At 49.4% G+C, this 60,948-nt stretch overlaps 1 protein-coding gene and 1 long non-coding RNA gene across 7 annotated transcripts; one reads left to right on the forward strand and one right to left on the reverse strand.

Annotated features, from left to right (window-relative positions):
* Window positions 1–14,351: 14,351 nt before the first annotated feature.
* On the forward strand, window positions 14,352–60,342 carry FHL2 (four and a half LIM domains 2). Of its 6 annotated transcripts, XM_061155832.1 has the most exons (7): window positions 14,352–14,553; window positions 17,639–17,673; window positions 46,936–47,113; window positions 53,439–53,613; window positions 58,203–58,372; window positions 59,078–59,264; window positions 59,880–60,342. In XM_061155832.1, the coding sequence occupies exons 3-7, from the start codon at window positions 46,958–46,960 to the stop codon at window positions 60,029–60,031; spliced, it is 840 nt and encodes a 279-aa protein (XP_061011815.1). In that variant the 5' UTR covers window positions 14,352–14,553; window positions 17,639–17,673; window positions 46,936–46,957; the 3' UTR covers window positions 60,032–60,342. The 6 variants fall into 6 exon arrangements, with proteins under 6 accessions (XP_061011815.1, XP_061011818.1, XP_061011817.1 ...); XM_061155835.1 differs by lacking the exon at window positions 17,639–17,673; XM_061155834.1 differs by lacking the exons at window positions 14,352–14,553; window positions 17,639–17,673 and adding an exon at window positions 35,352–35,658.
* LOC133065123 (uncharacterized) lies at window positions 33,836–37,728 on the reverse strand. The gene is made up of 3 exons (XR_009694852.1): window positions 36,807–37,728; window positions 36,271–36,467; window positions 33,836–34,123 (listed from the first exon to the last, which is right to left on the reverse strand). It is a non-coding gene; the product is annotated as an uncharacterized LOC133065123 (long non-coding RNA).
* Window positions 60,343–60,948: the final 606 nt, after the last annotated feature.

A 60,948-nucleotide genomic window follows, 5' to 3' on the forward strand; every position in this document is an offset into this window, starting at 1 on the left:
TTCTTGCCTGGGAAATTCCAAGGACAGAGGAGCCTGGCAGCCTACATAAATTCACGAAGAGTAGGACACGACTGAGCAGGAGCATGAACTAAGCATAGCTGGAAGATTCGAGGCTACTCCAGAATATGTTTTCCTGCCAGGATCACTTGGCTGCCAGTTGTGTGAAAAGTGATTCTGGTCAACTTAGAGAATGAACTTATAGTTCCTGGGGGGAAGGATGGGTGAAGTGGATAGTTAGGAAGTTTCGGAAGGTCATGTACACACTGCTCTATTTAAAACGGAGAGCCAACAAGGTCCTACTGGACAGCACATGGAACTCTGCTCAATGTCATGTGGAAGCCTGGATGGGAGGGGAGTTTGGGGGAGAAGGGATACGTGTATGTGTGTGCCTGAGTCCCATCTCTATTCACCTGAAACTATCGCAATATTGTTAACTGGCTATGCTTCAATACAAAATAAACATTTCAAAAGAAAAAATAAAATGGATAAACAACAAGGACCGACTGCATGGCACAGGGAACTCTGCTCAATGTTATGTAGCTGCCTGAATGGGAGGGGACTTCGGGGGAGAATGGAGACATGTACAGTGTGGCCGAGTCCCTTTGCTGGCCACCTAAAACTATCACAACATTGCTAATCAGCTATACTCCAATATAAAATAAAAAGTTTAAAAAAAAGAAAAGAAAGTGAGTGGTTAAAAGGTCCCTTTTTCATGTGTGCCAACAACACACTTAGGGAAGTGTTCACACTTAGCTCCTGGGCATCCCTTGGCGCTCTGCAAGTGTGTGCCCTTAGACACACACACGGCAGCACAGATATGCAGCAGGTAGAATTTTTCTATTCATTCCCACATGTCGCTGAACCCAAAGACTTTCACTCCATCCCAAGAAGCGGCCCATAGCTACCTTTAATGTGTGACTTTCAGCACAGCTGTTCCAATCTTAAGAAAGAGAACCTCTTTCACAAAAACAGAATTTTGAACTGGGGATGATGCCTCCTCATAGACGGCAGATGCTTTTGTCATCACAGTCACTGTTGACAGGGTGCTGTTCAGAAGGTAATGGAAATTCCCCACCCACTGACAGTGGAGGAATTGGGGAATCTTGTTGTTTTTCATCCCTTGCCCCCCAACCCACACACAAACACACAAACATCACCCACAGGCAGAACCTAAGGCTCCAGATTGCCTGAAGGCAAAGCAGCAGTAGGATAATTCAAGGAGGAGTAGACAGGGGATCCAGCAGTGGAATTTGAGCTCTAGTTCAGCTGTTGAATCTCCATGAAAATGTATTATGTTCCCTTTTTCTCTTTAAAAATTATACATGTTCATTATAAAAAGTAATGAATGATAACCCAGGAAAATATTGTGTACTTAAAAAGTTCAGTTCAGTTCAGTTCAGTTCAGTCGCTCAGTTGTGTCTGAAAGTCTTCACAACCTAAAGTTGAGAGTTATGTTTTATTCAGTAAGAATTTTTTAGGACTTAAGTCGAGGAGACAGCATCTCAAGCAACCCTGAGAGACCAGCTCAGAGGAGCCAAGGGGAGGAGCCAGGTTATAGAGAAGGGCAGGTAATCTGAATGTCAAAAGATGGTTGTTAATTAAATAAAACCAAATACCCCAAGTTCCCTAAACACATTCCTTTGACAGACATCTCAGCTATGGGGCCATTATCCTGTGTTCTCCTGTCGGGAGTTCCCTTGGGCTCAGCGTGGGGAGCGGCTGCAGCCTATGGCAGCTAGATGGCAGGTGTTCCTTCCTCCAGCTCACCGCCTGTAGCTGCTGCAATTGCTGATGACTGATAAACAAGGATATCCTTATTTACTGATAAGTGAAAGAAAGTGAAAGTGAAGTCATGTCCAACTCTTTGTGACCCCGTGGATTGCAGCCTACCAGGCTCCTCTGTCCATAGGATTTTCCAGGCAAGAGTACTGGAGTGGGTAGCCATATCCTTCTCCAGGGGATCTTCCTGACCCAGGGATCGAACCAGGGTCTCCCTCGTTGTAAGCAGCCGCTTTACCGTCTGAGCCACCAGGAAAATGCAAAAGTGAAAGTGGATAAGGCAGGAAATATTCCATTTCGCAATAGAAAGCATAAGATAAAAACGGCCCAATTTTCCACCGGCCCCAGAAAGAAAACCAGAGTCTGATGTGAACAATGCAATGGGCTTACTTCTGAAAATACCTCAGGGCAGCTCTCTCCATGGCCCATGTATATGCGCACAGCGCCTACCAGGCCACTTTACATCCACGGAATCCTACCTTCCATGCTACTTTATAATAAGCTTTTTGAACTTAATATATGTTGTAGGCGATTTACTCAGTCAGCATATATAGTTCTAGGTTCAATTATGTTCAGTGTCATATTGTTTCCATGTTCAATTGTTTATTTCACTAAAAGTGTAGACGACCATCTTGGTTGTTCCCATTCGTTCTACTACAAGTCAGTCAATGATGGAGATCCTCTCATCTATATCTTTTCACAATTATCAGACATCTTCTAAGAACAGAATTCTAGAAAAGGAATGTCTACATGAAATGGCATTCTCATGTTAGATTTTACAGTAAACATTGTCAAACTGCCCTCCAGAAATTTGACCTGATTTATACTCCCATCAACTGTCATGTGGTAATTATCTTTTTTAATTGTGGTGCCATCAACATTGAGTAACGTCATTTTTCTTTGGTCATGCAGGTCGTGGTTCCCCAACCAGGGATCGAACCCATATCCCCTGTATTGGAAGCTCAGAGTCCTACCCACTGGACCACCAGGAAAGTCCCGAGTAATGCCAAGTTTCAATCTTTACCAATTTGATAGAAAGAAATGGCATCTCAGTTTTGCTTTTATTTGCATTTTGTCACTAGTGAGGTTGGCATCTTTAAATAAGATCATCCACTTCTTTTCCGGTGGCTGTTTGCTAAATTATCAGCATTATATACTCAACCTTTTCTTCTTTGGGGTTGGTTACGTTATCTTTTTAATTTGTACAAACTGCATTGGGTATGTTAATACAATGTCCTATTTGTTATAAATATTTCTCCTAGTTTGTGTTTGCCTTTTTTAAGTTTTGCATAAGCTATTTTTGGCTCACATTTAATGTGGCCCAATTCAGTGTTCTCATTTACAACTTCAATATTTCATGTCTTCCCTTATCTTAACCCAAAAATAGCCCACTGGATGTTTGTGTCTAATAATTAGATGGATCCAGCTTCTCAAGTCAGAAATTCCGTGTTTCACTTGATAACTTACTCTAGTCTTTGCTCCTGAGCAAGTTTCCATTCCTGTTCTTGAATTCTCTTCATGGTGCTGGGGGATCATGGGCAGCCTCTCTCTCCTTGTCACCAGGGCTGCAGCTCGCCATCAGCGCTTGGCCAGGCCAATGCCAGGCTCGGGCTACCAGCTACGGGCCAGAGCTGACTTGCACATGATCACAGAAAATAAACATCAGCTATCACAGCAAAAGCTGCTGTGGCCCAGCCTCCAAGACCTCCTTCTCACTTGGGTCCACTCATCTTGAATTGGGTTCGTATGCTGAGCTCAAGCTAATGTTGGTGACGGTGTCTGAAAAGTCAGCCTCTCCTGGGACCTCAGAGTACTGATGGTGGTTGCTTGTTTCTTCTTCTATGGTTTCATCTGAGACCCAAGCTTTGAATCCCACTACACAAAGCCAAAGAGTGGCTAGAGATACAAGGTGAGTCAGATTCAATCGGGGGTCAGCAATGACTCACTAAACAGGAATTCCACCTGGAGATTTCTCCTACAGCAGAGCAAAGGTTCACTGAGGTCATGGCAAGCCGTTATTAGGAATGAATGCCCCGCGCTCTGCGTGACAGCATCGCCTTTCTCCTAAGAGGGAACTGTAAGGATTCCCTGAATGATGAAAGCATGAATAATGCAGGAATGAATGATGATGACTCCCAAACTACACTATTGCTACATGAGGGCTTAAATTCTATACTGGGGCAGGTCATGATAAAGGAATGCAAAGGATTCTAGTTCCTTCTTAAGAGAGGGTTATTTTAAATGACTTTGAGGTTGGCATCTGGTCCCACCATTTCATGACAAATAGAAGGAAAAAATGGAAGCACTGACAGATTTTATTTTCCTTGGCTCCCAAATCACTATGGACAATGACTATAGGCATGAAATTAAATGATACTTGCTCTTTGGAAGCAATGGTATGATAAACCTAAACAGCATATTAAAAAGCAGAAACATCACTTTGCCAACAAAGTCTGTATAGTCAAAGCTATGATTTTTCCAGTAGTCATGTACAGATGTGATAGTTGGACTATAAAGGAGGCTGAGCACTGAAGAACAGATGCTTTCTAATTGTGGTGCTGGAGAAGACTCTTGAGAGTCCCTCGGACTCGGGCATGTGGCCCTGGTGGTACGGCGGGAGCAGGGGTGAGGGTGAATCTAAGCGAGGCGATCCAGAGTCAGCATCCCAGTCCTCCCTCTTGTCATGGATCAACACATACATGATGTGGGGAGCGAGGACCAAGAATTCCTGGGAGTCGGGTCTATTCATCTCCCCACTGACCTGGCAGGTAGCAGGAGACCAGGCCTTTCCCTCACGTCTTCTGCTTTAGCTCCTCTCAGAAACACCTGGATGACAGTAAATAATACACATTTCCTGAGTTATTTTGCAGATGTGAAAAACCACCCTCTCCACCAAATGGACTTCCCTGGTAGCTCAGCGGGTAAAGTATCCGCCTGCAATGCGGGAGACCTAGGTTCGATCCCTGGGTTGGAAAGGCTACCCACTCCAGTATTCTGGCCTGGAGAATTCTATGGACTGTATAGTCCATGGTGTCGCAAAGAGTCGGACATGACTGAGCAACTTTCACTTTCACTTTCCACCAAGTGAAAGACGTTAACTACTTGACAATCTTGAGCACACAGCCCCGGGCCTCCTGGAGCCTAAGAACTGATGATGTTCATCCCTATGACACCACGGGCTGTCTCACCATCAGTCAGTCAGAGGATTGTGCATGAGCTGATCACACACCCTGAGACCCACCTCCATCACCTGCTTTTAAAAGCATTTTGCTGAAATCCTTTGGTGAGCTTGGGGCTTTTAGTGCCTGAGCCACCCTCCTTGCTAGGCCATGCAGTAAATCTTTTCTCTGCTCTAAACTCTGATGTTTTGGTTTGTTTGGTCTCACTGTTCGCTGGGCACAGATACTTGTGTTAACACTCCCTCAGTGCTGTTGGAGACTTCAAGGTAGGGAAATATCCACAAAACACCACATTCTGACATTTCTCCCAACTGAGGCACAAAGGCCAGCCAGACTTTTTGGATTCTTAAGTTGTGCTTCTGTGTATTTATTCTGAAAAAGCATACAAGGTGACTTAAGAAAGTAAATTGTTACCTGTGCCACCCCCCATCCATCAACCGATACATGGATGTTCGAAAACAAAATTCAGTTGAGTAAATTTTGAAGATCTTACTGGCTTTATTCAATAGCTGGTGAATCCGGCCACATCCCAGTAGCTAGAAGGGTGCTCCATGGAGCTGTAAGAAATGAAAGGTTATTACAGGTGGAAGGAGGGTGGGGCAAGGAAATTAGTAGAAAGAAAAGAGCTGTTTCAGGCCAGATCCCCTCCCCTTAAGGGGACTGGCAGGGGTCTTTCTGTGAAATGACTGCACTAGTGCTGACGAGGAGGTTTCAGGTTGTCTGTTTAAAGGTTACGTTTCTGGGAGAGGTTAAAATTGCAGTTTTAGTCTTGATTGCTGTCCTGGAGGCAAATGACCTCATCCTGGAGGCAAAGGGATCCTATGGTTTCTTTCTAACAGGATCAACAAAATGTGTATATACATGCAATGAAATATATTATTCAGCCTTAAAAAGGAGGGAGAGAATTGCCTTTCCGTCCGTGGTCAGGACCTCACCTTCCAGTCCAGGGGGCGTGGTTTTGATCCCTGGTCCAGGAGCTAAGATCCAGCATACCTGGTGGCCAAAAAACCAAAACATAAAACAGAAGCAATATTGCAACAGATTCAATTAAGAGTTTAAAAATGGTTCCACATAAAAAAAAAAATCATAAAAAAAGAAAGGAAACTCTTGACACCTGCTAAAACATGATGAACCCTGGAGACCTTGTGCTACCTGACAAAAACCAGTGTGAATGAACAACCGTATGTCTGTATGTACAGACTATAAAGTTGCCAGTTTATGGCCAGACCACCTAAAGCCCTTATAATTTCTAAGCGATGGGAACAAAAGAGGCATCTTTTGTTATAATATTTGGGTTTTGTCCCAGGTCCTAAAATAGCTCCGGAGGGTAAAGGTGAAAACAAAGTCCTGATGTTCACAGCAAGCCTCTTTCAACCAAACCTAAATTTATGTCAGTGAGATGACTTTCTGGAAAGCCCCTAAGGATGCGGGCTGCTTGTTGCCAAGAGAACCAGTCCTGTGATTAGGGTTTGGCACTTTCAGTCCTACTCCCGACCTCAGAGAAGGAGATATTGAGTTTATCTCTCCTGCAGTCATTGACTTAATCGATTGCACTCCAATCGATTGCACAATCGATAAAGCCTCCAGAAAACCCACTGCTTCTTCCATCAATTAAAATTCCATTTTACTTCTCAGAGGGAGGGGGTTTAGAGAACACGGGGGTTCTTTACCTCCTCCAAACACGGAGGTAAAGAATGGATTCTTTACTACCACACCATCTGATTGCATGTTATGTGTATTCTACTGCAATAAAAATACTCGCCTTTTAAAATGTGTCTGCCTGGTGAGAGTTGGAGGGTGGTGCACCTGGGATTGCTCACGTCAGGTCCGTGCCCCACCCACCCACACCCTGCCCACGTATCTCTTCTCTCTGGCTGCTCCTGAAGTCTGTCCTTCATGTTAAACAGGTAAACATGAGGAAAGTGTTTGCCATCCTAACAAACCACAGAGCCAAGGGAGGTGGTCATGGGAAAAGTCAGAGGGATGTTGCTGAAACCGGGGTGGCCTTGGCGGCCTGAGCCCTTCGCCTGTGTGATCTGACACCACGTCCAGCAGGACGGTGTCAGAACGCATGTGACTCGTAGGACACTCAGCTGGTGTCCACAGAGCAATGGAGAACTGGTTGATGAGGGCTAAAGAAAACATTTGGTGCCGGAAGTGAAATGCGAGAGCATAAAGGGGAAACAGTTTTGTTCCCTTTAGCTCGGAGCAAAAGGACAAATCCTGCATAAAATTCCGCTTACCGAGGTACCTAAGCAGAATGCTGTTTGCCAGGGGCTGGGGGGAGGAGGGAAGAGGGAGTTAATAGGTGCAGAGCTTCCATTAGGAAAGGTGACCAGTTATGAGGCTGGATGGTGGGGATGGCTGCACAGTAACATGAATGTACTTAATGCCACTGAGCTGTCCATTTAAAATGGTTTAAAATGGTTAGACTGGCTGATTGTATGTTACGTATGTGCTCAGCCACTCAGTTGTGTCTGACTCTTTGCCGCCCCATGGACTGTAGCCCACCAGGTCCTCCATCCATGGGATTCTCCAGGCAATACTGGAGTGGGTTGCCATTTCCTGCTCCAGGGAATCTTCCCAACCCAGGGATCAAACCCTCATCTTCTGCAATGGCTGGCAGATTCTTTACCACCACACCACCTGATTGTGTGTTATGTATGTTCTACTGCAATAAAAAGCCTCACATTTTAAAATGTATCTACCTTAAGATTTAAAAAAAAATCTTTATTGGATTTGTTACAATATTGCTTCTGTTTTATGTGTTGGTTTTTTGGCTTCAAGACTTGGGATCTTAACTCAGGAATCGAATCTGCACCTCCTGCTTTGGAAGGTGAAGTGTTAAGCCCTGGACCACCAGGGACGTCCCCACCTTGTGGCTTTCCTCCTGAACTTATACCAGTCCATAATTCCAGGCATTTAGGACATTCTGAAATGACCCTGCAGGTACAGTGTGAATCGTGAGGACTGTGCCTCGCGTGACTCCTGAAACACTCTTGCTCACATCAGGTGGGCACTTTGGCCATTCACAGTCAGGCAATGCTCCTCTGGTCCTGAGGAAGGTGGGCCTGCTTGGCTCCGTGCAGATGGAGCAGCGATCAGGAGGGCGATCCACGCAGACTTGGTAAACAGTTCAGCCACAGGGGGAAGGAATGCGGCGTGCCTCTCCTCTGATGTAGCAGGAAGCTCCAGGTGAGTGATTGCTTCCTGTCTCTGCTCTTCAGTTTCAGCTTTCCTGAACGTGGGAGAGAGCAGAACTGAGGGGCAGGCCTGGGAGGTGGGAGGGAGCCCCACCTGCAGAGGATCTCCTCTTTCTCTGTCTTCTCCGTTTCCTCATTGGTCTGGCTTCAAATGTCACCCCCTTGGGGACAGCGAGTGGCACTCAAGCAGACAGAGAGCTTCCAGGCACTCCGCTGGTGCCTGGGAACCTGCTGCTGGTGGAGGCCCCTCTTTCTCTGGGGCCGAGCCGGGTTTGCCCATAGCCCCTCAGAGGAAGATGAGGCAGGCGAAGAGTGAGGGCCTACACAGTCAGAACACTGGCGTTTCCCCAGGCTTCCCCTGGGGGGAAGGGATGGGCAGCCTGGCTTTCAGCAGCAGGACCGTGAGGCTCGTGGACATGGCCTCCAAGGCACACTCCCGCACATGGATAGTGCCTGGTGTCTGCAGACAGCGCGTGAAATGGCAGGTGGCATTGTCATTTCAGCAGGTGTACATCTTGGTCTAGAAACACAGCCGTGCAGGAAATATTGCTTGACTTCCCATAAAGCAATTTAATGAGGACCTCGGGCACCCACTCCCACAACACAGCAGGAGGTTCTCCCACAGAAGCTCTGAGCTCTCTTCTGACCTTTGCTGCTCCAGAGCCTGCAGGCCTGTGTGGCCCTGAGTCGTGGGCGAGGCAGTCCATTCTTGGACGTGAGCGCCTCACAACACCCCAGCTGTCCCTTCATTCACAGCACCATGGGCTGGGGGACAGGGGACCCCCCCTCCCTCTATCTGCTAATGAAGATACTTTCTGTGCCTGTCTGGGTCCAAGCTGCAGAGAGGCTGCACCTGATCCAGGTAACTGGAGGAGTGAAAGTTAAAGTGCAGTTCCTCAGTTCTGTCTGACTCTTTGCCATCCCCGCCAGGCTCCTCTGTCCATGGGATTTTCCAGGCGAGAATACTGGAGTGGGTTGCCATTCTCTTCTCCAGGGGATCTTCCCTCTCTGGGATTGAACCTGCCTCTGCGGCGATGCGGGCAGATTCTTTACTGTCTGAGCCACCTGGGAAGCCGATTCTGCCAAAGGTTCTTTCTCCAAAGGTGTGGGTGGAGAGGGGAACCAGTAAGGGTGGTTGAGGATCTTGGAGCTGGTGACTGTAGGAGTCTTCACACCCTCAGCCCTCAAAGTTCACAAGAAGGGATTGGCACCAGAGCCCCGAGAGGGGCCAAAGGTGCTGTGGGTGTCCCCAGATGGACACAGCCAACCATGGGACCTGACCTCACCCTCCTGTCTTCCGCTCTCCGCTGGCCAAACCCAACCAAGCCAGAGAACAAAGGCAGAGGAGAAGCTTAGGCAGAGAATCTCAGCACTACTATCAACAAGGTGAACTGTTGTGGATGAAGATGGTAAGAGCAGGTTTGCTAGGGGCTTTTAGAGGAGAAAGTTTGGCACGGTGGTAAAGAACCTGCCTGCAATGCAGGAGACACAGATTCTGTCTCTGGGTCAGGAAGATCTTCTGGAGGAGGAAATGGCAACCCACTCCAGTATTCTTGTCTGGGAAATCCCATGGACAGAGGAGCCTGGAGGGTTTCGGTCCACAGGGTCGCAAAGAGACGTGACTGAGCGATTGAGCCAGAGCTTGGAGGAGAGGACATCAGCGTCCACAGTACGTGCAGCTGGAGGAATGATGCCCCCTGACTTGGGTAGCACCTGGTGTGGCATTGGAGTGTGACTTGCAGCAGAGTGATGGATTGAACCCAGGGTTCTTAAATGAGGAGAGCTTAGCCCTGTCCTAGACACACCTGAGCTTTCTTCCTGCACTTTCAGTAGCGACCAGGACCCCAAGACCCCACCATCACTGACTTAGCTTCCCCACTCCATAATTTGGTTCATTTCAACACCCAAACTAGCTCAGAAGCCAAGTGCCAAAGGAGAGATGCCTGGATTTTCTCACTCCCAACAAATGCTGATGCTGTTTTTCAGGTTGAAATTTTCCAGAGCTGTTTCCAGCCATATTTACACTACTGAACGGTGACGCAGCCATTCCTGCCTGTTTCTTGTTCTGGGAAGTGCGGAAGGAATGTTTATAGAGAGATTTCAGCCCTAGTGCTTGGAGCAGACGAGGACACACGGCAAATGCCGGGCTTGTCCTCATGGCTCCCTCAGCAGGAGATGAGCTTCATCAGCCGCCCTGCATGGCCCAACTCAGGAGCTGATGCTGTTCCTCCGCTCCTCCATGAAGCTGCTCTCTGTGCCTGCTGGCCTCACCACTAGGCTCTCCTCCTCATGCCCTCTGCCTGCCCTTCTCTGGCTGCCTGGTTAGCTCATATTCCATCATCTTGAAATCCACTAATCCAACCAGGGAAAATCTGTCTGGGGCAGAAAAGACAATCTCCCTCCTGCTAGGAGCAGGTACATCAGGCCCCGTGCTTTCCCACTCCAAGAGGCCATGGAGGGAAAGGCCGTTCCAGCAGCAATCAGGCTGGGTGGGCCCCAGTGACTTCCAGCCCCAGCAGGGGGGCCCCTTGGCTGCACTCAGGCAGCTGAGGGAGGTGCCCATACCTCTTACAAAACTCAGCCCTGGCAAGTTCCAGGAGCAGCCAGGGCCACAAAAGGGTGAAGGCTGCCCTCCCTAGGGCAGCGATCCCATGAAAAGGTGACAGTGGCGGCCCTGCTGGACATGGCTTCGACTATGACCAGCAGAGAAAGATGCTCCAGGTTCAAGGTCAGAGGCTCGGGCTGTGGCAACAGCACCCAAGAGATCTTTAAGAGCCTTGACGTGAGGGCTGAGGCCCCAGATCCATCTCAGTGCTTGACACATGGAAAAAGCTCAACAAATATTTTTTTAAAAATGAATAGTACAGATGAATGAACAAGGAGATTTCATGACCTCATGGGCAGAGGGCCTGACAGCCAGAATGCTGGCAGTTCAGGTGACCAGGGACAAAGTCCTGGACGTCCTGGGAAGAGGGTCTCCATCCATGCCCCTGCTGTCTTGGTCCCTGGGGTCGGGGAGCAGGGGGCAGGGCTCAATACACAGATAACGGATGAATCAGAGTGTTTGTCCCAGACCGAGGTGTCCTTCAGTTTTGGTCCCTGAGTTTTTGAAAACTGGACCAAGAAAGGCCGGCCAGCCTTTCTCTGTGATGTTGCGGAAGTGCAGTGGTACCTCGTCAACATTGAATGTGTCTCCCTGCACCCCCAGTCCTGGCCACAGCCCAGCATCCTGGGCCAAAGCCCCCACGTGTGTCTGCTCCAGGGGACAAGGTCTGTCCCAGCCCACCTCTCTCCCTTCAGGGCCGGGTGCCCCTGAGAGGAGGGAGCCAACACCCGGACGCTGCCGGGTGCGTCCTGGAGCCCAGGGAAGAGTCTTAAACCAGCGCTTACAGAGGATGCATGCCCGTGGGCACCTCAGGTCTGCTTCCTTCAAGACAGGTCCCCCTGCACCCCCACCCTGCTCTGAGCTCTTCCCATGTTTGGGAAACTGGCCTGAGACTGGAGGCACCCCTTCTCTCCTGAACCCATGAGTTGCACTGAAGTCAGAGGCAGGGAGGCTTTAGAGGGACTGTCCTAGCAAGACTTGGGCTTGGAACGGTCTGGAGGCTTACTCAGCCTCCAGGCTCTGGCCTTGGGGAAATCTGTATAGGCCCCCTCTTGTATCAGTGACTTGACACAGAGCTTTTTTTTTTGCTTCTCCAGGTCTTAGTTGCGGCATGCAGGGTCTAGTTCCCTAACCAGGGATCAAACCTGGGTCTCCTGCATTGGGAGCCTGGAGTCTTAGCCACTGGACAACCAGGCAAGTTCCTCAACCTAGCTCTTTGAAACCACCCAGTCTGTGCCTGAGGGCTTCCCAGGTGGCTAGTGGTAAAAAATAATAATAATAATAAATAATAAAAAGTTAAAAAAAAAAAACCACCGGCCAGTGCAGGAGACGCAGGTTCACTCACTGTGTCCGGAAGATTCCCTGGAGGAGGAGATGGCAACCCACTGTGGTATTCTTATCTGGAGAACTCCATGGACGGAGAAGCCTGGTGGGCTACGGTCCACGGGGTCCCAAAGAGACAGACGTGACTGAAGTGACTTAGCAGAGCACACAGCATATTCTGTGCCTCAGACCAGGTCCTGTTTACAGCGGGGGCAGACCGCTCTGGTCTCTGCATCTAGAAAAGAAAGTTTCAGAGGGTGGGGTCCCTCTGTACCGCGACCCCTGGGAGGGGACGCCCCTTACCCATTACACGCAGCACTGAAATGTGCTCTACCCACACAGGTGTGGAGGTCAAACACGTAACCGAGAAAGTTGTCAGCAGGCATAAAAACCCTACAGATAAAAGGCACGAGGCGCCTTTGTCCTGACCTGGGCTATGGGTTTTCTCCATCACCCCCGTTACATACACATTCGTATGTTCGAGCTGCTCTTTCTCTTAGTGTTTTTGTTTTCTTTTCTCTCTCCTGCTGACTTGCCTACCTTGGCCTTGGTGGGGGCTCTGGGGGCCTCTCGGTCTTGCTACATCACCTAGTTGGCATCAACATGAAGAGTTGCTGAGTGCTATGGAGGTCTCTCCAGAGGCTGGGGAGACCCTGAGGAATTCCGTAATTCTAAAATAAACGTGGTTCCTTAACGTAGAGGTGCAGCAAGCTCTCTTCTCATTCTCAGAAATTCAGATTTTAAACGAAGTTAAAGTTCTTACTATAAAAGCAATATGAGACCATTTGTAAACAATTTAGAGATGGCGCATAAGCCAAAGAAGAAAGTAAAATCAATCATAATTCCACCATCCAGACGTAGCCGTGTTTTCCCATCCGGCGCACATCCTTTCAGAAGCGGGTGGACGAGTGAATGCAGCCTGTTACTGCCAATACCCCGTGTTCCCCTTCAGGTGGCTGCCTGCTTAATACCGGTGATCGTACACTCTTTCTCCATCATTAACCCCTCTTCCACAGCCTCTCTGAAGTTTGCCATGTGTTTCCTTTATGGACTTACTTTTCCTTGTATAACCAGCCCTCTGTTTTTAGTGATTCAGCTTGCTTCCAGCTTTCCCCAGTTATGAAACGAACTGCAAGAAATGTGCCCTTAGGACTTCCCTGGGCAGCAATTAAGATACACACTTTCCAATGCAGGAGATGCAGGTTTGATCCCTAATAAGGGGGCTACAGTAACACATGTCTTGCAGCCAAAAAAACAAAACATAAAACAGACACAATATTGTAACGAATTCAACAAAGACTTTAAAATATGTGTGCTTAAGTCACTTCAGTCATGTCCACTGTTGTGCGACCCTATGGACTATAGCCCACCAGGCCCCTCTGTTCATGGATTTCCCAGGCAAGAATACTAGGGTGGGTTGCGATGCCCTCCTCCAGTGAATCTTCCCCACCCAGGGATCGAACCCTAGTCTCTTGCATTTCCTGCCTTGACAGGCAGATTCTTTACTACTAGTGTCATCTGAGAAACTTGACTTTAAAAATGGCCCACATCGAAAAATATTTTTAAAAGAAAGAAATGTCCTTTTCGCTGCATCTCTGTTCACATCCATGGTTCCCTTCATAGAATAAACTCCCAGACCTGGGACCTCTGCCCTCACACAGACAGTGGTCCTCGGATGAAATGCATTTAGGAAAAAATTCAATGAGTAAGAGATTTAGGGATGAATCAGACATGGCTGCTCCCCCAAATTAATCTTCTCCCTCTCTTCCAACATATTATTTTGAAAGACTCTCATAAGATTTCATTTTCTTTAGAGAAAATGACTCGAGGCTCCATTAGCCTGGGGTGGAGAGGTTGGGGCCAGGATTTTCTGTAAATGTATCCATTCCAAGCTTCCCGGATGCCCAGGGTTGATTAGACCCATCCCTGGTCTTCCCAGAATCTTCACCCAAACAAACGCCCTTAAAATTAGGGATGGAATGGCAGGGGGATGGGGAATGATCAGCTGAAAACCCGTGGGGACCACAGAGGGCTGTGTGTGCTGGGGGAGCTTCCTCTGGCTCCTGGGTCTCAGCAACAGCCCCCTGGCCCAAGGGGCTCACCGCCTGGGGGCCTCGGAGGCTCTGCCACTTGTTGGACACAGGGAGATTGCTTCCTGGTGCTCTGGTTCTCCTGCCTCTCCCGCTGCATCAGTATGTGCCAAGCCTGGGGTGTCCTTGAGGCTGGAGGGCCAGATGGGGAGCTGGCAGTCCCTCTCATCCAGGGGCTGAGGCTCCTTTAATTTGCATACCTTAAAAGGCTTGCAGGAGCCAGGGGCTGGGTTCTTATCTCCTGTGCGCTAGACTGGCCTTATTTATAGCCCAGCTGGCCGGCTGCTGCCTGCACATTGGGGCAAACCCACAGGCTGGTGGCCCCCGGCTCCTGTCCCCCACCCTGGTCGGGCTGGAAGGCAGAAACAAGACAGGTAAGGTGCCCGGTTCTCTCCTCTGTCCCCTCCCTCACAATCCTTCCTCTGTGTGTGTACAGCCTACACCCTAGCCGTGCAGGGGTGTGTCCCAGCCCCGGGAGGGAGCTTGCTGGCCCTGTGGACTGCAGACCCCAAGCAGCGGCCCAGAGGACAGGCAGGGGGAGCTGGCTCCCCTGCAGCAAAGCTCCAGCCGTTCCCAGAGCTGCAGGAGGGACCCACGGGGACATAGAGAACACGGGAGCACCGCTGTGCCTCCTGCATCTCACGGTTTCTCAGTGAGAATCAGGAATTTGCACTGAGTTTTGAACACCAGAAATTTAAAAAAAAAAAGAGGGGGGAATGGGGGGAAGAAAAAGAAAAGAAATTATTAAATCAACATTGAAAGGGGGAAAAACCACAGTGCCCTTGAGCTGTTTCTCCCTGACTTTTCGGATGGCCTGGGGTAGAAAGGCCAGTTACTGATGAGTCTGATTACGCTGGGGCAGGGTGTGTATAAAAGATGACTGCTTATGGCTGATGGTTCAGAGTACAGATCGCTGTGGTGTGCTTTCAAAAAGAAATGCATTAATAACTCACTAATTTCCAGAGTGGAATACAGGCAAAAGGCATAGTACTTAGTAATGTTCTAATGACCGGGACAACTGCAGGATAATGTTAATACTGATAGAGTGACACATACCTGATAAAAGGTATAACAGGTATAAACATCCTCTAGCCAGACCCTGAGCAGGGCATTTTATCAAGTCCAGCTTAAAAAAAAAAAAAAAGAATTGAGCTCAATTATTTAAAAATAATTCTGAGGTCAAAAGAGAAATGGATATCTGTGTTATTGGGCTAATGCTACTTTAACTCATGTGAAAAGTGAAAGTGTTAGCCACTCAGTCATGCCCTACTCTACGCGGCCCCATGGACAGTAACCCACCAGGCTCCTCTGTCCAGGGATTTCCCAGGCAAGAATACTGGAGTGGGTTGTTATTCCCTCCTCCAGGGGATTTTCCCAACCCAGGGATCAAACCCTGTACTGCAGGCAGATTCTTTTAGATTTATTGTTTGTTTCTTGATGAATGCTATTTGAATCTTATTTTATTGTTGGGTTTATAACAACAAGATGAATTGTAATAAAGTAGATTACATTTTGGGATCCATTCTATGATAAAAATCTTCTGTTTTTCATGGAGTAGCCAACTAATCAACTCAAATGATTGCACTGTGGAGCCCCTTTTTAATATTAAGGAAATATTAATGTCGCACTTTCATGCAAAGCTGCATACTTTCCCATAAAGTGTACCATGACTGCTCACCCTTGTCTCACCTGTCTTTGAGGACATTTTGAAAATTTGGATTTCGTCATCCTGTTAGTGTTTCTGATGAGCTGGGGTCCCTGAGGCTGGGCCTCACATTTCTCTCTGCTTCCTTCAGCCCCACACAGGCACCTACACACTTCCTGTAGTTGTTGTTCAGTTGCTAAGTCATGTCTGACTCTGTGACCTCATGGACTGTAGCAGGCTAGGATCGTCTGTCTCCCACTCTTCCCTGGAGTTTGTTCAAATTCATCCATTGAGTCGGTGATGCTATCTAACCATTTAATCCTCTGTCACATCCCTTCTCCTTTTGCCTTCAATCTTTCCCAGCATCAGAGTCTTTTCCAATGAGTTGGTTCTTCCCATGAGGTGGCCAAAGCACTGGAGCTTCAGCATCAGTCCTTCCAGTGAATATTCAAGGTTGATTTCCTTTAGGATCAACTGGTTTGATCTCCTTGCTGTCCAACGGACTCTTAAGAGTGCCTAAAATACTCCTGTGTATGTATATGCATGCTAAGTCACTTCAGTCATGTCCAACTCTTTGCAACCCTATGGACTGCAGCCCGCCAGGCGCTTCTGTCCATGGGATTCTGCAGGCAAGAATACTGGAGTGGGTCGCTGTACCCTCCTCCAGGGGATCTTCCCTATGCCAGGAATCGAACCATGTCTCCCGTGGCTCCTGCACTGCACATGGATTCTTTACCATTGAGCGCCCAGGGAAGCCCAAAACACTCCTACTGGTCCCTAAAACACTTCATATTTAAAGATAGATGTCCAAAATGCACTGATTTTAAATTCTCTTCTCCTCATTGGAAAAGATCCTGATGCTGGGAAAGACTGAGGGCAGGAGGAGAAGGGGGTAACAGAGAATGAGATGATTGGATAACATCACCAACCCACTGGACAAGAGTTTGAGCAAACTCCAGGGGCTAGTGAAGGACAGGGGAGCCTGGCGTGCTGCGGTCCATGGAGTCACGTAGAGCAGGATACGACTGAGCGGCTGAACAACAACGAAGGCTTGGAGACAGATTTCTTTTCTCCTGAATCTTTACCGACTCATGTGAACCCCTCTCAAACAGCCCCCTCTATGTACAGGGCTTCGTGCCGTCCTTCAGGCAGGAGCTGATGAAATGCCTTCCCTCCTGGTCAGCTCTACAAATGGGAGTCTTCATGGAAAAGGGGAAAGGCAACCAAAACCAAAACAAAACACGGCAACCTGGGCCGTTTCCCCAAGGGGGAAGGGCCGTGTGGGTACAGCTCTGGGGGAGTGAGACCCCACCCTTCCCCTGCAGCGTCTCCCTCCCCACTGCATAATTCACTTCCCTTCTATGCCCCCAAATAAGTTAAAACACGCAGCCTGAGGACCCGGCCCCTTAGGCCTTGTTTCAGGATCTCTGCAGCCGAGCTGGGCTTCCAGCCTCTTCCTGTAATTTGGGCAGAAGGGCCGGGGGCGGGGGAGGGCGGGCGGCGCGGGGGTGGGGGGTATGCTCATGGGTTACCCCCACATCAAAGCCTGCCTTTTGTGTGACTGCTGGCCAGGGGAAGGGAGAAGAGGGGGTGCAGAGCTGAAGGGAGCAGGATGTCTTGGAGGAGAGAGAAACAAGCTGCCAAGGTATTTTAACAGACGTGCTGCTTTCATTCTTGGCCATGTGTTTCTCATTCTGATTTTGGTTACTCTTGCCTTGAGTTATGGAGCTTTGTTTCTTGGTTTAGGTGACTTAGGTGCAATTGCTTTTCTTTTTTTATGACTTTATTTATTTATTTATTTTGGGCTGTTCCAGGTCTTCGTTGCTGCACCGGCTTTTCTCTCAATGTGGTGAGTTGGGGCTGCTCTTGGTTGTGTTGTGGACGTCTCATTGCAGTGACTTCTCTTGTTTCGGAGCACGGGCTCTAGGGCTCATGGGCTTTGGCAACTATGAGTCCTGGGCTCTAGAGCACCGGCTCAGGAGTTGGGGTGCATGGGCTCAGTTGCTCCACGGTGTCCCTTCCCAGACCAGGGATCATACCCGGGTCTCCTGCATTGGCATACAGATTCTTTACCACCAGGGAAACCTTGCTACTGGTTTTCTATCTCAAAAATGAATACTGATTTTTCAGGGTGGGGCTGGGGATGGTGGTAAGTGGCCAAGACAGAGAGTGTGTCACCTTTCAGAAGGCAAGGAAATCCCCCTCCCTCTTCCTGATGGAACTAGAGAATGTCTATTTCCAAAACCCAGGGGGCTTTGACCAATGCAGACGGTAGGACACAGTATCCACAATGGAAGAGCCGATGGTGGGACGGTGGGGCCCTTCTGCTAAAGAGGAAGCAGCCCTCTCCCCAGAGGTGCGGGACATGGAGGCAAGCAACCCCCCTGCAGAAATACGGTGGACACACCCCAAGGCTCAGCAAGCACTTCCTCTCTTCTCCTCTAAACTGCAGAGAGTTATATTTGTCAAGTGTCACGAAATATGTTTTTGAGATCTTCACGTGGCTTCTGAATAGCTGACAGTTGAGCTCCTGTGTCCAGTATGAGCGGCCCCATGGCCTGTGTTGGAGCCCTTTTGCTATCCTGGGCTTTCCTAGCATCCAGGTCTCGGGAACTACCTGGAAAGTGAAAGTGTCAAGTCGCTCAGTCATGTCCATGCGACCCCATGAACTGTGGCCTGCCAAACTAGTCCGTGGGATTCTCCAGGCAAGAACACTGTGATGGGTTGTCGTTTCCTACTCCAGGGGATCTTCCTGACCCAGAGGCTGAATCTGAGTCTCCTATATGTCAGGCTGATTCTTAACTGTCTGAGCCACAAGGAAGCCCAGTTCTGGGAACTAGCTAGTTCTGTGGCAAAATATAGAAGTGTCTTTACTCCTCTGGGGGCAAAGATCAGAGAAGGGCAGGGAAGAGGGGCTCAGGGACACCACTGCCTGGATCTGGCCCATATAAACTGCAGATAAAGGGCAAGAAGTGACAGAGAAAAATTGAGCTCTGCTACGGAAGACCTCACCATAGTTCCCCAGCCACCTGGGGAACATAGTGTCTACTGAGTGGAGGTCACATGAAAAACAGGCAGACTGCAAAGATGTTGGTATCTTGGTCAATGCAACCCATAGAATAACTGATCCAGACAATTGTTGTCTCAATCAATCATCAAATAAAGAGGACACAAAAATCACCCTCAAAACATAATTTGATGGCCATCTTAAACTGCAGACCATATTTAATTTCACTGAGATTTCTTTCATCTGGGGCATTCTGTTGTCAGAGACAAGTCACATCTGTTGGGCAAAAGAAAATTGGTAGAAAAATTTTATAAATTGTCTTGATGCTTTTAAGTGACTGTAGATTCATGTCTAACGTAGAGCTATCATCCTGTAATGAAAAAGTGAATCAAAACATGAGGAGACTGAGGAAAGGAAATAGTCTGTCCTTGTCCATGACCCAGGGTTCACGGCTAAGTTTTGCTTCCTCCATGCTTTATCTTCTCTGAGAAGCAGCGCTATCCATGTATACCAGCCCCAGCCATTCCCGCACGTGTCCACACGTAACCTTCATCTCCACATCCATCTTAACACTAACTTGGGAAAGCAGGGAATTAGCTATAGTTTGTTATTCTCACCAATGATGTGCGTGCTCATCATTGTGTTGTGTTGCTTCTCAATCATGTCCACTCTGGGACCCAGTGGATTGTAGCCCACCAGGCTCCTCTGTCCATGGGATTTCCCAGGCAAGACTACCAGAGTGGGTTGCCATTTCCTCATGCAGGGGATCTTCTGACCCAGAGACTGAACCCGTGTCTCCTGCATTTCCTGCATTGGCAGGTGGATTTTTTTACCATTGAGCCACAGGGGAAATTCAGAAGTAAAAATGTATGTTGACAAGTACCTAAGATGGCTATGCAACAGCTCTCTTTTCCAACAATATATCTGTGTGAAACACATCTCTCAAAAGATGAAATGTAGAAGCAGGTATGAGATCCCCTAGCCGCCCAGCTGTCTTCGATTAAGACTGATACAAGAAGGAGATTTGCAAAAATACTTTTTTTTTTTTTTTGCTGTGCAGTAAGTCCGTCTTGGCTATCTATTTTATTTTTTTAACTTTTTATTTTATATTGGCTATGGCTGATTAACAATGTCATGATAGTTTCAGGTGGACAGCAAAGGGACTCAGCCATACAAACACATGTATCCACTCTCCCCCAAACTCCCCTCGCATCCAGGCTGCCACATAACATTGAGCAGAGTGCCCTGTGCTATACAGTAGGAACTTGCTGGTTATTCCTTTTAAATATAGCTATGTGTACATGCTTCCCAAACTCCCTAACTATCCCTCCCTCTCTCCCCTTCATCTGGAAAGTGAAGTCTTACCACTGGACCACCAGTGGTAATTTACCAGTGGTAAATTACAAAGTCTCTTTGTAATTTTTAAATGAATTAATTTTTTGTTTCTCTATTTTAATTTTTAATGTAGTAAAAAAAAAAAAAAGGTGTAGGACTCACTCACAGAAACAGAAGCTCTCCTTTGGGATCCTGAGTAATATTAGAGTGAGTGAAGGCGTCTGAGAACAAAGGATGAGGATAACTGGCTTAATTAAACTTGAAATTGATTGAATATGATTGCGCACATGGAGTTTCAGCTCCCTTAATGTCCCTCACCTACCCCTGTCATGTGAGGCACTTTGTCAGAAGCACATGTTTTGGCTTAAATAATCTAGATAACGGGACTGTACAGGATGTATCCTTATTGCCAGTGACCCCTGCTGCTTCATTTGGGGTGAAGACCACAGAGGAATCCTTCAGGGGAGCTGGAATCTCTTGTGCCTTTAAGGAATTTGCTTCAGTGACTACTTTTCGTTGTTGTGATCTATTTTAGGAACAAAAGCTCATCAACCTCATTTTCCCAACACAGACTAATACGGTTTTCACAGACAGTTTTTGTTCTTGCAAACAGATTATTCCACTGCCTGTTGTGGAATCACTTTCTCTTTTTTTTTAAAAAAAAAATATTTATGTTATTTATTTTTAGCTATGCTAGGTCTTCATTGCTGCATGGGCTTTTCTCTAGGTGCAGAAGTGGGGGTACCCTAGTTGCAGTGAGCAGGTTGTCTCTTTGGTGGCTTCTCCTATTGCAGAGCACGGGCTTTAAAGCACAGGATCAATAGTTGTGGAGCACCGGCTTAGTTGCTCCATGGTATGTGGGATCTTCCCCGATCAGGGATCAAACCTCTGTCTCCTGCATTGGCAGGTGGATTCTTTATCACTGAGTCACCAGGGAATCCTTCTTTCTCTCTTTAAAGACATTAATAAATTTTATTCTTTAAAGACCATTTCAGTTGTCTTTGCTCTGATAAGAGGAATTTTAATTCATTATTCTATTTTATTGAGTAGATATCAATGAACATGGTTGCAAAATTCGAAAGGTACAAAAGGAGGAATACGGTAAATCCCCTGCAACGAACGAGTTCTAAGAGTGCGTTTGTAAGTTCAGTTTGCTCCTCAAGTTCGAAGAAGTTAGCCTAGGTACCCAATTAACAAAATCTGCTACAAAATACTGTACTATAATAGATTCATAATACTTTTCAGACAAATAATACATTAAAAAGCAAACACAAAAAATAAGGGAAGTATCTTTAATCTTATAGTCCAATACCTCTAAAAGTACAGTAGTACCAGTTACCACTGCTACTTCTATACTTGTTCTGGATATCCTGGGCTTGAAATGTAGATGTCATACTATTGTACTCTATTTGCTGTTCAGTTGCTCAGTCATGTCTGAGTCTTTGCAACCCCATGGACTACAGCATGCCAGGCTTCCCTGTCCTTCACCATCTCCCAGAGCTTGCTCAAACTCATGTCCATCAAGTCGGTGATGCCATCCAGCCATCTTGTTCTCTGTTGTCCCCTTCTCCTCCTGCCCTCAATCTTTCCCAGCATCAGAGTTTTTTCCAATGAGTCAGCTCTTCGCATCAGGTGGCCAAAGTATTGGAGTTTCAGCTTCAACATCAGTCCTTCCAATGAACCATCAGGACTGTTTTCCTTTAGGAAGGACTGGTTGGATCTCCTTGCAGTCCAAGGGTCTCTCAAGAGTCTTCTCCAACACCACAGTTCAGAAGAATTAATTCTTTGCTGCTCAGCCTTCTTTATGGTCCAACTCTCACATCCATACATGACTACTGGAAAACCCATAGTTTTGACTAGACAGACTTTTGTCAGCAAAGTGATGTCACTGCTTTTTAATGTGCTGTCTAAGTTTGTCATGGCATCTGGTCCCATCACTTCATGGCAAATAGATGGGCAAACAGTGGAAACAGTGGCTGACTTTATTTTGGGGGGCTCCAAAATCACTGCAGATGGTGATTGCACCCATGAAATTAAAAGACACTTACTCTTTGGAAGGAAAGTTATGACCAACCTAGACAGCATACTAAAAAGCAGAGATGTTACTTTGTCAACAAAGGTCCATCTAGTCAAGGCTATGGTTTTTCCAGTAGTCATTTATGGATGTGAGAGTTGGACTATAAAGAAAGCTGAGCGCCAAACAATTGATGCTTTTGAACTGTGGTGTTGGAGAAGACTCTTGAGAGTCCCTTGGACTGCAAGGAGATCCAACCAGTCCATCCTAAAGGAGATCAGTCCTGGGTGTTCATTGGAAGAACTGATGTTGAAGCTGAAACTCCAATACTTTGGCCACCTGATGGGAAGAGCTGACTCATTTGAAAAGACCCTGATGCTGAGAAAGATTGAGGGCAGGAGGAGAAGGGGACAACAGAGGATGAGATGGTTGGATGGCATCATTGACTCAATGGACATGGGTTTGGGTGAACTCTGGGAGTTGGTGATGGACAGGGAGGCCTGGTGTGCTGCGGTTCATGGGGTTGCAAAGAGTCAGACATGACTGAGTGACTGAACGGAACTGAACTAGGTTTGTCATAGCTTTTCTTCTCAGAAGCAAGCATCTTTTAATTTCGTGGCTGCAGGCACGATCTGCAGTGATTTTGAAGCTCAAGAAAATAAAGTCTGTCACTGTTTCCACTGTTGCCCCATGTATTTGCCATGAAGTGATGGGACTGGAATGCCATGATCCTAGCATAACCACTTGTAGAGGAGGCACGCATGTGACAACATACACCAGACGTGTGAACTAACTTATGCGACTGGACATGTGAACACATATTCACATCTTTGAAAATTCTCAACTTGAAGGTTATATGTGGGGGACTTGGTGTAGTGAAAAGCGGTTCCTCTGCCATCTCCAGGTTCAGTCTAGTCTGCAGAGGCAGCTGTGATTGCCAGCTGGAAACTCATTTAACCTGGGAAGGACCAGCCCTCTCTGACCTCAGCCTTGAGAGCTCGCTGGTGTGTGTCTTATGTGAGGCCCTGTTGACACTGCTGTCTACAGACCTAAGTGGGAAACCCTCACCCCCAGGATAAAACTCCCTGAGGTGACACTGGAGATTCCCACAGCCCGCCTGCATGCCCAGCCTCTTCCCTGGCTGTGTCATGCTTGCCATGCCACGGGGACCTTGGTGCCCCATTCTTGTCAGCCAGCTGGCCACCTCGTGCCCCACTGTCAAGACTCAGATCCAATGACGTTTCCTCCAGAGGTCTTCCCAGGGCCGTGTCTTGGGCAGTCAGTCTGTCAGCATTCTCCAGAAATAAATCTCCAGGGATTTATTATTGGAAGAAAAAAAAAGATTCATGTGCTTACGGAGCCTGAGAAGTTCCCAGCCCCACAGAGTGAATTGACAGATTACACCCCAAGAGAGCCTGTGTTTCAGGTCTGGTACAAAAGCAAGATGAATACTGATGCCGCAGGACTGAAGGTCATCACGCAAAAAGAATTATCTCCTCCTCAGGGCAGAGGCAGCCTTTTTGTTCTCTGCAGACCTTCAGTCGGTCTGATGGTATCTACCAGTAAGATGGGATCTGTCCCCCACAGGGAGTGCAAGCTGATTGACTCTACAGGTTCCTATACTCATTGCATCCAAAACCACCCAGAATAATATTTAACTGAATATCTGGGCAGCCTGTGGTCCCACCAACTTGACACATAAAATTAGCCATCACAGACCCTCAGTTTGGGCTAAGGGACTTTTATGTTCTCATCACTTTCTATGAATGCACTTTTCTGTAATTTTTCTTAACCATCTTTGGTTATAAGTGTACTGTTGTAGTGTTAGGTATATTCACATTGTTGTACAACAGAGCTGCAGAACATTTTCTTCTTGCAAAACTGAAACTCTATATTCATTAAACAACTCTTTGTCCCTTCTCTCCCCAACCCCCGACATCCACCGTCTACTTCCTGCCTCTATAAATTTGAATATTGTAGATCCCTCCTATAAATAGAATCATTCAGCCTTTGTCCTTTTGTGACTGGCTTATTTCACTGAGCATAATGTTCTTAAGGGTTTCCCCAGTGGATCCATGGTAAAGAATCCTCCTGTTAATGCAGGAGATGCAGCAGACACAGATTCAATCCCTGGGTCAGGAAGATCCCCTGGAGGAGGAAGTGGCAACCCACTCCATTATTCTTGCCTGGGAAATCCCATGAACAGAGGAGCCTGGCAGGCTCCCCTCCATGGGGTCGCAGAGAGTCGGACAGGACTGAGCGCGCATGTCTGCACGGCAACATCCTCAAGGTTCGTCTGTGTTGTAGCTTTTGATGAACAGAATTCTCTTCCTTTTCAAGACTGGATAATCTTCCACTGTTTGTATAGACCATATTTGGTTTATGTATTCATCCACTGGTGAATACTCAGAGGAGAAAATGGCAACCCACTCTAGTATGCTTGCCTGGAGAATCCCATGGACAGAGGAGCCTGGCGGGCTACAGTCCATGGGCTCAGCAAAGAGACACAACTGAGCCACTGAGCACTGTGATCTTTGAGTTGCTCCCATCTCTTGGCTGTTAGGAATTCTGCTGCTATAAACATGCAAGTGTTTCTTTATACTCTGCTTTCGCCTCTTTTGAATGTGTACCCAGGGGTGGGATATGCTTCCTGTATCTTAACCCAGATGGGATTGCGTTGGGATTTCATCTCTACCATGCTGGCACCCTCCCTTCCAGTCACACTGTACTTTGGGCTCTGGGAGCGATAGCCCGGGCTTTATTCATCTCAGTGGCTTGCTGAGGATGACTCACTCGGCAAACAACAAGTTCCTGCTCAATCACTTCCTCTTGCCTCCCCCCACCTTCAATCCAATGACTCTGAGGAGGATGTCATCTGAGCTTTTAATATCGAAGCAGTGCCAAATTCCAGGACCCTTCACAAATTTTTAAACGGTCATTCACAAGCCGAACAGGAGTCGGCTTGTCCTCTTGGCAGAGGAAAGACCTGAGCTGCATCATCTGCTCATTGGAAAAGCATGGTGGGGCTCTTCCAGGCGGCTCCGGACCCCAGGGGAGGTCAGATGGAACTGGGATGCTTCAGGGTGGATCTTTCATCCCCTCTCTGCCTCCTCTTTCTGGGACAAAGAGTCCTCCATTGGCAGTTCAGAATTAGTATCACATGATTTATTAGCTTCCTAAATAGGTCTCTGTAAGCGCAAACCAAGTGTGAACTAACCTGGTTAGTCCTGGGCACAACTATATTAACCATTTCATTCAACAAATATGTAAGTCACCATGAACTTGAGGCCGCCCCAAGCTGGTAGATGCCCTCTCTCTTTCCTCAGCTGCTCTCCCACTGGGCTTACAGTGTCCTGGGCTCGCTTGGAAAGGCTGGAGCTGAGTGTGAAGCTAAGGTGTGGGGAGATTTGGGGTAACTTCAGCTTTGTCCTCAGATTGTCTTTTGATTATTCAATCACTAAGTCGTGTCTGACTCTTTGTGACCCCAGGGATGCAGCACACCAGGCTTCCCTGTCCTTCAACTATCTCCTGGAGTTTGCTCAAATTCATGTCTATTAAGTCGGTGAGACTATCTAACCATCTCATCCTCGGAAACCACCCTGATTTCCAGACATCGCTTGTGAACAGTGGCCTTATTTGCCCTCAGAAATGAAGCAGCTATGGGGCTTCCCTGGCAGTTGGGTGGTTAAGACTTCGCCTTTCAGGGCAGGGGCTGCTGGTTTGATCCCTGGTCGGGGAGCTAGATCCCACATGTCTTGTGTCCAGAAAACCAAAACATAAAACAGAAGCAATATTGTAACAAACTCAATAGAGGCTTTAAAAATTGTCCACATCAAAAAAAAAAAAAAAAAGAAAGTCTTAAAAAAAAATGAAGCAGCTAAAGCAGCACTCTCCCACTTCCCCAGTGGAGGCTTCCTTTCACTTGCTCTTGCCACCTTCCCACCTTCCTTGCCTCACTTCTGTCTGTCTGTCTTGCCAACACTGTCCCTTCATGCATCCATCACAGGAGGCCCCTGCAGCCCCTTCACTGGGTCCCAAGGCCTTTCCTGCCACCACATCCAGCTGCTTCCTGGCCCCACCAGGAGGGACTCCACAGTCAGCCTAGCCACCACGGGCTCCCACCCTTGCTCTGCTCCCCTGCATCACCTTGGATGCAAGGCCCACCTCACACCACCTCCCCTCCTGGAGTTTCAGGCAGAAAGGAATCCTCCCAGACCCTGAATCTGAATCCACACCCATCTCACCTTCCTCTGCCAAACAGGCATCACATCGGCAGTCAAAAAAAGAAAAAAGAAGGAGCAAGAAAGAAAAGAAAACGTGTTGAACAGTGATGATGAATCAGGGATAACAAGTGGACATCCATTGACTCTCAGCATTTCCTTCAACTGCTTGTAGAAAGTCCTGGGGTCTCGAGGGACCCAATATCCATGTAGGGAAATAGATGCACCACCAAAAAAGGGGAGGAAGATAGAGTTGAGCCCATGAAAGTTTAACGAGGTCAGGGAGCCTGTGCGTGGCAAGGCCACCTTCCAGGTGAAAAGAGAACTTCAACTGCTGAGAAGAAGGGGAAACAAAGAAAGGAAGGAAGGAAGGAGGAAAAGAAGGAAGGAAGAGAGAGAGGGAGGGCGGGAAGCACCTTGAATGCTAGGACAGTGAGATGAACGTTTGGACACCTGCCAGTAACTTGCCCTGGCCCATCCCTGCAGGAGGCGTGTGACCAATCTTGTGCGATTACAGGGTAATTGCTCGGCATCTAACTGGACAGAAGTTTCCGAAAATGTTTATGCAGTAAGGTTGGACCAGAATTTTAAAAGATGTTTTGGGGGACAAAGAGTCCCTTCGAGGAGAGGCTGAAGGTCAGATGTTTTATAAAGTCTTTTCCTGGTTTTTCAACAGTCTACTGTTGCAATGATGTAGAAAGAAGCTTGGCTGTTTTGGAAAGCCCTGCCATGGCTCTGAGGTCCGGAGTGAAAGCACTTTCTGAAAGAGATGGAAAATAGTCCTTAACTTGTTTTATTTAGAAGAACAGAAATCAACTTAAAATGCTATTCTTTGTTATACACACATTTGCACAGTGGTGAAGAACCACCCATGGGAGACATTACAGAAATCTTTCAGTTATTGGTTAGACATGAATATGAGTTGAAGAAAAACTCGATTAACCCTTTAAGGTAAGAAGTGAGTGGTACATTCCTTGTCTCACAGGTCAGGTGGGGTTGAGAGTGTCTCTTGCTGTTCAGTCTCTCAGTCATGTCTGACTCTGCAGCCCCATGGACTGCAGCATGCCAGGCTTCCCTATCCTTCACTGTCTCCTGAAGTTTGCCCAAGTTCATGTGCATTGAGTTGATGATGCCATCCAACCATCTCATCCTCTATTGCCCTCTTCTCCTCCTGCCCTCAATCTTTCCCAGCATCAGGGTCCTTTCCAGTGAAGGTATCTTGCCTGTGGTCATATACACACATACTCCATCAGAGCTCCTGGCTTGGAGCCCTGCCCATGCTCACCCACCTCCACCCCCCCAGGGCCTGGCACCCGGCTCTTCCTGGCTAGACCACAGGTTTTCTGTTAATGACCCTGATCTAGGCGGAAATAGCACAAAAGAACTTTGGGATTTTAAAGTTGCAGTGTTGACTCATAAAGTTACTTTACAAAGAACAATTGTGATTTCAGTGTGGTTTAAAATCGACATTCTGAGAAACAAGTGAGGCATGAAGGGTCCCCTTAGCAGGGATGCCAGGAAGGATAATCAGAGGCTGCAGGTAGAGTGCTTTGGGGGACCCAGACATGGTGCCTTTAAAACAGGGTTTTGCCAGGTTTGCACAGACCTGGGACATGTATATGTCCTTTAAATAGATTTTGGACTAACAGACAGGTGGGAAAAAAAACAAAACAATTGCTGGCAAGCAGAGAGGTGAGTCGGGGCTTCCCAGGTGGCTCAGTGGGTAAAGAATCTGCCTACCAATGCAGGAGACTTAAGAGATGCGGGTTCAATCCCTGGCTTGGGAAGATCTCCTGGAGGAGATCTGCATGGCAGCCCACTCCAGTATTCTTGCCTGCAGAATCCCATGGATAGAGGAGTCTGTGGTGGGCTACAGTCCATAGAGTTGCAAACAGTCAGACATGCCTGAATCGACTGAGCACAGCATGCAGAGAGGTGAATGGATTGCTACGGAAAAGGGCTGGAAGCAGAGAAGAAATGATCCCAAAGGAAAGAAAGAAGCAGAGTGCTTCTGGGCCTAGAGTACAAATAGCTTCATCCATCACAGCCCAGCATTTCCTGCTCCAAGGCAGATCCAGAGGAGTTGCAGTGTGACATCCTCCTCTCACTGGATGTTAAGCCTCAGACAGAGCAGTTCCTCCTGACTTAGCAAGGCTCCCGGGGATTTGGGTCAGCCGCTCAAAGACGCAGGAACCAACCAATGATGCAAAGTTTGATCCTAGCGCTGCTTGTGGATCCAAGTCAGACATGTCTGGGAGCTTCACAGCAGCAGTCCCCAACCTTGCTGGCATCAGGGACCGATTTTGTGGAAGACAGTTTTGCCATGGACATCCAGGGTGGGGTTGGGGACCCCTGCTTTACATACTGACTGTTTGCACCCAGTAGGTCAGTTTATGGAAAGGGGAGTGTGGAGAAATGGGATGTGGAAATGCAAGCATCTTTCTTCCTAGCCAGAGGGTGGTCGGGATGGGGTGGGGCAGTGTCTATCTTTTGTGCCCACCTATGCTGTATGCTCAGTCCCATCCAGACTCTTTGCAACTCCCTGGACGGCAGCCCGCCAGGTTCCTCCGTCCAGGAGATTTCCCAGGCAAGAATACTGGAGTGGGATCCTCCAGGGGATCTTCCTGACCCAGGGATCGATCCCGAATCTCCTGTGGTGGCATGGGGATTCTTTACCACTGAGCCACCTGGGAGAGCTAAGCTTTTTCTGACCGACTGCCAGGCACAGGAGCAGCATGGGTCCTTCAGGAGTGAGCGGTGTGGAGCCACTGTAACCTGACCAGGTTCCTTCCATTTGCTCCACCAGCTCAGGGGCACCGGCACTGTGCCACCCTGCCTGTGGGGCCAGGCCCCAGAGAGGGTTTCCTGTGATTTCAGGAAGAGGGAGCACCAGTGCCCTGAACCGCCACTGAGCCTGCTCCCCTCCCCTCTCCTTCTTCCTCCCTGCTCCTCCCTTCTCCCCTCCCCTCCCCTCCTGGGAGCATGGCCAGCCTTTAGTTCTGAGACACTTACTCCCTGTCCAACCACGAGGCAATTACAGATGATTACCTCTGATTCAGGGGCAGATCATCCAGCAGCTTCCTGCCCCGGGTTGCCGTGGGTGGAACCAACTGCCAGTGAGAAATATCTCTTTAATCTACTCTGAAGATCTCTGTTGAGATGGTGGTTTAGGGTGACTAACCCTCTCCTCCTGTTAGGTGAGGGTGTGGGTGCCACAGAGGTCTGCAGTGGGCCCAGTCTCTGGGAAGCTGGTCCTCCTCTAGCGGTCGGGAGGAGAGAGCTCAGCTTCAGCGTGTGCATCACCGAGATGCGTCTGGAACTCCTTGCCTGTAAGGCTTACACCTTGTACTTCCTTCACAAGCCCTGCCTGCTGGCCTAAGTGGTACTTGAACTTGGATCTGAGTCCCTGGACTTGGTCTGTGATTAGTCGATGCTCCCCGCCCCCCATAGAAGTCTCTGGTAAATCACTGAGACCAGAGATAAGAGTCCTTGGTGAGTGTTTCACCTCAAAGCACGGGCAGTCATCGGCATCGCTGGAGGCTTGTTCAAACAGAACCCGCCTGAGAAGTTTTCTTTCACCAAGTTTCCAGTGATCCTAGTGCTTCTGGTTCCAGATCACCCAGAGGACCACTGGCTGGGCTTCCCTGCTGGCTCAACAGTAAAGAACCTGCCTGCCAATGCAGAAGACGCGGGTTTGATTCCTGGGTCAGGAAGATTCTCTGGGGAAGGAAGTGGCAACCCACTCCAGTATCCTTGCCTGGAGAATCCCTGGACAGTGGAGCCTGGCGGGCTGCAGTCTATGGAGTCTCAAAGGGTGGGACACGACTGAGCAACTTAACCACAACAACAGCCCCACAAAGCCTTCAGGAGAAGTGAAGTAAACCCGAGAGCAAGCTGAATTACCCATCCGCATTGCCACAGAAACCCTCTCCCAGGAAAGGGAGTTTCTTAATTTTGTCCTTCTATACCACTCAACTCAGGTCTATAGCAGAGAATTGTTCTCTCAAAAAGACAGTCTTTTATCTTGAAAGCAGGATCTAAACTGTTGACCTTCCTTCTGACAGGAATTAAGTCTGTTTCCTGATTTTTGTTTGTGGAGATACAATTGACATATAACCTTATATTACTTTCAGCGTGATTTGATATTGGCATATATTGTGAAGTGATGACCACAGTAAGTTTAGTTAACATCCCTTGCCTCACATTTTTTCTTGTAAACAGAACTTCGAAGTTTCTGTCTACAAGAACTTTTAAGTCCCTACATCTCTTACGTGCACTGTGTTATGTTCAAGTATACCATACAATGTTGTTAACCATGGTCACTGTGCTGTACATCAGATCCCCAGGACTTATTTATCTCACACAATAAGTCCCCTACATACAAAGCTCCAAACTGTGAACTTTCAAAGAAGTGAACGTGCGTTCACATGTCCAGTCACTTGGTTTGCACGCCTGGTGTACGTTGTCATGTGCGTGCCTCCTCTACAAGGGTCTGTGCTTGTGTGCACTTCACCGTTGGGTACTGTCCAGAGAATAGTCATACGGTGTCCTTATTTGAAGCCCAGGATGTCTGGAAGCAAGCATCAAAGCAGTGGTGATATAGCTGGTACTACTGTACTTTTCAAAGTACTAAACCATAAGGTTAAAAATGCTTTTATTTTTGTGCTTTTCATGTATTATTTGTGTGAAGAGTATTACAAATCTACGACAGTACAGTACTCTATAGCCGATTATGTTACATGGGTACCTAGGCTAACTTTGTTGGACTTAGAAGCAAACTAGACTTAGGAATATGCTCTCAGAATGGAATTAGTTCGTATGTTGGGAACTTACTGTAAGTGAAAAAAAATGTGTACCATTTAACCACCTTCACATTCACTTCTTATTCTGGAGTCATCTCTCCTATACCCATGGAATAAAAGCTAGCATTTACTGAGGGCCTACAGTGTCCCAAGTGTGTACTCCTGGTAAGTGGTTTATGTGCACTGTGTCAAGGGATCTTCCCAACAGTTTTGCAAATAATATGTCATCGGTCTATCTTACACATGAGCAAACTGAGGTTTAGAGTTTTGTGTTTGCTTGGGGCTACAGAGCTGGTCACAGGTAGGACAGGGGTTCAAAGTGGGGTCTGATGCTAGTGTTCTGGTCTCTATAATATTCCATCTGCTATACTATGAACTAACAAATTACAAAATGAGAGATGTCACATATTACAATTCTTCTATGATCCATCCATTAATTCAAATTCTTTATTTAATAAGCACCTACCATGTGCCATGTGTTACAGTCAGGTCCTGGGAATACAGCTGGCCCCCTATCAATGGGTTCAGCATCTGAAAATTCAACCAACCTCAGATGGTAAATACTTTAAAAAAATAAATGAAATCTCAGGAAGTTCCCAAAAGCGAAACCTGAACTTGCCAGGCTGGTAACTAGTTATGTAGAATTTACAACTATTTATGTTGTCTGTGTATTATAAATAATTTTATTGTTGTTTCAGTTGCTAAGTCATGTCCAACTCTGTGGGACCCCATGGACTGCAGCCCGACAGGCTCCTCTGTCCATGGGATTCTCCAGGCAAGAACACTGGAGTGGATTACCATTTCCTTCTCCAGGGGATCTTCCCCACCCAGGGATTGAACCCGTGTCTCCTGCATTGGCAGGTGGATTCTTTATCACCGAGCCACCTGGGAAGCCCAGTTAAGTAACCTGGTGCCCCTGAGCTGGTGGAGCAAATGGAAGGAACCTGGTCAGGTTACAGTGGCTCCACACCGCTCACTCCTGAAGGACCCATGCTGCTCCTGTGCCTGGCAGTCGGTCAGAAAAAGCTCAGCTCTCCCAGGTGGCTCAGTGGTAAAGAATCCCCATGCCACCACAGGAGATTCGGGATCGATCCCTGGGTCAGGAAGATCCCCTGGAGGATCCCACTCCAGTATTCTTGCCTGGGAAATCTCCTGGACGGAGGAACCTGGCGGGCTGCCGTCCAGGGAGTTGCAAAGAGTCTGGATGGGACTGAGCATACAGCATAGGTGGGCACAAAAGATAGACACTGCCCCACCCCATCCCGACCACCCTCTGGCTAGGAAGAAAGATGCTTGCATTTCCACATCCCATTTCTCCACACTCCCCTTTCCATAAACTGACCTACTGGGTGCAAACAGTCAGTATGTAAAGCAGGGGTCCCCAACCCCACCCTGGATGTCCATGGCAAAACTGTCTTCCACAAAATCGGTCCCTGATGCCAGCAAGGTTGGGGACTGCTGCTGTGAAGCTCCCAGACATGTCTGACTTGGATCCACAAGCAGCGCTAGGATCAAACTTTGCATCATTGGTTGGTTCCTGCGTCTTTGAGCGGCTGACCCAAATCCCCGGGAGCCTTGCTAAGTCAGGAGGAACTGCTCTGTCTGAGGCTTAACATCCAGTGAGAGGAGGATGTCACACTGCAACTCCTCTGGATCTGCCTTGGAGCAGGAAATGCTGGGCTGTGATGGATGGAGCTATTTGTACTCTAGGCCCAGAAGCACTCTGCTTCTTTCTTTCCTTTGGGATCATTTCTTCTCTGCTTCCAGCCCTTTTCCGTAGCAATCCATTCACCTCTCTGCATGCTGTGCTCAGTCGATTCAGGCATGTCTGACTGTTTGCAACTCTATGGACTGTAGCCCACCACAGACTCCTCTATCCATGGGATTCTGCAGGCAAGAATACTGGAGTGGGCTGCCATGCAGATCTCCTCCAGGAGATCTTCCCAAGCCAGGGATTGAACCCGCATCTCTTAAGTCTCCTGCATTGGTAGGCAGATTCTTTACCCACTGAGCCACCTGGGAAGCCCCGACTCACCTCTCTGCTTGCCAGCAATTGTTTTGTTTTTTTTCCCACCTGTCTGTTAGTCCAAAATCTATTTAAAGGACATATACATGTCCCAGGTCTGTGCAAACCTGGCAAAACCCTGTTTTAAAGGCACCATGTCTGGGTCCCCCAAAGCACTCTACCTGCAGCCTCTGATGATCCTTCCTGGCATTCATTAAGCAAAGAGAAAAGTACAATGGACCTCTACACACACTCCACCACTTTTCAATGGTTATCATTAATCTATGGCTGATACTATTTCATACATACTATATATATATATAGTATATATATATATACTATATATATATACTATATATATATACTATATATATATACATACTATATATATATATATACTATTTCATACATACTATATATATATATAGTATACTTTTTATATATATATAAAAATAAGTTAGGTCCTACTTATCCCCCTCATCCCAAGTTATTCTGAAACAATCCTGACATAGTATTTTTTCCATGGGTAAAGATTTCTCAAAAGTATTTCTGAAAAGTAAGGGCTTAAAAAATGTGTGTGTAATTTCATTAGCATATCTAAAATAAATTAATATTATTTTATTAATGTCATCATTTGTTAGTATTACATTTCACCAGATTGTCTCATGAAAAATTATTTTTTCAATAGTTTGTTCTTTGATTCAGAATCTCAATAAGTTTCATCCATTCACTGCAGTTGGTTAAGTTTTATTTTTTAAATTTATTGGTTTTCTCCTCCACCTCTCTCCTTTCTTTCTTTCTTCTTTTTTCTTCTTCTTCCTGAGTGATATTACTGTAGAAACTGAGTGAATTTGCTTTCAGACGCTGGATTTTGCTGGTTACATCCCCATAGGGACATTTAATATGCTCCTCTATCCTTTAGGTCAAAGGAAAAATGCAAAATTAAACTGTAGAATTTCTTAAAATAATCAAGAAAAAACATATCCGAATCTGTGTGGCATAACTAGTTATTAAAAGAAAACATAGATAACTAAATATCTATATCAATCAAAAAGAAAAGTAAAATAAATGAATTAAACATTCAACTTAGAAAGCTGAAAAATATAGCAATAAAAAAATTAAGTAAGCAAGGAGAAAAGCAGAAAGAAGATAAAATACAGAAATTAATGTTTTATTATTTTTTTTCAACTTGCTTAAGATTTAGGATCATCATTCTGGACCTAGGTGGTCATTATGTGATTTACAACTAAATATACAACAATACTTCCCTAGTGGCTCAGTGGTAAAGAATTAGGAGGTAGGGGTTTGATCCCTGGGTTGGGAAGATCCCTTGAAGGAGGAAATGGCAACCCACTCCAGTATTCTTGCCTGAAGAATCCCATGGACAAAGTAGCCTGGTGGGCTACAGTCCACAGGGTCGCACAGAGGGGGACACATGACTAAGAGACTAAACCACCACACCTGACAACGTAACCTAGGTTAACTGCCAGAGGGAAAAAGGCTTTTATACACAGTTTGCTCTGGATTTCCAGATGAGGCCTGCTTTGACTGTTAGTGAGGAATCAGGTCCGGAGCCCACACTTAGGTTCTTGGTGAAAAACTTCAAGGATCAAGGAGGAAGCAGGGAAGGGAGTCCTGAGGGGTCAGGTTTGGGGCGAGTCGCTGCCCCCGCGGCCCTGGAGTGACTGCTGGGCGGAGGGCATCTCCTCCCCTGTTGGATACAGGGCTTTGCCTTCCTCAGACTCCAGGTCAGATCACCACTGCCAGAATCATTTGCCTTTAGCAAACCCCTCTGAGAGAAATGTCTCTACCCTCAAGCAGGAGTGTTAGCCCTTACCTTAAAGGGGCGAGGGTCCAATGAGATGCCCTACATCTTAGTGGGTGACAGCTAACAGGATGGCGCTGGGGTTCTGTGATTCTATAATGGGGACCCGCTGACGCATCAGGGGACACAGAGCATCGAACAGGAGAAATCAACCCGACTGCTTCCCTTCTCCGAGGCCCACTCCTGCTGAACGCGCCACGTCCACCCCCGGGCCTTCTGTGCTGCCTCGGCCTCCATCCGCCCACCTTGCACCCCGGCTGCGCGCTAGGACAATTCCAGCCCCGCGCGCCCGGTCCTGGCCGGCTGCTGTGCGCTCTGGCCCGCAGGCCGTGCCGCTGAGCCCCCAGGCCGGGCTCGGCGGGGCTGGGATCCAGTGGGGGAGGCGCTTTCTCCAGCTCGCCTGGGTCTCCCTGCCCCGGAGAGACCACAGAACATCCAAAGAGCGCTCCTCCGGCCTGGAGCGTGGGGACTGGTCCTTCCCGTCCCCTCCCCCGCGGGACAAAGACCCGGCCTTCCCCATCCTTCCTGCCATCGGCCGGCTCGCTTGGTGGCACAGGAGCCGCGGGGGCTGCGGAGAGACGCCCCCCACCCCGCGCCCCGGCGCGCCTCCCGCTCCTGCAGACCCGGTAAGTGGGCGCCCCTCCGCCGCCGCCCGGCACCTTCCCGGCGGGGTCGCCGCGCGCCCGGGACCTGGCGGGAGCCCTGGAACCGGCGCCCGCGACGCCCGGGGACGCAGGAAACGCCCGCGGCAGACAAAGGGCCGGGGTCCCCAGCGCCGCCCTGGGCCCGGGGGCGCCCGCCCGCCTGGCCCGCGCCGCCCAGCGAGCGTCTCCTTATTTGGTCAAATGACACGCGGGGTTCTCCGGGCGGGGCGCGCCTCTCCGCGGGCCGAGCCGCGCGGACCTCCGCTGCCGTCCGCCGTCTGTCCGCGAGCCGCCGCGCGGTGAGTGAGCTGCAGTCGGGCCAGGGACTGGGGGGCCGGCGGTGGGGGACCGGGGGACAAGGGAACCTCGGAGGAAGAGGGAGATCTGCGGACAATGTGGCTTGGGGTGGTGGGGGACCTGGGAACAGGGGAGCCCAGGGACAGAAGAGGACTTGGGGACAGGGGGAGCTGGCGGTGGGGGATCTGGGGATGGGAGGTCTGGTGGTGGGGGTACCCAGACAGAGGGGAGCCGGCCATGGGGGGGGCGGGGATCCAGGGACAGGGGAGTTGGCCCACAGGGACACCTTAGAGGTACCTTAGGTGGGAGGGATCCGGCTGGGGATGGACCCCACCTCATCCCGAAGGGAGGACGGCAGCCAGCCTCCTGGAGAGGAGGGTCACCAAGCCAATGGTCCTGGCGCACTGGCCGAGTGAGTCTGCTCTGGCCACCCAGGCTTTCCCTGCGATAGAAAGGACTGGACCTTGCCGGTGACCTCAGGCATAGATCTGAACCTGAAACATCAGAGCAGAATAAAACCAAAACGGGCTTCTTTAAAAAACAAAACAAAACACAGTACTCATCTTAAACTGACTCCTGTGATATCTTAGCATACCTAAAATTGCAGGAACCAAGTGTTAAATGTTTCTATTTTAAAGGAAGGATTAATTCTCTTGACTCTCAGATCCCCACTTGGCTTTCCATTCCCATTAGTCTAACCTGGTCACCTATGCTGCACTAGGGCACTTGGGAGGCAGTAACCCACCCACCTCTGGGACTTAGAATTCCAAGAACTGTGTTTAGGCCCCACCCTCTTGGCACTAACCCCGCAGATGTGCGTTTTGTAATAATACCTTTGAGGGAGGAGGCTTTCATATCCTGAAGGTGGTTTCGACTAAGAAACATGTGAGGAGAGTCTGAGAAGTACAGGCATTCCTAGGCGGACACTTCAAGTCCTATAAAAGCAAACAGTGAAGAATATCTCATTGTGCAGCTGTATGATTTTTTTTCACGGTGTTTTCCAGCCTGTATTTTTAAGGGTTGTGAGTTAACAGAATGGGATTTCCACAGTGTCTATTACCTGGTGTGCTTCGATGTTTCTGCGTGCTCACAGGGCTGTGTTGGCTTCCCACCAGCCAGGTACAGTGGGGTAGGCTCAGGTATGAACGTGCTTTGAGGCAGGTGTGGCTGGTAGCCTGTGAGCTTGGGCTGGAGCTAGGCTGCCTGAGCTTAGGTTCCCGTCGCTCCCCATCCCTCAGCCTCAAGCTGTGCAGTCTTGGCCAGGTCATCTAAACTCTTAGTGCTTTGGTTTCCACAACCTGAAAACACAGGATGATGGCTTGCTTGCAGGGTTTATTATAAAGCCTACACATCAGAAGCAGTGTATACAAAATGGATAGTCCCCTTATTTTTGCAGATACACTGGAGCACAGAGAGATCGAAGTTAACTTTTCTCAAGGTTTCCCAGCTTAGAAACTGTGACTCCAAGAGCAGACCCCAGACAGCTTTAACTTGAGAGCCTGAGTTCTAACCACTAAGCTGAGGGTGGGTGGGGGTGGGGGAACCTGAACATTTCAATGAGGGCGTAACTGCATACCTTCACCCACGGTTGTTGTTAAGGGTTGTTGTTAAGTCACTTCTAGTACCGAAAGAATCTAATTGTAGCCCAGCAGGATATTGAAAAAAAAAAAAAAAGTCTGGGCTCAGGAGGCCTGGGTTCTCTTCCTGTCCTGCCCCGAGGGCCTGTTTCCCAGCCTCTGGGGCTCCGGCTGCCTTGTTATCAGCAGGAGGCTGGAGGAGGTAGCTTACCTAAGCTGCTCTGACTCAGCGCCAGGAGATAACCCAGTTCCATGAGCTCCCACGAACAGAATGATACTTTGGGGACTTCCTGGTCATTCTCTTACACCAGATTTATCAGAGCCACATTGTCACATGGACTTACACTGAGTGGTCACTTCCTGAAAATGACCACCTGGAACTGAATGCACAGTCCCATCTCTAGGGACTGTGAGGCCAGTCTTCCAGAACCCGAGGCCGGCAGTGACTTTGGGGTGAGTTACGTGAATGGCCTCTCTTGTCCTGACTGGTGGATTGCAGTGTTAGCTCTTGTGGTGGTTCATTGTGCGTCAACCTGATTGGGTCACCTGGTGCCAAGACACAAATGTAACTTCTGGGTATGTCTGGGAGGCTGTTTGTGGATGCGATTAACATTTAATCAGTAGCCTGAGCCGCCCTGCCCTGCTGGGGTGGCCTCGTGCGGTCAGCTGGAGACCTGGGTAGAATAGAAGGCCGAGCAGGAGGGGATGCCCCATGCCTGACTGCGGAGCTGGGGCTCGGTCCTTTCCAGGCCCTGGTCACAGCTGGAACTTCAGCTCATCTTGGGTCTTGAGCCTGCCGGCTTTTGAACTAGAATTTACACCTCTGGTCCCTGGTTCTCAGGCCTTCAGACTCAGACTGGAACTTCAGACTCAAGACCTCGTAGCTCTCCTTTGCCAGTAGGTCTCCAGCTTGCCAGCTGCTTGGGGCTTCCAGCCTCCATAATAATATGATACAATTCCTAATAATCAGCCTCTTCATATAATACATACTTTCAGTTCTGCTTCTCTGGAGAACCCTGACTCCAACCATTTCTCAGTAACTTTTCTTCGCAGTTCTCTCCATAAGCTCAGTTTTGCTTTTTGTAATTTTCATTGGAGTACTGTTGCTTTACAACATTACATTAATTTCTGCTGTGCAGCGACATGGTTCAGCTTTTTGTATATATGCATCCCCTCTTTTTTGAACTTCCTTCCCAGGTCATCTCAAGCCCTGAGTAGAGTTCCCTGTCCCCTACAGCAGGTTCTCATTAGTCATCTATTTTTTGTTGTTGTTGTTCAGCTGCTAAATTGTGTTCGACTCTTCGAGACCCCACAGACTGCAGCACGCCAGGCTTCCCTGTCCTCCACAACCTCCCAGAGTTTGCTCAAGCTCATGTCTATTGAGTAGGTGATGCTATCTAACCATCTGTTTTATACCTAGTATCAATAGTGTATATGTATCCATCTCAATCTCCCAATTCCTCCCCTGGCCCCATCTTGGTTTTTAAAGATTCCATCATCCTACTGCTACTGGTGGTCTTCACATTCCCTTCACTGTAAATTGTGATTGCCCGCCCTCTTGGGTCTCTGATGAGCTGTTCGGGGGCAGCCTCTGGTCTGTTGATCTTCAGTCTGGTTCTCATGGGTGATTCTCACGCCTTGTCTGAGCTTGAACATCACATGTCACCCTGCTCGTCCTTGGCCTGTGTAAGCGGTACCTTGCCGGCCCTAAATTAGTTTGTGGCTTAAAGATCTCCTTTAAGTGTTTCTAAGTGAGGTCAGTGATGTCTGTGCCCATGGGTGAAGTGGCTGCCCTTTTTTTGTGAGTAAGTAACAACCAGGGTTGAAGGGCATCCTTGAAGCCTGTAAACGTTTGTGTTTCAAGAGAATAGGTCTGTCTGTGTTTGATGGTACAACCTTTGGAACAGATAAGAATCAGCCAGTTTAGGCAGTGGTGGGAACAGCAGGAGATGTGCATGCCTGTCGTGACAGGATCCTGCAGGTTGTGCTAAAAAAAACACCAAGGGGAGTGGGGCTGTGAGTACAGTGAGGGGGCTGGTCTTCTGTGGAAGTTGGGGTCATAGCAGATGGAAGGCCAGGCAGACGGGAGCCAACTGCGAGCTGCCTTCTGGAGATGGGAGGAGACGGATGAAGGGGAGTGAGAGTTTTTCCTTTTGTTCTTGTGAAACCCAACGTGGTTACTTGAGCGACAGGTAAGCAGGAAGCGGAGGGAGAGAGGCCGGGTTCCCCCTACACACGTTGATGCCAGTTGAGGACCCGAGGCTGCCAACCATCCTAGCCTGTGTAATTATGCTTGTCCTGTGCAGACAGAGCTGATGTGTTTTGAGATTAAATTGCCAGATAGAATCTTAAAGGTGATTTAAATTCTTTGGAGCTAGAACTAGAACTAGACAACTCTTCCGGAGACTGTGTGTTTCATCTCAGTCACCTGGGGCCTTTTCGTTATTCAGTACTACCCAAAAGTAATTCCGAAGACATCAGCTCACCTTATCCAAGCCTTGTCTCTCACACAAAATATTTCTTAACACGATCATAAACGACTCAAGCTTTTTAAATGTTTCTGAAAGTTACTAGTTAAATATACCAAGTTATAATACATTCATGACCCCTGCCTATATACTCACTGAAGACTCAGTAAATTAATCCTTAAATATACAACAGGTATGGCTGCCCAGGTGGCTCAATGGTAAGGAGTCCGCTTGCCAATGCTGGAGATGCAGGTTCGATCCCTGGGTCAGGAAGAACCCCTCGAGAAGGAATTAGCAGCCCACTCTAGTATTCTTGCTTGGAGAATCCCATGGACAGAGGAACCCGTTAGGCTACGGTCCACGGGATCACTAAGAGTTGGATGCGACTGAACTCACACACACACACACACACACACACACACACACACACAAGATATAGTCATTCTTACCAAGAATCCCAAAGTAGATTTCCAAAGGATTTTAAATACGTTATAATACTTTTTAAAATAACAACATCCTTTGAGATGGTGTCCCTCTCCCTTTCAGCAGAATTTCTGTTTAATAGAAACAATTCAGCTGGCAAGAGCTTTGGGGTGAGCGGGTCTGTTGTGTCTGTCCTTCTGTCCACAGAAGAGCAAACTGGTGCAGAGCGTTCTCTGGCTTCTCTGCTGGTGTGAGTTTGTGCCTTTGGACAGAGACCTCTGGTTTACAGGCTACCGTGTCTGTGTGGGACACCCCGGGCCCCCCTGGCGCCTGGAGCCTGGGTCTAGGGAGCTGGTAGTTCCACACAAAGATGTTGAGGGCATCTCCTGGGGGGTGTGGGCTTCTTGACCTGACCAGCCTCATCCGGGGGCCATGCAGCTGTGTGCTCACATGGGTGTGGATCCAAATACAATAAGAACAATTCTACCCGCTGAGGAAGCAGCAGTTTATCTGGAAGAGGGACGAGGCCAGAGGCGGAGAAGAAAGAATGAAGCTTAAATCTGTTGCTTTAGAAACTGTAACGGTGTCGGATGCCAAACCGCATTACATCTGGGGTTTGCTATGCAAAGTGGGTTGTCCACATAACAGAGGCCTCGTTTCCTCTGGGGATGTTGCCCACATGTTTGTGCTCTGGGATATGCATGTTCACCCACCACCCATTGCGTGTCCATTCATTCATTCTCCATGTGTCCCTGAAGTGCTGGACCCATGTTTGTCACCTGGTGACACCTTTGCAAGGATTATGGTTGAGGGGTGGGGGTACACAGGCAATCAGCATCCTGTGGTGTCAGGAAAACACTGCATTTTCAAATATATTCCTTAAAAGAGCCCACATGCTGCAGACTGGTTTTCTGAATCCTCCCTAGAAAGCTCCAGATGCTGGTAAGCAACAGTGGTTCCCACCTGGAACCTGGCTATCGGTGAAAGCTGGGTGGGGATTCGTCAGGACTGACTTGCTGAGGCTGCGTCGCAGGTTGTGGGATGGCTCCGGGGATGTTTGCAGATTTCTCGGGAGGAATCAAGGCTGTTAGACCAGTCTCATCAGGCAGCATGGATAAAGACGCACGGGCATCGTGGGGCTGGAGGCAGAGGGCATCTCTGGAGTCAGGCCGAGGTGCCTAGTTGGCAGGGGGAGCACTGAAGAGAAAGCTACATGGAAGGCCTGCTGTTCAGGAAGGACCGGCCAGACGCCTGGAACTCTGCCCCTCTCCTGATTCCCAGGAAATGTTTCTGGGGAAAAAAAAGCAAAGGGACTCAGCCATACATATACATGTATGCATTCTCCCCAAACTCCCCTCCCACCCAGGCTGCCACGTAACGTTGAGCAGAATTCCCTGTGCTCTATAGTAGGTCTTTGTTGGTTATCCATCTTAAATGTAGCAGTGTGTGCTTGTCCATCCCAAAGTCCCTGACCATCCCTTCCCCACATCCTTCCCCACTCCCACAACCATAAGTTTGTTCTCTAAGTCCCTGAGTCTGTTTGTTTTGTAAGTTCATCTGTGTCATTTCTTTTTAGATTCCACATATAAGGTATGTCATACGATATTTCTACTTCTCTATCTGACTTACTTCACTCGGTGTGATAATCTCCAGGCCCATCCATGTTGCTGCAGATGGCATGATTGCATTCTTTTTAACGGCTGAGTAATATTCCATTGTATATATGTACCACATCTTTATCCATTTCTCTGTCAGCGGATATTCAGGTTGCTTCCATGTCTTGGTTGCTGTAAATAGTGCTGCAGTGAACACTGGGGTGTGTGTATCCTTTTGGATCATATTTCTGTTTCTTCACTGTTCACCAGAAACTATCACAACCTTGTTGGTCGGCTACACACCAATACAAAATGAAAAGTTTTTAAAATGAGGCATGTTCTTCCCTGCTCTTAATGCCTTCCTCCCTTCTCCACTTCCTCTCCTCCTCCCTCCTCATTTCTCTTCTCTTCCTGGCTCTCACACTCCCCCTCCCATCCCAGACTTTGACAGTTCTTACATCTGAGAGGATAAAAATAGCTCACATGTACAAGCCTGTGGACCTTGTAGAGTCATCATTTTCTGTGGGGAGCCCTACGCACTCTCTGAACCTGCATCCTCACACCTGAGTCAGCACAGGTGGAGAGACTCAGATCAAAGCTCCCTCCCTCCTACCACCCCGGGCCTGCCAGCTGCCCCAGGACTGTCTACACCCAGCACCGTCGGCTGGGCCAGCAGCCACATCTGTAAACATGTCCCCTATGATCGGCTTCTTGTTCAGAGCCGAGGGGGAATGACATCAGAGGATGACTTAACCTGGGGGAGGTGTAAGAACTCCCGGACACTGGGATCTGGGTTCAGTTCATGAGCGACAAGTTGGCAGTCATCCCTGAGGTCCAGGGTCTCTTTGCCTGCTACTGCTTTGCGCTGTCAGCATCTGGGCACAGGTGATGGTCTGAGTGACAGGTAACCCACAGGGAGGGATGTGGTGTTTTGGCGGGGGTGAGCAGGTTGTGCACAATTAGGTAAAAAACAAAACAAAACAAGGTGTTCAGGTTTTGTTTGAGGAAATGGTTCAGAAATGGCCTTGGACACCCCAAAAACATTTTGAAAGAGTCACTGCCTCTTGGTTTTGTCTCCCCCAACCCCATGGAGTGAAGTCAGGCTTCCACACAGTAAATCTTCATTCACTGCAGGCTGAGGAGTTCACGTGCTACAGCTAACTGCCTGTGGGGCCAATCTGTGTTCAGGGTCATGGCCGCAGGCCCTCCTTCCCCTGGCCTCTGGCTATCTCTTTAGCTTCATCTTGACTGCTCTTGAAGTGACTCGAGTCACTCCCATCTTCCTGGGGTGTCTGCTCTCCCCACCCCAATTCCCGTTCCCAAGCCTCCGCTCTCTGCCTACATCATCACCTGGATAACTCTTTCCCGGCACAGGTAACATCTTAGGAAGCCTGTCCACCTCCCAGGAGGGGTGACTCAGGGGCTGCTCCTCCTGCTTCCCCTGGTACCCTTCAGGTCTCTCCCTCGGGGTGTTGAGCGTAGAACTGAGTGTTTGATACACACCATGCATCCATTTCTCACTAGACCACAAATTCCCTCTGGGAGGTCCCGTATCTTACTGATCTTTGTAGCTACAGCATTTTGGATAACATTTCACACAGTTCCAGCTCAGCTGATGCCTCTGGAATGAATGAATAACCAAGCATTTTAGAACTTCCCTGGCGATCCACTGGTTAAGACTCTGCACTTCCAATGTAGGGGGCATGGGTTCGATGCCTAGTTTGGGAAATAAGATCCCACATGCCAAGTGGTGCACCCCCCAAAAAAAATTTTTTTTAAGTTAAAAAAAAAAGAAAAAATTTTAATTAAATAAAAATAAGTCATTTTATAAAATTTAAAAATGGAGTTATAGGGGGTGTCTAACACAAGGCTGTAGCTAAAAATTTTCCCATTAAACAGAGGCTTAAAAAGATTGGACTGTAGCCTGCCAGGCTTCTCTCTCCATGGGATTTTCCAGGCAAGAATACTGGAGGGGGTAGCCATTCCCATCTCCAGGGGATCTTCCTGACCCAAGGGTCAAACCCGAGTCTTCTGCATTGCAGGCAGACTGTTTACCATCTGAGCCACCAGGGAAAGCCCCATTTAAATAAATAAATAAAAATCAGGCATATTGTAAGATTTAAAAGTGGAGTTATAGGGAAAGTCTAATGCAAGACTATAGTTAAAAATTTTCCCATTAAGCAGAGGCTTAAGATTGATAGTGTAACTTTGGATACACAATTGTGTCATTTTCTGTTTGGTAGCATTAGATTAAAGAACTGGTTTCAAACTCTGTAGGAGAAGGGAGCCTCTTAGATTCCTTAGGAGCTCATATGCTGCTTGTTCTGAGACTCAGGGCTTGTGCTTCTTGGAACTCACTGGAGATGGGTTCAGATTCATGTCCATCTGCTCTGCTTCTAATTAGCAGTGGTCTTACTTTCCACCCCAGCCTGTTGGTTTAAGAATAAGCACTGTCCTGGTCAATAAAGCTGTTGTGACTTAGAGGAGATAAGGGTCGAGGTAGGAGAGCGATCCGCCAGTCTCTGAAACAATCTGCAGAAGTGGGGGCCGACGGGTCTGGAGGGCTGTTGGGGACCTCACTCGTCCTGCTGGAAGTCAGTATCAGGACGGGGGCACTGTGTCGCCTCAGTCCTCTTTATCCGCCGTGGAGCCCTGCGTGTGCTCACTGTTTACTGTTTTAGATGACTTCTGTCACAGTCCTGTGGAGTCAGAGGAGGCAGAAAGCACATCCCAGGCATATGAGCATTGCTGGGGCAATACCCTGGAGAAAACAGTGCCCCCTTTCATGGCTCCAGAGCACAGGAATGGCTCTCGATGGGGGTTACTGGTACAGCCTGTCTCCTTCCCCCAGAAGGGCCGCTGCTCTTCCAAACCAGTGTGGAACCACTTTTCCATGCAGACTGGAAGTCTGTTTTGTTCTAAGTGAGAGGGCTGTTTGGAAACCAGTGCTCATACAGTCTTCTGTTTCCATCAGTGTTCCTGGCTTCCCCTTTTTCCGTCCATAAAATGAGGTTGTTGTTGTTTGGTCGCTCACTCATATCCAATTCTTTACAAGCGAATGGACTGTAGCCCAGTAGGCTCCTCTGTCCATGCAATTTCCCAGGCAAGAATACCGCAGTGGGTTGCCATTTTCTTCTCCAGGGAATCTTACCAACTTAGGGATCAAACCCTCAGTATCCTGCATTGGCAGGCGGATTCTTTACCACTGAGCCACCAGGGAAGCCCATAAAACAAGGTAGTTGTATTAATAGATAATCTCCTGGGTAGTTCCCAGATTTTAAAAATTTATTTTTTATAACCCTATCTCCTTTCCTCGTTCTTATTTCAAATCTTCAGGTCATTATTCTTAAATTTGTGTGACCCGCATAGGGAATAAGATTCTGCAGTTAAATGGCGGCCTCTGTGGAAAAATCCATAGGTTGGAAGGACGGTGCTTAATTGCAAAGAACTGAACGGTGGCCACTTTCAAGGCCAGTAACAGGGATTTCAGGAAAGCATGGCGTCTTCTGCCAACTTAGCAGCTGAAACCTGAGATGCCCTTAGGACAGATGTGATATTCATACACTGGGTTTCAGAACAAAGATCACTCGAGAGCCTCATCTTGTGATGTTATCTCAAGAATATCCCGGCAATGTTTTCTTTAACTCCAGGAAGAGCAATTTAGAGGGATGGATCTTGCCACATGTGTCCAGCTGCGAGTTTAATACTTTCGGGAAAAAAAGACTGTCCTATAAACACAGAAGTCACCAAGTATGGACTCCTGAAAGTTGTCCGTTTCTTTGCTTACAGTCGTCAGAATCTTGTATACACAAAGTACAAAATTAATAAACACAGTGAAGTTCACTATTACCGTAAACCAGCCAGCAATATTTTATTTGCACCCTAGGGTATCATTTTGGAATTTCACTCTTCAGTGGGTGGAGATGACCGAAAATCGAATTGAGTTTCATCAGTTTGTGAAACATCCCTGTGAGTTATGCAGGTTGACACCTGTCTCCAGATTTAATCATTTATAAAGCTTTTCACTTTTCCGTCAATTAAATATTGCCACCTGAGAAGCTGGGCTGTTTTTCTAATGGCATGGAGGCGTTTCCCCACACCTGGGCTTCCCAGGGTAGACGGGCTCTTTGTGGGGTGGTTCTGACATGTTGGGGCAGGAACCACACTGGGGGAGGAGGAGGAGGGGAAGTCCTGCCTTCCTCTATCCCACCCAGTCCATTCTGCTCACGCACAAGCCACACTCATCCTGGAAAAATGCAAGTCGAGGTGTCGCCTGGGGAGACGGTTGATTTCGGTCTCCGAGTTTCCTACTGTGATAATCCCTGTCTGTGCCTGGAAGCCAGCCTTTCCCTGCATCCTGCTCACTGGCTGGTGGGGGGAAGGGGCCGATGTGCTCCCTAGGCCTCGGGTTTCCAGCTCCGACGACCCTCCCTGGCTTCTGTGGTCTCTCCTTATTCAAATTCATGAATCATAGAGGAGCGCGTGGAAAGTCTTTTTATAGAAATGAGCATGTTGTTTCTGTCCCTGCCGAGCTATTCTGGGGGCAGAAGATGGGGAAGATGCGACGTGCAGTTCCGTCATGTCTGGGGCAAGCACTCCTCCTGGGGGACGAGGGCTCTGGCTCCAACTCTTGTGTCCAACATCAAGATCACTTTTCCTGACACGGTCACCAAGAACTAGGACTTCTAGGGAAGCGGAATGCGCTCGGACACAGAACTGCCCCCAGATAATTTTTTTTAAAGTTGAAAATGACAAGGCGTGTCAGGGGTGAGTGTCGATTGCTCACCCAGAAGACGAGCCACCGATGGTGAAGGTGATGGTCAAGGTGACCGTGATGGAGGGGGACAGTCGTGCCATGTGCGTGCTCACTGGAACCTGTCCTTCTCTCCTCCCTGGCAGGTGACAGACATCCGGGGCCAAGATGACGGAGCGCTTTGACTGCCACCACTGCGAGGACTCGCTCTTTGGCAGGAAGTACGTACTTCGGGAGGAGCAGCCCTACTGTGTGGCCTGCTTCGAGGCCCTGTTCGCCAGCACCTGTGAGGAGTGTGGGAAGTTGATCGGCTGTGACTGCAAGGTACGCCGGCCCCTTGGGGGGTCCCCCCGTGCTCCCCACGTCCTCCCTTGCCTCCCGGCTTCCCTGGGCCCCACATCAGCTCCGCATGTTACTCTGCATAGTTTGCACTCAAGTCCTGGTCCCCATCACCTTGAACACTCCCGAGCCCCATTCTGCTGGGCTGGGACCCTGCATGAGCCCTTCTAGCCTCCCCCTGAAGGCTTGGTCTCTGCCCCCTCCCAGTAGCACCTGCTCAGGGCTTTCCGGGACGTGCGCGCCTGGCGTCCCAGGTACACTTCTGATGGCTCCAGGTCAGCATCCTTATCTAACTAGACACCTGCCGCCCAATCCCTTGCTCCCCTGCGGCTCCCAGCTCTCCTCCTGGGCTGAGTCACAGGGCAGGTGTGCGAGGTCAATATTTGCGAAGTGAGTGTGGCGTGGGTGACCCGGCGCCCGCCCCTTGGGTGGAGGGTTTCAGAGGCTCTGGCTGCCCGGGGGCATCCGGGGAGCTTCTGGTCTTCGTGGGGAGGGTCAGCTTGTGTAGCTGCTGGCTGAGCCGGTGCAGCTGGCTCTGCTTCGCGTCTGCCCTGCATCTATCTTGCATCTCATCCTTCCGAGGGCAGGCGGTGAGCAGCTGGTCGCACACCAGCTTCTGTCTCTGTGTGTTTAGTAACAGTCTAGGCATAATTTCCATCTGGTGGGGAAGGCAGACTTTGCCTTGAGCAGAGACAAGGGGCGTGGGATGCCAGCCGCTGGAGCCTGAGCTGCAGTCACGACGTGTCCTGGCTCCAGAGCAGAGTGCGTCCTGAGAGGAAGGGACATGGGGAACCTCAAAACCACAGGAGCTTTGGCTTCAACCAGGAGCAAAAGCAGCTGGTCTTGCTCACCTGAAAGCTGCCAGCCCTCCGACCTCCAACTCTGGGGGCATGTATGTCTGAGTCCCTCTGCATTCGTCTCCAGGCCAAGCGGGAGAGCTCGGACCCCGAGTTGCCCCGTTCCAGCCTGGCCCTCTGTCTCACAGGCTGTGTGATCTCAGGCCCATGTCTTGACTCCCTCAGTGCCCGTCTACGTGTTTACAAAGTGGAGCAACGACGAGGAAGCCTGGGCCGTGGGTTCTCACATGTGCGGCTACGAAGCAGCCAGAGTTCTAAAGAGCAGCTGTGTGTGTGTGTTCAGTCGTCCGACTCTTTGCATCTCCATGGACGGTAGCCCGCCAGGCCCCTCTGTCCATGCGATTTCCCAGGCAAGAATACTGGAGTGTGTTGCCATTTCCTTCTCCAGGGGATCTTTCTGACGCAGGGGTCAAACCCGAGTCTCTTATGTCTCCTGCATGGGCAGCTGGGTTCTTTACCACTAGCATGACCTGGGAAGCCCAGGGAGCAGGTGCTGGTGGTATGAACTCCTGTCCCCTCTTCTCTGCCGACTGCGCCCCTGTTCTTTCTGCAGCTCAGCCCCTCCCCAGGCCTCCTGAAGCTTCACCCTATCAGTTTTCACTAAAGAAACATCAATAAGAACATCTGCTTTGAGGGAGAACTAATAGGCAGAGAAAAACTTATTATTTTCTAAAGGCTCTCCCTGGAAAAGACGTAAGTAGGTGAGCATTTCAGATACCATTCTGACAGAGAACAGCTCTGGGATTTGGGGGGTCGTTTGGAGCATAATTGCTTTATAGTGTTGTGTTGGTTTCTGGGTACAAGGAAGTGAGTCAGCTATATGTATACCTCTGTCCCCTCCCTCTGGAGCCTCCCTCCCACCTCCACATCCTGCTCCTCTAGGTCATCCCAGAGCACCGCGCCGAGCTCCCTCTGCCACACGGCATCTTCCCGCTAGCTCTCTGTTTTACACATGGTCGTGTATCCACGTCAATCCCAGTCTCCCAGTGCATCCCACCCTCCTTTTCCTCACTCCGTGTCCACAGATCTGCCTTCTACATCTGCGTCTTCACTCCTGCCCTGCAAATAGGTCCATCGGTACCATCTTTCTAGAGTCCACATATATGCGTTCACATACGATATTTGTCTTTTTCTGACTTACCAACTCTGGTTTGAAGGAGATGTTTTGGAGATTTGGGGCTAGTCATCCTTGGCTGGGAGCTAACGTGAAAACAAAACTAAGGTCACTGATCATTTCTTCAGTGTGATTTAGTGGACAGGCCCTTGAAACTTCTTATCCTTCCGCACATGCTTTATGAGTAAATAAACAAGAATCCCCCCCAAGCGGCCAAAATCAACAAGACTGCTGCAGAGTCAAGACTGCTGTTCAGTCAATCATGCTGAACTTTTCAACCTGGGTAACGGTCCACTGTGGAGTCTCAGCATGTGATTCTGTGCATTTGGGAAGGAAACAAAGAAGGGAACTTGCAGTTAGACCTTGGCATGTGGGGTTTGGAATATTTGGAACAGTTTTCTTGGCTTTTGGAAATAATTACGAAGTTGGCTTTGCAGAGAAAGTGATGGCAGGAGAAACGTGCCTGCCTTTCAGGAAGTGAACCCCGAGCCTGGCAACAGGGTAAGTGCCAGGGTTTCTGCCAGAGTCTTTCTTCAAGGATTTGAATGACCAGACGGATGGGAACATGGTGGCCTGACTGACACAAAGCATGGAACATCTTTGCAAAGTGCTGAGCACGAATGACGTGGCACACCCACTGATACGACAGGGTCCTGCGGGTCTGGGGACTGGTTGGCTTGGGAATAAGCAGCTGAGCTTGTCCCAGCCCGGGAGAGACAGACGGGGGGCAGAGGACAGCGAGTGACCCTGCTGCCCTGGACTGCTCCCATTAACTGGGGGGCTGCGATGTCCCTCCAGGCCACTCTTCAGACCCACGGCTCAGCCGAGGCCTCAACAAGGGCAGAGCAAAGCCACAAGCCCTTCCCACGTTAGGAGTGTCTCTGAAATAGAAACATGGAAAACTGAAAAGGAAGTGTTTGCACCTAATCTCACGTTGTTTATCAAACATTTTACAGCAATTTATGACATTCTATGTGCATAGGATTAGCCTTGCTAGTTTTTCTGGGATGTGCTGAAGATTTTATTTTTTCTTCCTTTCTTTTTTGCCCCTTCATGCACGCTCTCTAGAAAACCTTAAAACGGGCATTTTCTAGGATGTTTCAAAGTTCTTGAAAGTTAGTCAGCGAGTCCCTACTTCTTAGCCTTGAACCTTTGGCATCTCACTGGTGTCTCTGGGGACCACCCAGTAGACTCAACACACAACAGAATTCAGCAAGACAAGACTAGCTCGGTACTGTAAGACTGAAACTCCGTTTGGAGCAGCGAATGTCAGCGGTGAGAAGAGTCACTCAGAGCCCAGTTTACAGACACACGTTTAGAGCAGGCGTCAGCCTGATTCAGGCACCAGGTCAGATCACCTAACCAGACCAGATGCCTCGGCCTTCCTGTGCCGATTTCCAGTCCAGCCCCACGAGCCCCGAGCCAGCAAAGCCAGTGGCCTTTTCCCACCTTGGCGCCCATGCAGAGTGGGCTTTCCCACAGAAGGGAGTCCAGAGGAGGTGGGGACACGAAGTGTCAACTTGACTCAGACTGACGTGTGCGGATGGCAGGAGAAGAGGAGGATTCCCAGGGGAGCTGCTGGCACAGCCTCAGGTGGAGCTTCCCACAAGCGCCCTGAGCAAGTTGCAGGATGCGGGCTCTTCCAGGCATGCCCGTGGGGGTGGTACCCCCTCCCGCAGGGCCAGCATCACTCCTGGCCACACAGGCATCGTGGAGCAACTGGTGTCTAGCCGGGCCTCATAGCCAAGAGGGATGAGGGCGAGGGCCTTCGGAGGCCAGGACAGCGCAAGCCAGGGTATGGGCAGGGGAGAGGGGAACGCCGCAGAGAGGAGGCTGGGGCAGAAGGTGAGGCTGGGCGAGCACGCTGGGGCCTGCTTGTAAAGATGCTGCCAGGCCCGGTAAAGGTCTGCGCCCTGCCAGATGCAGACCAGGAAGAGGGATGCAGGGGACCGGGTTCACAGCATCTTAGCATCATTCTGTTCAACTTGCTTACCTATAAAGTAGGAATAAAACCTTATTCCATGGGGTCACTGTGTGGCTCAAAACAAGAGGGGATTAAGGGAATTTTAGAGTTAGAAGGGCCGCAGAGGCTGCAAGCGCTGTACAGAGTACTGACTGAGCCCAGGGACCTGGCGCTCTTAGAGGAGGGCGTGGACTCCATCCGCGTCTCATGAGTAAAGGCGACCCCAGCAGGTGACGCTTCAGGGCACCTGCTGTCACCATGAGCTGGGATTGAAGACCGTTAGCCGAGCAGTTACGATGTGCCAGGACTGTGGTCAACTCTTCACCATCATCTCTGCTTCACGGGTGGCGTCTGAGGCTGGAAGGGGTCAGGTGACTGACCCCCTCCACCCAGCACCCCCTCACCCCCCGCCATGCGGCAGGTTTGCGGCGGAGCCAGGACTTGAGTTTGGAGCCTTCAAGTTTAATCGCTGGGGTGAATACATCAGGCCTTTTAGACACGTGCTCCCAGGGTCCCCAAGGGTACTAGTGGCAGGGCAGGTATGCAGGGCGGTTACTCCACATTTCCCACCTGCCTGCACGTCAGGTGTCCTCGGCCTGGGGCGGTCGCCGCTGCCGGCAACTGGAACGGGGGTGGGTGAGCTGTCGTCCCACCTCAGCCCACCCCCCTCCCCGCCCCACTGATGGTGATGCCAGCTTGTTCAGAGAGAATTGTGACTCACCATGGCCCCTGAGAGCGTGGGCGTAGATTGGTATTTATCTTCAAGAAAAACATTTTTGTCAGAAGGTTTAAGAATTATCAAATGTCTTTGAATGAACAGTTCAGGGCTGCTGTGTGTTAATGCAGAAACACGTGTGTGTGTGTGTGTGCGTGTGCAAGAGAGGGCAGACAGAGGGATCAGCTGTGCATGGGGGTGAGGATGCCCCAGGGACGGCCGGTGACTCAGCTCAGCAGGAATCTCGGCAGGATGGTGACCAGACCCCCAGGGTGGGTGTGGGATGGTGGGGGAGGGTCCCAGGCAGCTGCTGTCACCAGCCTGGAGGGCCATGCCATAGCCAGGGTGTGAGCAGCCCCTCCCTTGAATGCAGGACGTGGGACTCGGGACAGTGAGCGACCAAATGACCAACAGCCTCACGAGGGTGGAGGCCAAGAGCTGGGCCTCCCTCTGGAGGATCTAGTCAGGACAGGGCGTAGTATCAGATTTAGAGGGAACTTTCTAGTGTCAAGGGGGCTTTCTTGGGGGCTCAGTTGGTAGAGAATCTGCCTGCAATACAGGAGACCCAGGTTTGATCCCTGGGGTCAGGAAGATCCCCTGGAAAAGGGAATGGCAACCCACATCAGTATGCTTGCCTGGGAAATCCCATGGATAGAGGAGCCTGGTGGCCTACAGTCCACAGGGGTGCAGAGTCAGCTCAGCACACATGCATGCAGCGTGTGTCAGAATTTCTTTCATTTTTGAGGCTGTGAATAAGAGTCCATGTTTGTCCATCACTATCTGTTCAGTCTGCAATGGACACATCAGTGGCTTCTACCTTTTGGCTTCTGTGAATCTGGGTCTACAGATTCCTGCTTTCAATTCTTTGGGGCATGTACCCAGAAGTAGAATTGCTGGGTCATGGGGTAATTCTCTGTTTAATTTTTTGAGGAACTGCCTGTCATACTGTTCTCCATACCAAAAAAAAAAAAAAAATTGTTAAATGCATTTATTCCATGATCAGCATTACAACAGTGATCACGTGATCCAAACCCCAACTCATCTTTAATTAGGCTGATCACTGTCCTCAGTGGACAGGACTTTAGATGGTTTGTCAACTTTATTCAAATTCTCAAGGACAGAGCTGAACTGTACTCACCTGGGTACATTCATCTGGCCTCCTGGTCCAGCCCGGTGGGAACTCTCCCAGCCGGCACCCTTCGTCCTGGCCCTCCTGGTCTGTGCCCTTTCTCTGCCCAGCTCACGCATCCTCTGGACTTTGATGTTCAGCTGGTGGCACCTCCTGGACGTATTCTCCCCCCTTCTCCAGGTTGACCCAGGGCCCCCACCCCAGGCTCTGTCTCTGAGGTTCCTGCAGCCCAGCCTCCCTGCCCCGGGAATCACAACCACCCCCTCGCGCCTGGTTGGGTTTGTCCCGCGTGCTGTGGCCAGTGGGCCCCCAAGGTCTGTGTGTCCAGGAGAAGCACTGATGAGTTTCATGTGCAGCTTCTCTTTCTTACAGACCATTCCCAGGGAAAGCTACCTGTTTTTCAGAAGCTTCTAAACAGTGCCTTGGAGAGGAGCAAGAGACGTACCCCACCCTGACCCGTTCCACCCCTCGAGTTCCGTTTCCCTGCCCCCGGCCCCTCTCACGTGTCCGTCTCTCGGCTCCGGGTCTGCAGGACTTGTCTTACAAGGACCGGCATTGGCACGAGGCCTGTTTCCATTGCTCTCGGTGCCGGGGCTCCCTGGTGGACAAGCCGTTCGCTGCCAAGGAGGACCAGCTGCTCTGCGCTGAGTGCTACTCTCAGGAGTACTCGTCACGATGCCAGGAGTGCAAGAAGAGCATCATGCCAGGTGGGCACCAAGTCCCCAAGCCCTAACGCCCCAGTCCCTGCCCACGCCCCCCTCCACCCCCGCACACTCGTGCTGGACCTGGAGCTGGGAGCTGGGTGCTGCGCCCCATGCGGGTGACATCCTGGCAAACTTGACCGCAGCTGGCTCTAGTGGCCGGTGATGGATGACCTATCTGTTGATGGGGGAAGATGGGACTGTGTCCCTTGCTTTTGGTGGGGGGTGGGGAATCTTTGCTTTATGGGAGACAGGAATCTTCTTTTAAAGAATAGAATGGACAAAAATGCTATATGAAATTTTTCAACACAGTATTCAAAAAATGCATGTTAGACACGCAAAGCGAGGGCAAGAAGAACCTAAGATCTGGACCCTGGATAGTTCATCGGCTACGTAGGGTCCAGTGACGTCCTCTGTATGACCAGTAAGGGGCGACTGCACAGTAACCTCGCCAGACATAGTGAATAAAATACAGGACTCCCAGGTAAATTGGAATTTCAGCCGATCCCACCTGAGACTTCATTAATCTGGCATCTCTGCCAGAGAGCCGCATAAAATCAAGAGAGGGCTCTGTCCTTTGACTGTCTTCTGGGGTGTGGCCCCCAAACCAGGCTCAGGATGGTGGGAGCAGGGCATAGGTCTAAGGTCCCCAGCTCTTGGGAAGCTGGATGCTGCTGCCTGGGGAGCCCTGAAATTGCTCAAGAAAGTGTCTGTCCTCAAGACAGTGTCTTAGAGGATGTGCTTCCTTCAGTCCTGGGAAGCTTTAGAATTAAGGGCACACTCACTTATCAAGGGAATCCAACCCACAGCAATACTATTGTGTTAAATAATCTGATAAAGCATGAGTGAAGTTTAGGAAAAAAATTGGTCTCCAAGAGTAAATTAATTTTTTTATTCTAACTAAAAGTGTGCAATTAAGTGATTTAGGTTTGTGGTTTTATATGGGGATTTTCTTAATCAGTAAATGTTTTTGACATTTAAGATACCTTAGTTTTTGAGGCTGTGAATAACGGTCAATGTTTGTCCATCATTATCTGTCCACTGTATTTATATATTTAGCTCACTTCATAAACAATTACTCAAGAACTTGAGGTCCAGTTTGCCAAAGTCCTCCTTGGCATCGAACTTAGAAGGGATATCAAATACACTAAATTTTGTTGTTCAGTCACTAAGTCCTATCTGACTCTTTGCAATCCCATGGACTGCAGCATGCCAGGCTTCTCTGTCCTTTACCATCTCCTGGAGTTTGCCCAGACTCATGTCCATTAACTCAGTGATGCCATCCAAGCATCTCATCCTCTGTCGCCCCCTTCTCTGCTTGCCTGCAATCTTTTCCAGCATCGGGATCATTAAATTCTAAGTGTCCTTTTAAAGGACTTCACTACATTGGTGAATGGAAACAAACATAAAGTCATGCCCCTTAAAAGTGATTTTTTAAATGTGCTGTATCCATGAACACGCTGATAAGATGTGCAGGATGAAGTTTGAGGGAGGATTTTGAATTTTCAACTTCAGTAGAATGAATGTCAGCTTGTAGAAACCTAGGTGTCCTGCAGAGTCATGCTAGTCCACACAGTGGCTGGGGTTGCGCCGACACATGCAGAGAACTCAGGCTGCAGGGATCATTTAGAGTCAGACTCCTGACTCTGCAAGGAGACTGACCCAGGGGATGCCCAGCTGCTGGGACCCAAGCCAGGGCCATGCGTGTGGGGAAAGACACAGCTTCCCAGGGCAGTGGTCCAGATTGGGAAGAAAAATGTTCACTGCCATTTTGACAAAGACAAATATACCTTAGAGTAAGAGGTGAATTTTTCCTAAAATTCCTGAGGCCACCAAGACAATTCTTGATTCTGGCAGGCTGGTCTCTGAGGACTGCTTCCCTCTCCCTCCGCCCTGCTTTCTCCCCAGGGACATGCATTTCACCATCTCTGCTGTTGGGGTTTTTAGTAGAAGCCTGGGTGGTATCTGCTGTGATGGAGGCACTAGGCCAGAGCAGGGCAGCCAGGAAAGGGGCCCTTGGAGACATGACCTTTGAGCAGTCTCAAGGTCGACCTGATTTCAGCGGATGGAGAAGTCAGAAGAGGGCAGATCTGGCAGAGGAAATGGACCACGCACCAGAGGCAGTGCAAAAAAAAAAGGCCTGCAAAAATAAAACAAGTACTAGACACTTAAAAAAAAAAAACAAACAGAAAAAATCCCACAAAACTAGATCAGAGTGCTAGCTAGCTTCCTTCCTTGGTTTGATTTTCAAAAGTGCTACAACTAAATCAAGATGAGAGCAATGCAGACTGGCACTGCGGCTTCTGCAGTGAACTTGGATAAAGAGGACAGGCGTCCCCACTTGGCACCCACAGCTGTGAGTCACCAACCCCAGGTACGAGGCTCCCGAGCCCACGCAGGGATGCTGAGCCCTGGCTCGAAGGTGCAGCATGGCCTCCAGGCAGCCTCACGCTGTTGCCAGGCCTTCACCAGTTTTCAGATTCCTCACTTGCTCCTTTGAACCAGAAAGACACCCCTTCCTCCAGGAGGTGTACTCGGTCCCCTGGCTCCTCCTCTGCTGCAGGTCTTTAGGAGGAGGAGCTTTGCCGCTCCCTGCTGGCGACCCTGCACAAGGACCGCAAGGTCTGCACCAGGTCTGGGGGTGCCCGACCTGGGACCTGGGACCTAGGACTGGACATCTCCCCGAGCTCCGGGGTGGACAGAAGGCTCATTCTGAACATGCAGAAGGCATGTGTGGTCTGGTTTGGGTGCTTTAGTGAGACTCACAATCGTTGGATATTTATGGACAAATCCTTTGGTGTCTGACCAGAGGGAAGGTCAGAGGTTAAAAGAACCAGTGTCAGAGGTGTACATGGGAAATTAAAACCCCAGAGACCAAAGATTTTGGTTCTAGAATTTACAGCAAAGTTCCTCCACCACTTTTACCTGAAATTTAATTGCTTGATGTAATTTTTCCCATTTTCAGGATTCATTGCCTCACAATTTAATCACAGTTTTGAAGATCACCATGTGCCCCCTACCTCCTGTTCTTTCTGGAAGGTGGTGCCTGGGTCTTAAAGGCCAGGAAGCTGAGAAAATGATCCTGAAAAAATGATGCCTGCTAAAACAAGCAGGCCATGATTCTGGAGCGATGCTCAGCTCCTTTCCAGCCAGCTACAATTTGGCCCATTGACTGTCATTTCAACTGTGTTATTTCAGTCTTAGTGCTAAAAACTAGTTACCCGATGCCTGCGTCCCAACACGAAGCCCCCACACCCTGCCTCCAGCTCCAGAGCCGCCTCCCTTCTTGCTCCCTGATCTGAGTTCAGTCTGACTCATATTAGTCTGTAGGCTCCGTCCTTCAGGTGAGCTCAGTGGGTGGCCAGAGTGGAAAGAACCACAAAACAACATCCATGGTTGAGGATGAGCCAGTGGCTGGGTTGCGGCTATGTCTGGGAAGACCTTGGTGATGACCCACAGAGTCCGGCCTGCCCCCTGAGCTGCCCAAGTATCAGGAATGCTGATTTCTGTTTCTTCATCCAAGAAACTCCTTCTCCCTAAGTCCTTCCTTGCGTGCATGCTAAGTGCTTGCTAAGTCGCTTCAGTCACATCTGACTCTTTGTGACCCCATGGACTGTAGCCCACCAGGCTTCTCTGTCCCTGGGGATTCTCCAGGCAAGAATACTAGAGTGGGTTGCCATTTCCTCCTCTAGGGGATCTTCCTGACCCAAGGATCAAACCCCAGTGTCTCCTACATTGGGAAGCAGTTCTTTACCACTAGCGCCACCTGGGAAGCCTGCAAATTCTGTAGTACTTCACAAAGGGAGATCGCATACACGTTTCTCTTACTTAAACCATCTCTTTCTATAAACAGATACATGCTCTTTTTTTGGCAAATATGGGGAAGAAATCCAAACAAATACAGCTCTCCTTGCTGTGAATCAAGCCTGGTGGTTGGGGAGGGGTGAATCAATAGCGTTTTCTCCAGGATTTCTGGTCTGCTTGAGAAATGATGTAAACCTCTCAGCTGATGGCACTTTTTTTCGGAAGGAAATGGAATATCATGAGGTAAGATCAGAAAATTGTTAAATGGAAGTACAAGTGAGGCAGGTGAGTTTTAACCACTAGGATTCATCACAGCTCAGTCTACACAGCCGGCTGCATCATGTGAGAGATACTAAGGCTCCTCCCTGAAGCAAACGTTAGACTACAGGTCCACTTACACCCGCCCATCTCCACCCCACTGGGAACCAGATGGGTGTTCATCCTCTGGTCCCCGTGCTCCAGATGCATATTTCCCAAGGATGAATCTGAGGTGTGCCAGGTGTCTGTTAGTATTTCACAAGCTGAAAGACAAGGATTTTTTCCACTTAATGTTCATAATCTCCCTGTTCAACACGTTAAGTATTGACTATGTACAGATTCTGTTCCGGGAGCCAGGTGTGTGGCTGTGAACGGACTAAATAGGAAAGCTGCCGGTTGAGAGGCAAGCCTTCTGAGCTGAAGTGACTCTACGCGAGTCCCAGGACTGGAGGGCGGCAGGTTCTCAGCACCGGTCGCTGGGCCTCCCCGGTGGTCAGTAACAACTCAGCTCCTGTCTCCCTGACCCCCGACAGGCACCCGCAAGATGGAGTACAAGGGCAGCAGCTGGCACGAGACCTGCTTCATCTGCCACCGCTGCCAGCAGCCCATCGGAACCAAGAGCTTCATCCCAAAGGACAGCGAGAACTTCTGCGTGCCCTGCTATGAGAGGCAGTACGCCCTGCAGTGCGTGCAGTGCAAGAAGGTACCTCTCACTCCCCCGGCCTGTGTCTGTCTGGTGTCCCTTCCTCAACAGCCTCCGCCCATCCCCAAGGTCTCCCCGCTCACCGCTCTCCTCGGATAAATGAGAAACCAGCCCTGGACCGGGCCAGGGAGGAGACAAGGAAACTGGAAAGGTCTCCCGGGGGTGGGGGTGGGGTGGGTGGAAGCAGACCCCTCATCATACTGTCCAGGGCCGTGTCCTAACACCACTAGACACGGTAGGGAGGCAGGCCCTGGGCTTTTTTCCACACCTTCCAAGAAGCCGGTTCCAAGCCGGTTCAACGGTGGTGCCAACCCCAGGTGTTTGTTAAGGCTCTTCCTTCTAACGCCCGAGTAGCTGAATAGACTGTTGGAGGAGGTGCCCCTGGAGGTAGAGAGATGCTCACAGGGACCTGCCCTCAGGTGGGGCTGCCGAGGGGCGGGGCTGCCGCGGGTGGCGGGTGACGCGTCCACGCCCGCCAGGAGTCTCCGGCTTTGCCCTCCTGCCAGCCAGGAGGCTGTGCTTTCCCCGGGCAGATAACCCTGGTACCCCGGTCACAGACGGGGAGCCAGGTCTGCGGTGGAGGCCCGGCCGCTGGGGACGGAGGTGGCGGGGGTGCCCTTCCGTCTGGAGAGCGTGTCGGGGGCGAGGGCCGCGCGCCCTGCGGAGGTGTGGGCGCCGCGGGAGCTGAGGCCCCTCTGCCCGCAGCCCATCACCACCGGGGGCGTCACGTACCGGGAGCAGCCCTGGCATCGCGAGTGCTTCGTGTGCACCGCCTGCAAGAAGCCCCTGTCGGGCCAGCGCTTCACGTCCCGCGACGAGTTCGCCTACTGCCTGGGCTGCTTCTGCGACCTGTACGCCAAGAAGTGCGCCGGCTGCGCCAACCCCATCAGCGGTGAGCGTCCTATCCGGGCCTGCATCACCCCCCACCCCCCCCAACCCCGCCCCTTCCTGCGGGTGTCCGGTGTTAGCTGAGGTCCTGTTGTTTCAGTAAAGGATGGTTTTCTCTGCACACGTCCTCCTAATCCGCTCTCGGCTTCCACTACCCTGTGCCGGAGAGTCCATCCCTCCACCCCGGCCCACGCAGCGTCTCCTCCGTGAGGCCATGTTCCACCTGTTTTCCCTCATTCTTTGCATCGAGAAATTTTGCGCACCAGACTTGAGGTGCACAGTGAAGGAGTAACAGAAATCAGTTCCCAGACGCACAGTAGGAAGAATACACACACACGGCAGGAGTCTCATGATGAGTGATGACCACGTAGTGTTGGAGCCCGTCATATTTTTCTGAGGCTCCGGAACTCCCCAGCCTGAGCATGGAATCTGGTTTAAACGTGGAGCCCAGCCCCTCGAGGTTGTAAGCAGCTCACGCTGTCCACAGTGCGGGAGCCAGGCCGCGGCTCCCTCCCCATCTTCACCCGGTCTTCCTCCCCATCTTCATCCGACTCCCTCCCCATCTTCACCCGGCTTCCTTCCTCCCCATCTTCACCCGGTCTTCCTCCCACCTCCTCAGGCCTGGGCGGTACCAAGTACATCTCCTTCGAGGAACGGCAGTGGCACAACGACTGCTTCAACTGCAAGAAGTGCTCGCTGTCGCTGGTGGGCCGAGGCTTCCTCACGGAGAGGGACGACATCCTGTGCCCCGACTGCGGGAAGGACATCTGAGCGACCCCGCCTCCGACTCCCCCACTCACCCAGGTCCCTGCTGGCGCTGCACACAGACGCTCTTTGCTTCCTTCGCCTCCACCGGGCAATGCTGCAACCCGGTGCCCTGGCCACTGCGGGCCTTTCCCTCTGCGCTTCTCAGCAATACTCACCTGTTTAAGTCCTTTAATCCACACTCTGTGCTTGGGAAGGAGAAAACTCATGGAAACCTTAGGCGGGAAAGGGCTTTGACTTTCTGTAATCAAGCGAGACCAATCCAAGTGTAAAAATCCTGTTGAGTGATATCTTTATAAACGTTTCTTTCACGCGTATTTAAGTGCAATCAATTTGTCACAGACTTGTCTGTTTCTGAACTACCGTAAGGTAATGAGTTGGTACTTCTGGTGTAACTTCCTGTCCTGTGGGGCTGAAAGCAAGATGACATGGCTTACAATAAAGGTAACCAGGGCAAAATCTTTTGCCAGGTGCAGTGTGTGATCTGGTGATGAAACATTCAGGTTCTGAGTATAAACAACACTTTATGGGACTTCCTGACAGTCCATTGGTTAAGACTGCATGTCCACGTCCCCCTTCCAGGCGCCATCAGTTCAATCCCTGCTCAGGGAATTGAGATTCCGCATGCTACGCAGGTTCAATGCCTGGGTCAGGAAGATCCCCTGGAGGAAGAAATGGTAACCCACTCCCGTATTATTGCCTAGAAAATCCCATGCATAGGAGCCTGGCAGGCTACAGGGTTGCAAAGCGTTGGACAGGACTTAGCAACCAAACAGCAACAACAAAAGCTTTAATTATTAGCCTTAAAAAATTTATATATATATATATATATATATATATATAAAAGTTCAAATATGCTTAAAAAAGATCAATAATTTTTACTAGAAAAAATGTACAGAGCTATTATGTACTTACTGAACTAG

The sequence above is a fragment of the Dama dama genome, chromosome 11, assembly GCF_033118175.1.
Source record: "Dama dama isolate Ldn47 chromosome 11, ASM3311817v1, whole genome shotgun sequence".
Classification (NCBI taxonomy): Eukaryota; Metazoa; Chordata; class Mammalia; order Artiodactyla; family Cervidae; genus Dama; species Dama dama.

Coding starts and splice junctions, on each gene's coding strand:
- FHL2 (XM_061155832.1), top strand. CDS start 46,958: ATGACGGAGCGCTTTGACTGCCACCACTGCGAGGACTCGCTCTTTGGC. Junction 47,114..53,438: donor TGATCGGCTGTGACTGCAAG/GTACGCCGGCCC, acceptor CCGGGTCTGCAG/GACTTGTCTTACAAGGACCG. Junction 59,265..59,879: donor CTGCGCCAACCCCATCAGCG/GTGAGCGTCCTA, acceptor CCACCTCCTCAG/GCCTGGGCGGTACCAAGTAC.